The 72,089-nt window shown below is 45.7% G+C and overlaps 1 protein-coding gene across 1 annotated transcript; it reads right to left on the minus strand.

Moving 5' to 3' along the window:
• Window positions 1-15,387: 15,387 nt before the first annotated feature.
• On the minus strand, window positions 15,388-58,209 carry Abhd17c (abhydrolase domain containing 17C, depalmitoylase). The gene is made up of 3 exons (XM_051148862.1): window positions 57,523-58,209; window positions 21,014-21,193; window positions 15,388-16,972 (listed from the first exon to the last, which is right to left on the minus strand). The coding sequence occupies exons 1-3, from the start codon at window positions 58,089-58,091 to the stop codon at window positions 16,753-16,755; spliced, it is 969 nt and encodes a 322-aa protein (XP_051004819.1). The 5' UTR covers window positions 58,092-58,209; the 3' UTR covers window positions 15,388-16,752.
• Between the last annotated feature and the right edge of the window lie 13,880 nt (window positions 58,210-72,089).

Raw genomic sequence — 72,089 nt, forward strand, 5'->3', positions numbered from 1 at the left:
GTCAAGGACTCAAACATGCAGTTTTATCAATGGCTGTGTTCTCAGTGCCAAGGACAGTAGGTACTCCAGAAGTATTTGCTGAATGGCTGAACATCTTTCAATTACTGGCCCCTAGCACACATTGTATATCAAAGGCCATTTACAGAAAGCATATGTGTGCTGTCATAAAATGTATCTTGGATATTTGGATATATTGACTCTTATTCAGACATCAGATAACTCATATGCATTTCTGGACCCATGCTGGGGCCCACTATATGGTTGGCAGCTCTGTGTTAACATTTTAGGAACATTTAGACACAATGTAAAAAACTAGTTCCTTATCCTACTTTTTCACCTGGCAAGCATGAAGCCACTTTCAACACCTACCTCAAATGTCACTGTCATTTAGAGAAATATTCAGATCTCCTCTACCCTGAGTTCTCATGTGTCAGTGGCCCCACATGGGGTGGGGTGGGGCACACAAGCTGGGGGACACAGTTACACACTGCCACCAGTGACAGCTTGAAAAGTTATTTTCAGAGACCGCCATTCAGGGGGAGCTGGAATTCTTGACTTCACAGCAGAAAATCATGTCAGGATAACCCAGTATGAAGCAGAGCTGGAGTTTATTGGGTGAAATTTTTAACATATATTTAAGAGAGGAGTTATAGAAAGAGAGGCACTTGAAGGAAAGGCAAGGAAGGCAGAGCCAAGTGTGAGGTTGGGTCTCTCCGGGGAGAGGAGCTGACTTTGGTGGCTTCTGAAGTTGCACCTCAAAGCACGGCTCAGGAGTTGTAAAGGACAGCAAGCGTGACTGCTGAGGTGCGGTGGATGAGCTTAGAGCCGATAAGATAAAAGTCCTTGGGTCACAGAGTTACAGGAGAGATTGAGAGGTTATAACAAAACAGATAGTCTTGTTTGTAAAATTCCTGGAAAACGCCTGGTTTCGTGCTGGGAATGGAGTCTGTATGTATGTAGATCCAAAGCGTGGTGCATTACAAGTTTACCTTTCCTATTTGAAATACCTCTATGGAGAAGGGGTGCTGTCTCTGTGCAGGTGTGCTCCAAAACGTTGGGAAGAGACCCCAGTCAGACTCCAGGGTTCCTATGTCCCCTTCATTCCCCCTGTCTTTCTATGCTGCCTCAGTGGTGGCCAATGCGGAAGTTCTTTAGAGAATCCTAGGGGTGTGCATGTGTGTGTGTGTGCATGTGTGAAGGTGTGCATGTGTGAAGGTGTGCATGTGCGAAGGTGTGCATGTGTGAAGGTGTGCATGTGTGAATGTGTGAAGGTGTGAAGGTGTGCATGTGTGAAGGTGTGTATGTGTGAAGGTGTGAAGGTGTGCATGTGTGAAGGTGTGAAGGTGTGCATGTGTGAAGGTGTGCATGTGTGCAGGTGTGAAGGTGTGCATGTGTGAAGGTGTGAAGGTGTGCATGTGTGAAGGTGTGAAGGTGTGCATGTGTGAAGGTGTGCATGTGTGAAGGTGTGAAGGTGTGAAGGTGTGCATGTGTGAAGGTGTGCATGTGTGAAGGTGTGAAGGTATCCATGTGTGAAGGTGTGAAGGTGTGCATGTGTGAAGGTGTGCATGTGTGCCTTGTACATCTCCTCCTCTCCAGATGTGAGTTTGGAATAGTGATCCTCTTTACCCCATCTCTGACCACAGACCAGCGTTAAAGTGGCCCAAGTAGATGCTGCATCAAACAATATTTCTCTGCAAGGATTCCTACACTCCCAAAGAGAAGTCTTAGAATGGAAAATAAAATGTAAGCAACATATTTGTCTTTTTTGCAGAAAGAAGAAGTAGATGTGGAGATACCCTGAGCTCGTGCACCCACCCACCTCACGATTTCACTGCTGATACAGCGTCATGTTTGATTTAGGGTGCCACAAAGTCCTGTTTCTTTTTTGAAAGCAAAGAACGTGTGCTCGAGAGGGGTCAGAGAGATGGCTATGTTGGTAAAGTGCGTGTCAGGCAAGCACAAAGACTTGAGTTTGTGTCCCCAGCAGCCACATAAAAGCTGGGCACAGCGGCGCACGTCAGAACCCCAGTGCAGGGCAAGAGGTAGAAATATAGGAAGAACCTTTGCATGTACAGGCCAGCTAGTCAAGCTAATCAGTAACGCGTCAGGTTCCCAAAGATCCTGTCCCAAACAAAAAAGATAGAGAAGGGTTGCTTCCTCGGTTCAGGAAGAAGCTTGACATCAACTTCCGGCCTACACACACACACACACACACCACATGATAAAAAGCGCACTCTCAAGAGAACAGGCTTTGCTTAAGCTGTCTATAGATGGATCTTGGGACATTTCCTTCCTCTGGCTGGCCTAAAATGAATATGGTGCATGCAAACAATGGAGTTAGACTGATAGCCCAGCCCTCAGGGCTACAGACAGACATGGGCGTGGTGTGTTGAAGTATGAGACCACCAGCAGTTTCTCACCTGCACCTGCATGGACCACTTGGTATATTTATAACACGTGTCAATCCCTGGGAATCTCGATGTCCCATGTGCACTGAACCCTTTTGCGTGGAGAATTCTATGAATAGGCTATTTCCGTATATCCGGAGCCAAGCAAGGGAAGGGTTAAGCACAGATGCAAATTCCTAGGCTCAGATGCAGACTTGGATAAGGTCAGGGCTCAATCTCTCAGCAGAGTAGGTTCTCAGGAATAACAAACCTGTAGGAAACATAGAAGGGGCTATGGTGCTCATAGGCTGCCTTCCAGGAGCCTCTCTACTGAGGGAAGCTGTCACTGAGACACTGGAACTGGAATTACAGAGAGTTGTGAGCCACCACGTTGGTACTGAGAGCCAAACCTGGCTTCCCTGAAAGAGCAGTAAGTGCTCTTAACCCCTGAGCCATCTCTCCAGCCTCTGTGGTTTAGCTTTTTGAGAAAGCTCCAAACTCATTTTCATAGTGCCTGTACCACTTTACACTCCCACAAATAGTATATAAGGGTTCTTTTTTCCCCCCCAAATTCACACCAATGTTTGTTGTCATTTGTTTTCCTGATGATGGTGGTTAATGCAAAGACTCATGTCAGGGTGCCGAGAATAAGTACCCTGCACGCTCAACGGCACATTCATACCACCCCTGCCAAGGCTCAGGGAACACCACTGAAAAGGAGGAAGAAATAATATAAGGGCAGGATCATGGGGAGGAAGGCCTGGAAATCCTATTTTCTGAGCAAGACGTGGCCATTGTACTCCTGTACCCATAGCTGCTGTGGTTAGCTGCACAGGGCCTGCACAAAACTGGACCTGTCAATATTCAGTCATGGATAGGAGAGAGGCTCGTGGGGCCCAGCTTCACTCCAGAGAGCTATGGGCAGGTGATGGCTTCCGGCACAGGGAGTCAGTCATTGACTTCAGCGGTATAACTACAAGTGAGTTACCTGTGCTTCAGTGCACAGCCCCACACTTCTGCCAGTAAGGGAGGTCCTGGCTAAGCCCAGACATCACAAAACAAAAACAAAGCAAAAAGGCACCAAGAGGGCTTGGTTGGGGGAGGGCGATAAGAGAGGGTGAAGTGACAGGTGTGACCAGAATGTATATTTACACATAAAAAGATTGTCAAAGAGTAAATAATTTAAACCAATAAATGAAACCAGTTCTTTTGGTTCCTCTTTCTACGACCGAGGAATAGTATATTTTTCTTTCTAAGGACAATCGCCAGAAACTTTTGAGAACCACCAACGCTCAGGCGAATCCCTTTTGTAATTAAATAGAAAAATAATCTGGGTTAGTGATTCTCAGATTCACTGTGGATGAAATGAGATCCACGTCTGAGCCACACACCCAGACCAGCCCCGACTCGCTCAGTCAACAGGCCTGGAGTGGAGCCAAGAATCTGACTTCTGAATTCCCAAGTTCCAGTGAAGTGGCTGCTGCTGGTGGCTCAGAATTCAGTCTGAGTACCTCTCCCAGGGGCCAGTGACAGGATTCACCTGGACAGGGAGACACTAGAGAGTCTAAGAACACCTTAAAGTAAGATTACAACCCGATTTAGTACCACCTGATCTACATTTCAGAGTGATGGCTAGAATGACACAGAAAGGAGAAGGGGACAGGAAAAAGGAAAGAGTCCCTTACCCTCCTGTGTAGATCTGGCTTATGTAGCTTGCTGGCTGGAGAATACTCTACACAGGCGCTGTCACAAACAAGACTGTTAGCACAACTAGTGAACCTGCCCAACCTGGGTATAGCAAAAATAGTTCAATTTTTAATGATTTTTTTTTCCATGTCCTTATGTTTGTCAGAGTCTTCTTTATATATATATACCCTATAATTTCATTATATATAATGAATATATATACATACATATATACATACACACACATACATACATATATATACATATATATATACATATATACATACATATATATATATATATATATATATATATATATATATATACATATATATATATATGAAGCGGTGCTGGTTATGAAGCCCGGCAGCCTGACTTCAATCCCTGACATCCACGTGGTAAGAAGAAGAGAAATAACTCCTGCAAGGTGTTGTCTGGCCTCCACACCCACTCTCACACAATAAGTAAATAACTGTTTAAAACCTTCTCGTGGAAAAATAAACAAGTCAACATATTCTTTTTCTCCCTCAACCTTTGTTACATGCTACCTCCTGCAACAGCAGCGTAGTTTCCGAAGCACACAGATAGGTTCCTCTCAACAGCAGCTCTGGGCAGACTCTTAAAAGAAAGCTGTCTTTCCTTCTAATAATAAACTTGCTGGCTTTGCTCCACTTTGACTTGACCTAAAATTCTTGTTTGTGGGATGTCAAGGACCCAGTTGTATCTGAGTATCTAAAGCTCTGCGGGGCTTTTCCAGTTCCACAGTGGCAAGGCTGAGTTCCTTGCTGGCTGTGACAGTGTGATGACTCCTCCAAGATTGTGGTCAGAAAAATGGGTTCTAGGATGCTGCAGTAATCGCCCGCCTCTTTACCCACACTTTCCTTCTTGGAATTGTGGTCCATCTCATACTAGGGAATTCCCAGATGACATAGTTCCAAGGACTTGCCTAGGTTGGCAATTCTGCGTAAGAAGGTCCGTGTTGATTCAGACAGAACAGAACATTTGCCTCAAAGAGAATACAAAACACTGCAGTCTTGAGCCAAATGTAACTGACCGTGGCCCAGGATATGCCTACCATTCATGTCCCAATGTGTGAAGAGTGTAATAAACTTTTATATTTACAGGACAAAACATAACCATAATTGAGAGGTGGGTTACAGCAGAGTGGGAAAATCTCTCCCACTGCTCCCAGATGTTGTCTGATGACGTTGTTAGCTTTTAGATGGTGGAAGATAGTGGTCTCCTAAGTTGCTTACCCAGTGAAGGAAGAACGCCACAGAGGGGTTAAAAAGCATCCTTGTGACACACAGCTGGCTCCAGGCTGGGGACTGAGATGTTAGCCCAGGTAACAGACACAAAGGAGATGCATTTACCCCAGAGGGACAGAGGACAGGGATAAGGGACAAAGACAGGAGATAGAGGAAGGGGGAGAAGGGGAGGGAAACAAAGGACAGGGGAGGAAGGGGGAGGGGGAGGGAGATAAGGAGTGTTTGTGGGGGTGAGGGGGGGGGAGACAAAGGACTGCCTTTGGGTAGAGAGGAGACAGATAAGCCACTGCTCTGCCTTTCAAGGGCTAAAAGATAAAATGCCTTAACTCCCTCTTAGAGTGTTCTGTTAATAGTGCCTATCACGCTTGGATTTTCATCCCTCCCCCTTCCCCCCCCCCACACTATTCATTGTCACTTTCTATCAGAACAGAAGTTCCAAGAAAGTGTGCACATTGCTCATGGCTGAAGTGGCAGAATCAGAGTGTCAGAAAATTCTCTGAGTAAGAGGCAAAGTGCTGACCCTGATACATCAATCACTTCGAGGTCTGACGAAAACATTATATATGGTTGGGATAGATGGCACAGTGCTTAGGAACACTGGCTGTCCTTCCAGAGGACTGGTTTGACTCCCAGTACCCACATGGCAATTCACAAAACCATCTGTAAGTCTAGTTCCATGGGAATCCCATGTCTCTTCTGGCTTCTGGCAGGTAATCGCATGCACATGGTCCATGCGCAGACATACATGCAGGAAAAACATGTATATAAAATAAAAACTTTTTGAAGACTGTATCATACAGTATTGTTTCTACAAAGCAGCCTGAGATTTACACTGGAAGGGACAGAAGTCACCTCTAAGGTGACAGCATGTGGCGTAGAGAGTAAGCACCACTTAGGCTCACCAGTCTATCTATTGCCTCTATTTTTGTTAAGCTATCTGAGAACCTGGGATCATGGCAGGGCTCTAGTGCACCTCACAAGAATCCTTCCTAACCAGGGACTAGTGTGCCAATGGGGACACCTCTGAGGCACGGTGCTACAAAGATTATTTTCTTCAAGGGACAATTGAGTGGGTTATACTAAGTAGAGGGACAGTATCTAGAATATGAGGAATGACTATGAAAAAAGAAAGTACAGAAATCTATCGGGTGAATAGGCCAGAGCCACGGGCAGGCTTCTCACTATATGAAGGGGTTCTGGCTACCCTGAGAGTGGGAAGCATGACTCTGACAGGCCTTGCCCTTCCCCCATTCCCTTTGTCTTGCTCCAAACCATTAGATTACACTCCTGAAACTGGCCCCAAGGTCTGTTACCTTATTTGTCCATTTCTTCTTCCTGAGACTGACTACCAAGATCCAGCTATTAAAGTATTGAAGTCCAGCAAGAAGCCCTCTTTGACTCACCTAATTGACATGCTCAATTAAAATTAAACACCTCATCCTAACACGGGGGGGGGGGGGGGTTCCCTTTGTACTTTTATAAACCACCATTTTCCTATGGGCCGCATCTGCCTCCACTCTATCCGAAGGCAGTCCTTTGTCTCCCCACCCCTCCCCCACCCCCCCATCCCCACCCCATCCCCACCCAGGTCAAACACTCCTTATCCTTCTGCCCATTCCTCCCCTGTCTTTTGCTCCCTGTCCTCTGTCCCTCTAGGGCAAGTATATCTCCTTTGTGCTAAGAACTTGGTCTGTGGTCCCTGAGCTGATACTTGATACTTTTCCTTTCAATATAGAACTCTTAAATGTCCCAAGTGGTTTTGCAAACCTCTTATCTCTTGAGTGATTGGGGGTTGGGGACATGATATTTCATATTTCGACAGAACTGCACAAAGTCAGACACACCGACTAGAACTCTAACCCACTGTGGTGAGGAGACACTGCACCTTGACTTTCAAAATGGCTCAGCATGGCTCTAGTGGAGCTGAAGGCACATCTCCAAGACTCACTTGTACTGCACACAGGGCAGCTGACCAGTATCATCTGGGAGATTGTATGCAATGTGTCATCTCAAGCCATCAAGGATGTGCTGACTCAAAGTCTGCATCACGGGAGTGCACATAGAGATCAGGAAGCCGTTTCCTGGGCAGCCCTTTTTACCTTTAGATATCAACCGAGGAATCTGGGGGTATTTTGCTTAAAAGTCCAGATGCCAAGAGCAATTAAATTGGGATCTACGAGGATGGAGATTCAGGCACCAGCGTATTTAAATGCAGCTTGGGAATTTCAACACATTTAGTAAGATTAAGGACCATCAGGAAGAAGGATCTTAAATCAGGAGATGTACAAAACCATGTTTAATAAAAAAACCTGGAGCTGCAGAGATGGCTCGGCTGTTCAAGGCAATGCTCACAACCAAAAATCTAAGAACCTGGAAGTCAACTTAATAGACTGCTGACCCCCCCCCCCCCCATGGCAGAAACTGGAATACACTCATAGACATGATAGCAACAAGTGCCTTTGTGCTACAACCACACAAATGAATGGGGGCGGGGTGCAGTCTGGACCTGGAATGTATCCCTGAGGCCCACGTTCTAATGGCGTGGCCCTTAGTTTGGTGCTACATGAACAACATCTTGCTTCTCCAAGAACTTTAAGAGGTGGTGTATAGTGGGACATTGGGCCACTAGAGGGTGACTTCCAAGGGAATTGTGGGACTCCACTATATGCCTCGTCCTTTTTCCTTTGTTCACGGGCCACCATGAGATGAGCATCTTGATTGGCCATGTGCTCCCATGTTCTCCCACACCACATAAACGAAAACCATGGAGCCAAGTGAATGTGGATTGTAATCTCCAACGCAATGACCCAAACACAATTATTTCCCTTTTGGGGCTGCTTATCTGAGATATTGTTACAGTAATGGAAAGCTAACTGACACACATGGATAAACTTAAATCACAGCTGAAATGAACAAAATGAGGACTAAAATATTAATGCAAAGATCAGTGAAAAATGAATTGGTTACTTGAATAGAATAACAAGATTAGTAAGCCCCTGGCAAAACTGAGAGACCTAAATTAATAAAATCTGAGAGGAGCTGAACAAGAGCTACTACAGCAGGTACAACTGAAATTCAAAAGATCACTGGGGAATGTTATGAAAGCAGACACTGAATAAGTTTGAAAATTTAAAAGAAATAGCTAAGTTTCTAGACACAATTTACCAAACTTGGATCAAGAGGATACAAACAATCTATACAGATTAATAACAAGAAATGAGAGTGAAACACTAATAGAAAGTGTTCAAACAAAAACAAAAATAAAATGCCAGCTGGAAATCATTCTGGATGCTACAGGCCTTCAACAATGTGACAACACCAATGCTTTTCCAACAGGTCCATAAAGCAGAAGTGGAAGGAGTGCTCTGAAATGTGATGAAGCCAGTATTACCTTGATTCCAAAAACAGATAAGGACACACACACACACACACACAGAGAGAGAGAGAGAAAGAAAAGCATAGAACAATTTCCTTGAAACAAAGTTAATTTCCTTCTAAAAATCAAATTGCTTGTAGTTACTGGAATTGTCACAGTTCAAGCAAAATGGAGGAGCTATACAAAATGGCAGACTCCAGCCAAGACCAACAGTGCAAGGTGGTTCAATATTGTGATGGTCCATCTTTATTGTCAGCTTGACTGGATTTGGAATCACCATGGAAACCCACCTCTGGCATGTCTGTGATGTTGTTTCCAGGGAGGTTTAACCGAGGAGGGAAGACTTTTCCTGACTGTGGTTGGCACCATCCTACAGTTGTGATCCTGAGCACCAGCATTCCCTTCCCTCTGCATCTCCCTGACTGTGGATGCCTCGCAACCGGTGCTTCCACACCCTCCTGCCATGATGGACTAAACCCTCAAACCATCAGTCAAAATTAACCCATCCTTCCTTAAGCTACTTTTCACCCATAAAATATCACATGATTGTCTCCAAAGATGCAGAAAAAGCCTTTGGCAAAGTTCATGACTCTTCAAAATGAAAATTCAAAGAATCTGGGGATAGACAGTTCATACTGCAATGTGGCGAAGGCTAGGTATAACAAACTGACAGCTGATATCATTCTGAATAGGAAAAATAAAAGCCACTTCTTCTAGAATCAGGAACGAGACAAAGGTGTCCACTCTCACCACGGTCACTAGTTAGCTTCTCATTGGCGAAAACAAAATACTTGAGCAACATAGCTTAAAGGCTGAAAGGTTTGTCTCATGGCTCAGGAAATATGGTCTACCACATCAGGGAGAGGATGGAGCTACCATGGCTTGGTTTCAGGCAGCGCGTGTTGGAGGCAGCTGCTCGTTAGATGGCACCAGCCAAGAAGCAGGGAGCCCGGGCTGGAAGTGAAGTCCTTCAGTCCTTCAGTGACCCACTTCTTCCAGCCAGGCTCTACCTCCTAAAGTTTCCACAGCTCCCAAAATATCACCACCAGCAGGGAATTACCTATTCTGATGCAGCCTGTAGGGGCAACTTACCTACACACCGTGATGGAGAATGGAAAGAGTGGTTAGTGGTTTCAAAGAGAGCAATCCTTGGTCACCTGGATCTGTGTGCTTAGAGAAAGACATCATGGGGGGCGGTGTGCGGAGCAAATGGTGGAGGAGAGCTGTTCACTTCATGGCTGACTAGAAAGCAGAAACTGAGAGAGGTAGTGGCCAGGGAAAATACACCCCAAGGATTGTCCCCCAGGGATTTACTTCCTTCATCTGGGCCCCACCCCCTAAAGGGTCCGTGAGTTCCCAAGGTAGTGTCACCAACTGGAAACAGAGAAGTCAAGCCTGAGCGGCTGAGGGATATTTCTCATATAAACACACAGATATGTATGCCTAGGCGAATCACAGCGTGCACATCCCTGTAAGAAATAGCTTGCACTAGTCTGTTTTCCGTATGAGGTGTACTTAGAGTCATCAGGGTGACAGACTAGCAGGAGTCACTGGGCCCTCACTTGCCTAGGTGGTGACTGGTGGCAGTTTGTGTCAGAACTCTGAGAGCTGGGAAATTAAAGGCTATTTGTAATGTCACTGAGCCCACAATTAAAAAAAAAAAAAAGGGGGGGGGGCTAGGCAAGCTCAAGTTTCAAATGATTCAATACATAAGGATTTGTGTCCTAAACCTATGAGGTGGGGACGTTCAAGAAAGGGCAAGTTGCAGACTCTGAGGAAAGAAGACAGGAATTTCTTTCAATCAGGAGACTTCAAAAACCATGTACCAAATTCTCTGTGCAGAATGGCATGTTAAAAACTGTTTCATTTTACTAATCTCTTGAATTTGTTATATTATTTCAAACATGTCCACAAAAAGGAGGAATTTAGGGTGGTGTTTCCTCTGGAATCTGGGTGAAGAGACTGACTAGGAGAACGTGAACAAAATGGTTTTCTAAGGTCTTGGAGATACATATTTCTTAATTCCGTAGTAGAAATTTGGGTGTAAAAATTTGGGGGGGGGTTAGTTTAATCTTATCATTTAAAAAATCTTTTTATGTGTATGGGTGTTTGGTCTGCACATATGTCTGTGCACTGCATGCATGCCTAGTGCCCTCAGAGGCCAGAAGAGGGCACCAGAACTTCTGGAGCTAGGGTTTCAGAGAGTAGTGACCACGTGGGTGATAGAAATTAAACCAGGGTCTTCTGGAAGAGCAGCAAGTCCACCTAACTACTGAGACATCTGTACAGCCCATTAAAAAACAAAAACAAAAACTAAAGACAAAAACAGGAGAGTCAAAGGTTCAAAGTCAATAGAGTCTGAGCCTAGGCTACATACAGTCAGGTTCTGCCTGGACCAGGCCCACCTTGGGAACCAGCAACTACATGGGTAGAGTAGGGATTCAGGTAGTTGACTGTCTGTAGAGGTCTGCAAGCTGAGGGTCACCTTCACACACATTCAGGCAACAGCAGTCACAACCAGGAGTGAACAAGCTGGAACCAGTCAATGGACAATTCTTTGGCAGCAGAGCAATGGTTATGCAGTAGCGCAGCAAGAGATGAATTAATTCAGTGCATAGTTTTCAAAGTGTTTTGTTTTGTTTGTTCTAAACCCAGACTCTAGATCTCTATTTAAGGTGTGTGTGTGTGTGTGTGTACAAGCTTCTGTTTCTTCTCACCAGGCATTTCTACATGCAGAATTTCATTCAATCCTTTATTGACTGTGGTAGATATTACCATTACTTCAGAGAGAAGGAAGGGATTCATTTAAGGTCACAGGTTCACTAATCAGAACTCCAAGCCAGGCTTGCTGCACACAGAACTACCAACTGGTTAATGATCTCTGGGCCTTCTTCACTTTTTTTTTTTTTTTTTACCCTCCAAACACCTTCTTCCAGCAGAGCCCTGACAAACCTTGGGTCTCATTGAGCCTGCAAAATAGATTCAGGCTCCTCAGCCTCTCCATGACCTTTATACAATCCTCAGAATCTGCAAATATTAGTGAGGTGTGTGTGTGTGTGTGTGTGTGTGTTGTGTTGGTTTGGTTTCTTTTTTTTTAAGACTTTTTTTTAAATTATGTACACAATGCTCTGTCTACATCAGATCATATTAGAGATGGTTGTGAGCCACCATGTGGTTGCTGGGAATTGAATTCAGGACCTCTGGAAGAACAGCCAGTGCTCTTAACCTCTGAGCCATCTCTCCAGCCCCAAGGTTTGGTTTCTTGAGACAGGATCTCATGTACATTTTCTAACTCATTATTATTAATAAACTTGTAAACTTGGTGTAACTGAATTTTTTGTTTGTTTGTTTGTTTTAGTTTTTCGAGACAGGGTTTCTCTGTGCAGCCTTGGATGTCCTGGACTCACTTTGTAGACCAGACTGGCCTCGAACTCACAGTGATCCACTTGCCTCTGCCTCCTGAGTGCTGGGATTAAAGGAGTGCGCCACCACGCCTAGCTTTTCTGTCCATTTTTATTCATTACCTATGCTGGTTGTTTTTGTCAACTTGACACAATTCCAGACATAAATGGGAAGAGGGGAGTCTTAATAGGAAAAAAAGAAAAGAAAAGAAAAAAAGCCTCCAAAACATTGGCCTGTAAGGATATTGTCTTGAATAATGATGTGGGAAAACTCAGAACACTGAGGACAGGGCTACCCTTGGCTGGTGAGCCTGCATTCTATAAGAAAATAGGTTAAGCAACTGGAGAGCAAGCCAGTAAGCAGCACTCCTCCATGGCCTCTGGATCAGTTCCTGCCTTCAAGTGTCTGTCTTACTGGACTGTGACCCAAGATATATAAGCCAAACAAACCCCTTCCTCCCCAAGTTGCTTTTGTCCAAGGAGCTTCATCACAGTCATAGAAACCCTGAGTCATCACCCTTATGAATCTTTTATCTTTGTGCAATTGCCTGTCTTGAGTTTGTTGCAATCTCTCTCCATTCCCTGCCTTAACACATGGTCAGAATTCCTGGCATTATACTATAGTGTTGATGGCAACATTAATCCTTGACTACAGAGCAAACAACTTGAATATGTGGCGGTGCCTGCTAAGACTCAGGAGGTGGAGGTAGAAGAAACTGGTTGCAATTTTAAGGCCAGCCTGGGCTACTGGGTAAGCCTCTATCAAAAGAAGGAATTGTCCTTCTGTACCTATTTTACTAAGGTTTCAAGTAAGAATTGAACTTCAAGTCATTATTCCTGGGCTGGGATGCAGGTCAGTGGTAGATCATTTTCCTAGTGTGCTCAAAATCCTGGGCTGGATCCCCAGCACTGAATCAAAACAAAAGCATTTCTGTGTTAGCTGTTTTGAGATTGTGGTTTACTTATTAACATGTATTTGCATTTTGTTTGTGAAATCAGACCAGGCCGAGTTTGATCATGCTGTGGTACCTTGACAGCACATCTGATGTGTCACTCCACAGACTTGCTTCTGCATGGGAGTGCTACCCTGGTCTATGTAAGTGTGCATCTGCACGAATGTACCTTTACTGGTCTACAAAAGATGATATTCACTGGTCCTTTAACAAAGTGAAAGGCTTTATCTGTATAACTGCCTGAGCCTTATATATTTTTAGAGACAGTTCTACTTTTTTTTTTTTTTTAATGAGGCAGGGTTTCTCTGTAGACCAGGCTGCTCTTGAACTCAGAGATCAGCCTGCCTCTGCCTCCCAAGTGCTGGGAGGAAAGATGTGCACCACCACTGCCTGGCCCAGCTTTACATGTTTACCAGTTAGCTCATCTTCTTTGGGAAGCTGCATCTTGACTGAGTGAGCATCCTTGCTGTGAGGCGGCTTTGCATCCCAGCCTGCCTGCTACTGATGAAAAACGTTGTTCCCAGGTCCCTGTCTCTGAGACTGTCCTTAAAAGCCAACGTCCAGTAGCCTAGACAAAGGGGAGGCCTCGTCGGGGAGGCATAGATGACTTTTGACTTGAACTTGATGCTTCTGGCTTTGTTCTCAGACACAGCACATACCTGTGGCTCCTTCCCTGACGACTCGGAAGTCTGTGCGCCCTGTATTCCCTTGCTAAATTCCAAGTCAGAAAACTACCCTCAAAGGGTTATCTTGACAGTTCATTGGTCCTTCCAAGCTTCAAATGGTTCTCACAATCTAAACTGATTTCATTTTGACAGAAGACACCCTTTCGGCGACAATAACCACTTTATTCTCCAATTTATAAAGAACATGACAGTGATTTACATCAGGATTCGGTGGTTTTTCTCTGATGAACATCACACCCATCCTCATCTGTATCACTGACTGGTGGTTTGGATGAGAACCGCATCCAGAGGCTCATCTCTCTGAGGGGCTGAATACTTGGTCCCCAGTTGGTGGAACTGTTTGGGAAGGATTAGCAGGTGGCCTTGGAGGAAGGCTACTGTGGGTGGGAATTGAAGTTTCAAAAGCCACACCAAGCCCAGTTAACTCCCTCTCTGCTGCAGCTACAATACCACGCCTGCCTGCTATCTTGCTCCCCACTATGATGGTCCTGGACTAACCCTCTGAAACTGTAAGCCCTCAATTAAACGTGCTTACAGGTTTCTCTTGGTCATTCTGTCTTCACAGCAATAGAAAAATAACTGATGTCTTGATTTCTGGCATAATCATCAGAATGAAAGAGAACATGGTCACGCTACCTTACACTAGATGTGATTTCTAGGCCCATCTGGGTTTTCATAAACAGCACAAACTCACATATTAGAAACAACTCACCCAATGCCCAGTCTATGAGGGGATTTTCTCAGGGACTCTTGAATACTTTTGTTAACTAGAAAGACAATTTAAGTCTCCTAGATAGAAGCTTCTGCACCTAGAGTAAATTTGTTGGGCATCCACCTGAGTGGCCATGGAGCCACACTCAGGACCAGTGTGGCCAAATTTCAATGGTTCAAGGCACCCCCCTTCCCCGCCCCCGGATTGCATTCCTTTAGGAGCCATGCTCAGAAGGGTGCTGCTCCTGTGTCACAACCCCTTGCCTCTGGAAAAGCAAGAGTTCCTTAGAATGAAAATGAAGCAGGCAAGAAGGAACAGGGCTCCCATTCTCTAGCTGCCCACTGTGGAGTTTCCTGTTTGTTAAGAACTGCTGAAATGTGGCTGATGGGCTTGGTCATTTCAACTCAATGGTCCACTAGGCGCAAACAGCGAAGGAAGAGTTTCAAAGATCCAAGCAACCCCAACAACCAGGATAGGAAGTCAGGTGTTCAGGAGCCCAAGTGAGCTTCTCTCCTACAGGCCCCTGGGGTGTTTCTCCCATCTAGTGTTCTGGACTTCTGGGCAAGCATCCTCTAGAAGGGTTGTTAACGCACGTTCAGGGGGACAGCCCTTTGCCCTTCTTTCCAGCATTAAGACCAGAACACAGCTGGCTCATGCATGCACACACCTTATCCTTCACCATCCCCAAGTGCTGGAACTAAAGCATGTGCCACGTCAGGTAACCACCGCACGACCAGAAAAGGCTGCTCTCAGAGCTGAAAGCTGTTATCCCCTCAGGAGAGCAAGAGGCTGAAAAGACCCTATGGTATCCCCAAGATTCACCCTTCCCAGAGAAACAGGTCGTCCCTTAGCTGAGGCGAGGAAACTGTTCTCAGCTCTGTGCAGGTGTAGTAGTGCCCACTGCATGTCCCACTTGGGGACTGTCTGAGTTTACTGCTGTGTTCTGGCTTCTTACGGAAGTACCTCAAGTCTTTTACCAACAGTGACACCCCAAGGATCCCCTCTTAAGGAAAGATAAAGGAAGAAGCACACAAGCCCACGCGTTCTGATCCATGCGTCCTTTATTCCATTACCAACCACCGTGCCGCATCCAGGCAACAGCACACAAACCGGCAACCAACGCAATCCAGTTGTACAACGATCTGAGGCTTACAGTACATTTAAGGCTTTTAAATTTGAAAAAAAAAAAAATAAAGAAAGAAAGAAAGAAAGAAAAGAACTAAAATAAGACCAAATGACCCGAAACCCAATCCCCCAACTAATACAAGTAGTGTAGCAGTTTAAGCATCTCATTTCTGATGTTCACCTGGCACAACTCCAGTGTCAAAACCCAAGTAACTCCTAGACTAAGAGATCAGCTTAGGGTAATTTTAATTACCTAAAATCTTCAAAGCAGAAACTTGGAATTTTTGTTTTGGAAATGTTATAAAAATTTTAATAGCAAAACATAGGAATAAAAACATATTAACAAAATTTATTCAATCATTTACAGTACAAACAAGGAATCTGCAGTCTGTTGTAGCCTGACAAAAAGAATTCTACCCATTAAGAATCTGTGCACAATGTCATTGCAAATATGTACAGGACTTTTAAAAAGCCGACAAGGAGGACTTTACAGAAGGAAAGTCGGCCAGGCTTTATTAGACCAACCAGACAATCAAAATATTAAAACTCTTGGCTAGTAATAAATTTACACTTAAAAAAAACCCCAGTTTCCTGTTGTTTAAGAATATTCCAGTTATATTTATATGGTTAGAGTTGATGAAGATGTTAGTGATAGTTCCAGTAAATTATTCTTCAATTCATGTTTGTGGGAAAGATTGGCAAGTTTACTAACACAAGTTAATGGAGGATTTCTCACAACAGTTTCCAGTGACACTGCCATAGCTTCACAAATGGATCTCACCCGTGGCACTGAGGCTGAGAGCGCCACAGGTCAAACACCAGCACAGGGTGAGAAGGTGACCCTGCACCAGTGGGACAATCAGAGATGACAGCGAGGGAGACAGATTTGATCATACTTTAGTCTATGGCCCTGGGAAACAGTCCCCACGGTCAGCTCTCCTTCCCACTCCCGCAAGGCATGCAGCTGAGAATACAGCTGCTCAGCTTAATGAAGGTGGAGATTAGGTACAAAAGACAGACTGTGCTAGCTCTTTAGTGAGAACACCCAAGGGTTGGGCCCCTCTCTGTGGTTATTGGGCATCACTGTTAAATCCAGTCAAAGTGTGTGCGAACAAGGATCCTCGCTTCACAGTAATGAGGTAAGGTCAGCCGCCATCTTCAGGAGTTGGGAAGCTCGTGAGATATGAACTGTTTTAGTCGTTCTAGGTACTGTGCATAGAGCTCTATGTCATTGTGCCCAGCCCCCTCAACCCACAGGGGCTCCACAGCACGGGGACAGCGCTCATACATCGCCAGGCCGTGGGAGAAATCAATGACCTCATCTTCAGTACCGTGAATGACCAACACAGGAGAGGTGACTTTAGATATCTTGTCAATGCTGCAAGACAGAAGTGGGAGGGGGAGAAAGAACTTTAGTCACACACACAGGAGAAGCGCTCCCTGATGAGCAGGTCAACACTGCAGCTGAGCATTACAAAGCTTCGCCATGCTCTCACTACTGCGAGTGCGGCCCAGGTACAGGTGATGAACTCACACCGACACACTATGATGGCTCGGCCTTTTTCCCCAATGTTCTTCTAATAACGTTTCTTCCTTAACACATACTGTTAAATTTCGGAATCATTTAGGATTTATGGCAAAGAAAGATACTACTGATTCCCACAACTCCTAACTCAATTTCTATCAGGCTAAGAGCAGCCAATACCATGATTATTTGTCAAAACCAGGACACTAACTTTGGCATGTACTTATTAGTTAAAACCCCCCGCCTCTATTTGGGTTTCAGTTGTTTTTCCACAAATGTCTCTTTCCTATTCCAGGATCCCATCAAGAATACCAAATTGTGCTGGGTGTGGTGGTGCACGCCTTTAATCCTAGCACTCGGGAGGCAAAGGCAGGTGGATCTCAGTGAGTTCGAGGCCAGCCTGGACTACAGAGGGAGGTCCAGGAAAGCCTGGGCTATTATACAGAGAAAAAAACAATAAACAAATAAATAAAATGATATATGTGTGTGTACCAAAAGAAGAATATATAGCTTTTACTGCTTTTTTAAATTTTATTTTTATTTATGTGTATATGTGTGTGTTACGACATACCGTGAGTGTTTAGAAGGAGTCAGAGCCTCAGATCCCCTGGAGCTGGAGCTATAGGTGGTGGTGACGGCCTGACAAGGGGTGGTAGGAACTGAACCTGGGTCCTGTGGAAGAGTACTAAGTGTTCTTAACCACTGAGCCACCACTTCAACCACTTACCTACTGCTTTTAAAAAGCAGTTTTATTAAAAACATCAGACTAGGGCTGGAGAGATGGCTCAGTGGTTAAGAGCATTTTCTCTTTTCCAAAGAACCCAGATTCAATTCCCAGCACCCACATGATAGCTCACAACTGTCTGTACCTCCAGTTTCAGGTGATCTGACACTTTCATACCAATGCACGTAAAGTAAAATTTAAAAACAAAACAGAACATAAAAAACAAACAAACAAAAAAAATCAGGCTAGCAGAACTGTAACTAATTTTTTAAATATATTCATGTTTTGAGAAGTCTTTGAAACAGAAACAGACTGCCACTTGATATATCTGAATGAGTATCTCTTCAAAGTGAGACTGCATGCTCCTCAAATTCTCAGAACTCTTCTGTAAGAAGCAAATCTGAGCAGGAGAGGTGGCTCAGTGGTTTAGAGCGCTTGTTGCTCTTGCAGAGGGCCCAAGTTCAGTTTCCAGAATCCACATTGGTAACTCCATTTCCAAGGGATCTCACATCCTCTTCTGGCTTCACTGGGTAATAAGCTCACATGGATGCACATACATGCAGGCAAAACATTCATACAGATAAAATAATCTTTAAAACTATATTTTTAAACATGTCCCATTTCATAAAAGCAGAGGTCTAGCATTTTGATATAAAAACAACAACAAAACTCAGCACAATCAAACTTAATATGGTGCTTAGATTTTACTCCAACAGTTTATAAAAACAAATACACTCTCACGGGATGAATTCTCATGGACCTTCAAAAGACTGTGCTTTTTAAACACAAATCCCAGGGAGGAGCTGTGTCAGGCTGGGTCCTGGGCAACTGTTCTAATGAGCTGATGGTCCCTTAAGCCATGAATAAACATCTCTTTCCATCGTCCTTCTGCCTGAGACCTTGCTGCTGACTCCTTTTATAGTTGATCCTAGTCAGGCTGGTAACAGGACACAAATGGATGCTATCTTGTGGAGTCTTTCTGATAAAAGTAACGGCTAACATCCATCATAGCTGAACACTTTGCACAGTCCACATGAAATCTCATTTAATCCTTGTGAAACAGGAACCATGAGGAACTGCCTTCTCTGTTTGATCAGGGAGGGAACTGAAGCTCAGAGAGAGTATAAAATAGCAGGCACCAGGCCAGGGAGGTAGATAATACAGAGGCCTAACATCAGTTACACATTCCAAAGGTCTACAAGTGACTGTCAGTCTTTATGAACAACACATGAAGCTGCCAACTGCTTAAAGGCGTCCCAGAAAGACTACACAACCCCAGCAGCCATAGGATCTGTAAAGATCAAGAGCATCTGTGGCCATATACAGTTTTGCAGATTAGGAATCTTACCAGAAACCTACTCCTCTCTGGATTTAATTTTAAAGTGCCTTCCTTTATAACCCTTCAATTATATTCAATTAAAAATACGTATTTAATCAACAGTCACAGCAGGCCTGAGACTGTGTCTCACGCTGCTCTTTATGGGACTCTCTTCCTGTCTGCAGAGCGCACCTGAAGTTGAAAGTCCTGTCTGAGCCTCCTTGCAAAGGTAGAGAAAGAACAACACTAAAGCATGAACAGGACTTAGTCTCTATCCTTTAACACTGGCAGGAACTTTCAAAGTGTCTTCCCTTTAGAAAGACAGCATTCTGCCACCAGTAACAAGGACACTATATAAGAAAATGTTTGCCAAATCCAATTAATGATGAAAGCCAGTGTAGCCATTAATGGCTTTAAATCTGTTCCATCAATAATTAAGGGTGCTGAGTAGGAGCAGAGGCCCCTTTGTCTCCAATCTGAAAAAGCTTTTGGCCTGATCTGTAAAGAGTACAGTAACCAGATCAACTAGCTGCTGGGAAGCTAACTGGAGGGCTAGCCTACAATGTGGTGAATCAGACAAAACAGCATTTGTTACTGGCTTGTTATTAATTAATAAAGTGCAATTACTTACAATGGAATTAGTTTCAATGGCTGCATTTTAAGGTATAGGCTAATCTCATTGTTCTGTTGCCAGGGTAACTCCTGGAACTGCTTTCCACAAACATGCAAAATATCCATCTTTAAACAAACTGCCCCTCATTACCAACCCGACACAAGTGAGGCCACATTTGCCAGGCATGTCAACCCTTCCTAGCATTCATAGCCACACCACCAGAAATGTACAGTGCTCCTTTGCCAGGAAGTGGGGTTTCGGTGAAGCCTGGTACAAGCTACACAGGCTGAAGGTCAGCCAAGATGCTAACAAAGGTCTTTCCCCTGTGAAAGGAGACATTGGATATAAGCTTATGCAGCTAGATGCTGTGTTTCTCCAGCAAGAGCAGAACAGTGGCAATTAAAAGGTCAACCAAAATCCTGAGACCCTGCATTACTCCTGCTGATGCTTGTCCTGGGAAGTGGGATATGAGCTGGCTAGCTTCTGCAAATGTACTGTGGGAAAAGCTGGGGGGCAAATACTTTACAAATACTTCTCACATTATCACTTAGAAATCAAAAACCAAAACACTTAGAAGGAACTTGCAAAGCAAGCACTTTGCTCATAGCTTTTATATTTACAGTGATTCTTAGGAGGAGCTGGAGAATAGCAGGAGGAGCACTAGGCTAGCCAGGCCTGAGTTTTATGCCTCTCCCAGAGCAGGGCATCTGCAGGACAAGCTAAAAATGTACGATCAGGAAGAGGCGGTGGCTTTCTTATCCCTTCCCAGGACTTTCTATTTTTTTTTTTTTTCACAGAGACTACCTGAATGTGTCACTTTCCCCTCACTCATATCCTCTGACTAAAAACAAGAGAACTTTCATGTGTGCCTGGTTTTAGTCTGGGGTCTAGACCATGGCTAATTGCTTCTTTACATCTCGTGTGCAGCTCTTCAGTAAATTGAGCAGTACAAGTCCCTCTGCACATATGAACACTGAGCTGGAAGTTCCTTCAGGACATGCTGCCTGCTACAGCTTAATCGATTAGTCCTGGGTGCAGGCACACTCAAGATCCTTATCCATCACCTGGACACTTCCTGATGTGTAGCCGCCCTGAAGGCTGAAATCTCAGTGTGCTACATTTGCCTCATATCCCCAGTGGGCCTGACATGGGGGGGATGCACAATCAATATTTAGAAACTGACAGAGATGTGAACTCTGAACACTGGTGGACTTCTCACCTGTTTAGTGGAAAGCTCACCTGGGAAAAGCATCAAAGCAGTATGTTTTCCTGGTATCTGGAAAAGCAACACGCAAACCAGACATCAGAGGGGAATGGAGGATGACCGCTGCACACTCATACCGCGAAGCCAGGTCCACAGTGGGGACGGTGCCAATGCTCTGTCCATAGAGGATAATGTTCTCAGGACTCACGCCATACCTGAGGAAAGCAGAGGTTACATACCATTAGCTAGCATATGGGGGGGGGGGGGAGACAACAATATTTTAAGCCCACAAAGCTCCTATATATATTAGCTTAAAACTGTAATATCTAACTTGTATTTTAGCTTAAAATGAACATGAATTTTTTCCTTTTTTTAAGATTTATTTATTCTATGTGTATGAGCGCTCTATCTGTGTGTACACCTGCACTCCAGAAGAGGGCACCAGATCGAACTGCAGATGGTTGTGAGGCACCATGTGGTTGCTGGGAATTGAACTCAAGACTTTTGGAAAAAAACAGACAATGCTCTTAACCACTGAGCCATCTCTCCAGCCCTGAACATGAATTTTATAAAAACAAACAAGAGGCCTATTTCAGAAGTAAACAACTAAGAGTTTGTTCCTGGCTAACCACCCAAACAGATGCATTATAAGCCTCAGTTAAGGTTTCTCTTGGTCTTCACATTTCCTGTCATTCTTTTGTAAGATTTTCTTTACTAATCATGTTTATGAAATAAAAACAAAATCAAGGCCTGGCAATCAACTCTTCAAGTGAAGTTTTAATAATATGAAAGGCACTGGCATTTATCATAGACCAGTTCACTAAGAGATAATTAATTTGAAAGCAATCTCATCTTTTTCAGCCTTTTCTCAGGGCTAAATGCTTCCCAAATTTTCAGCTCAGAGTACAGCTCAGAACCTGTAAAGGTTCTGGTTGGGTAAATACCGTATGTACAACACTAACTACACTTCCCAGCCTCCCTTGCACCTCCAGCCAAGGGCAGATGGTAGTAAACAAACATCAGGTGTAGTTTTGAAAAGTGTGCTTTCCTTTCTCCCCCTACCCCCCATCCCCTTTCATGTTGCTGGGAAATGATGGTAGGTAAAAGTGTCAAAGAATCAATACCACCTCCTATTGGGTAGAACAAATCAGGAGGCAGACAGAAAATACCTCCCCTCATTAGCCTATAAAAAAAGTCAGCAGAGAGATGGCTCAACGGACAAAAGGGCTTATTGCGAAGGCCGAGGACCTGAGTTCTATCCCCAGGACTCACTTAATATACAGCACAGAGCACCTAGTTTTGTTAGCACATGAAGTGCATATTAAAGCAACGGGGCTATTTCACATCCAAAACTGAGGAAAATCAGAAAAACCAACAACTTCAAGGTAGAATGTGCTGTTTAACCCTCCCTGTCATCTTGGCTGAGGCTGGAATCCTCTAGTAGCCCTAGCATCTCTGAGATGTGCAAGTTGTACAGAGAGGTTCTAGTTGAAGAGTGCGCCATGGGCTGCAGTCTTGGAACAGAGCTCGCCCATCGCTCTGCTCCTTTCTGACTGCAGACCCGTGTGAGCCGGCACCTGCTCTTGCTGCCCTGCCTGTACCCTACTGTACTCAAACATAATCCTACCCTCCTCGAGCTGCTTTTGCTACCTTTGCCACAGCAACAAGAAAAGTAACACAGACGACGAGATTGAATAGCAGAATGTTATCTTGCTGAAGGAATATAAATTGCTACAGAAACTTGGAGAAACAATCTGGCAATCTGATGTTTCTGGTAACACTAATGATACCATGCACAAAGCGTGTGAACCCACCAAAATGAAATGTTTTTGCTTATTGCTCACTGACAACAATATTGCTAACAACGCAATTCTTAAATCCTGTTAAGTCAGGGTAGTGGGGATGACGGGACGGGAAAGAGTGTTATCCGGGAAGAAGTAGGCCACTTGCACAGGGTGCAGAGCGGCACTGGTGTGTCTTATGATAGTGTGCATCTTGTTGGTCATTAAGCTAGACAACTGGAGGCTTATGGTCATCTGAACCTAGAGTTTAGAGAGTTGTTAGTAGACACGTGAGTGCTGGGAACTGCATCCAGGTCCTCTGGAAGAGCAGCAAATATTCTGAACCACTCAGCCATCTATCCAGTCTCTAAAAGGGCATGTTTTAAAGAAACATGAGGCCAATAAATAGTTACTATAGAAAAGCTAACATCAGAATGTTCTATAAAAGCAGTATACAAAAATAGGGCTATGTTTCTTTAAAATATAAATATAAGGAAAAGGGACCTTGACAGCAGACTGTGAAAGGGAAATTATGGTGTACTTTCAGGTGTGAAATTCATCAGTGTCGCCCTTTCACACCTCACTCAGCCTACAAAATGGAGTCTACGGTGCTTTTTGGGGGACTTTACAAGGAAAGGCTTAGAGCCAATTCTGTCTGAGGACATGGAACTCAAGATGCAACTCAAGCCCTGCAAGGGGCAACAGCATACTGCAGGCTGCAGAGTGTGTGTGTGTGTGTGTGTGTGTGTGTGTGTGTGTGTGTGTATGTGTGTGTGTATGTGTGTGTGTGTATGTATGTGTGTGTGTGTGTGTGTGTGTGTTTTGAGGAGAGGGCCAGAAAATACACACAGGAAACAAACCTAGGCACCTGTAGGTGGTGTGACGGAAGACAGGAGTGTATCCTAAGGTTAGGCTACTTGGCATCTGCTGGGTGATTATCTGGCACCATCAGTTTGAGAATGAGAAGGAAAAAAATGTCTAGCAAACCAAGATGAAAGTTGTGAAAATAACTGGTACAACTTGCACAGCTTGTACAAGTCCACAGAAGCTCAAAGAAGCCAACATAGACCAGTTCAACCCAAGGCAGCCGCAGGGAACTGCTCCATGGGGACCCAGGGCTCGCTGCAGCTGTGTGTTCACTGGTCAGGAAGGTTCCCTCCATCTGCAGGGATGGGTGAAATGACATCCCTTTTGCAGTGGGGAAGGTGCTGAATCAGCACTCGCTGTTAATACCACACAGCCATGAAAATGTTCTTCTGGTACCAGATTTCATACTAGCCACGTTTCTTTTTCTCACTGGGTGTTCCTTCGGCTTCCTTGCTTGTGCCTCTTTCCTCTCAGGAATCCCACAGACTCAATTCTCTGCCTTTTCTAGAATCTCTTTATAGTTATTTCCATGTAGAACTCTCCAATGCCAGCTTCTAGCAGTAGCAGATGTATTACAGCTGTGCAACAGCTATTTGCCGAAGGGATGAATGGATACACCTGACTTTTCAGCCCCTCTTTGTGCTGCTATTTTCTGAGCTTTCAGCACCTCGCACTCAGCACCTCCCCAGGGTAACTCTTTACACTGATCTCCCCACCTTTCTCTTTCTCTCCAATCCCACACCTTTTGCCCATGGGCTGGCCCGGGAACCAGGAGGAATTTCTTACTCTTCTATCTCCTTCCCACTGCACATCCTCTAGTCACTAAGCCTGACCCATTCTTGTCTTCAAGATGTTTTCCAGAGTGACTGCCTTTGTGACACAGGCTGCTGCTCTGCTGAGGGGTACACATGGTGGTGCATTGTAGGCAACTGACCCGGGGCCACCTCATACGTCAAGTGTACTTCCAAGGGTAGGTGTGATTTCAAAGTAACAAGAATCTTTGTGGCAAGAATCTGGAGTCTGTTCCCAGAGGCCATCCTGGAGAGCTTACTGGTACTGTCTCCATCCTTCCCCAGGGGGCTTGGATTGCTAACTTCTAATCTGCCCCATTCTCTCTGTGTCTATGAACCATCTCATGGCTATGGGGAACCAGGTGTCCTAGTTTCCAGAACCCAGGTGCTTCAAATCCTCTGCCTCACTGACTCATGCTAATGATACAACTCGACAGTCTGCCAGCTTCCATCCTGGCCTCTGGCCTCTGCCAGGGCAGAACCTGGCTATCACATCCATCTGACAAATGCCCATGTCAGGCCAGACCTTTGTCTTTCTCAGAGTTGACTTACTCCCCCTGTTCTATCTACACGAGCCCTCACACTCCTCATTGCAGGCCATCTATCATATTCTCGCTACATTATGTACCTGTTTGGAAATAAAGCAAATGTTAGTTCCTGGTCAAAGCCTTCAGCAAACCCCTACATTCAAGCCTATATCCCCAAGAAGGACTGCCACCTGGCCCAGGTAACTATTCCAACATTTTCTCTTCAAGTGGCCCTCCTGCCATGAAAGGCTGAATCCCTTGCTGATTGTAACTACCCTCTGCTGAAAGCCCTCATGGCAAACAGCTGGGCCCTGCAGAGCCCTCCCAGTTCCACTACTTCCCTAGCGCCACCCGCAGCATTGTTCTGTTCATCCATGCTCACTTAGGTTAGGTGAGGGGTTTGTGATGAGCCACTCTGCTGTAAGCCTTACACTGCTTATGAGGGTGCAAGCCCATGACCTAGTCACACCTTAAAAAAGGTAAGGACACCCAAGTCCAGGGATCAGCTGGAAACATCTCCAGCTTTGAACTAAATGTGATTCTAGCCAAAAGATACAGACACAAACACACACACACACACACACACACACACACACACACACACACACACAGGGGATGAGGGGGTGGGCAATGAGATAAGACTTTATCTGGCCTTGAACTTGCCAAGTAGGCTAGGCTAGCTGGCTACTAAGCCCCAAGAATCTGCCTAACTCTATCTCCACTTCCTCAGCTCTAAGATTACATGCGTGCACCAACATGCCTGTTCTTTTTTTCACATGGGTTCTAAAGATCAAATATAGGTCTCCTACCACCAGCCATCTCTCCAGCTCCAAAAGCTATTTAAAAAAAAAAATTAAAACAAAATTCCATGCATACTTATTACTATATGATGTAAAACTCACTGAAGTCTGGCATCCTTTTGAAGACAAAAGCCGAATCTGATTTGCAAAATCAACAGCAAAAATGAGTTGCATCAAGATCCAGTAAGGATGTGAACTTTGGTCTTACAGGTATGGCCTAAGGTTTTATTGAAACAATGCTCAAAGTCTCAGAGCCAGGGAATGAGGAAGCCATGGCCCTGGGTACCACTCTGCAATCAACAGTGTGATATGCAGACACGTCCTTGCATATCTCCAAGTTTTGCCCTCAGCCTCTCCAAATGCCCATCACAGTTTTGTAACCAAAGCTACATGCAGCCCAGGAATGGCCTGGAGCCAGAGGTACCATGACCTCTCAGAGTTGACAGGTGTTGGGCAGGAAGACCTACTCCAGATGCTAGAGTGTCAAGGAGCCCTGTCTCATGGGAACCATTGCCTATAAGGTTAAAGTCATTTGTTTTTGTTTCGAAGTAAGGCTTTCTTCTCTCTACAGCCAAGCACCCCTGAGACACCCCATCCTGTGTGAGTTAATGGGCCTTGACTTTGTCCTTTGTCAAAAGCTTCCTCATTTATCTTCAGAAGTGTGCTTGGCACAGTTCCACTGACTTTGAAGTCAACATTTTAAATATTTCAGAGCTAGAATTCCTAGGGGAAATTTCTTAAGTCATAGGATGAAGATAAATACACAAGGTAGCAGGGATGTTAATTGAAGGACAGGGTCTAAGGATGAGGAGAAATCCTTGTCCACTGTAGGTCAAGACTACAGAGTGAAATAACAGAGCAGCTGGAGAGGGAACAGGTGCACAAACAGGCCAGCCACAGCCAGGTTGAGTCCTCTGCATCCAGGCAGTTATGATGAGCTGACTGGGGACTCTCTGGGCACAGAAAGCTTAGTCAAAGCTTTAGATTTTAAGTATGAGGAAGAGGAGAAAAATATCCACCACATAAAGCATGCTGGTTTCCCCTTCCTCAAGGTACAACTTTGTCTGGAGAGTTTTTTCAGGGACAGACTAAGTAAAGCCCTAGGCACTGGCTTCCCCAGGTGTTTATTCTAGTGGTGAGCAGGAAACATTCAGAGAATCTGCTGCATGTGCTGCTTAAGAAAGTAAAAGAGTTGCAGGTTACTAGCATGGGCTATTTCTTTTCTTTCGAATTGGTAGTTCATTTAATTGAAAGGGATATTTACTTCTTGTAAACTGTCCCTTCTGAAAGCTTTAAAGATATGGCCACAGCTGGGTGTGGTGGTGCACGCCTTTAATCCCAGAACTTGGGAAGCAGAGGCAGATGGATCTCTGTGACTTCAAGGCCAGCCTGGTCTACAAAGCGAGTCCAGGACAGCCAAAGGCTACACAGAGAAACCCTGTCTAGGAGGAAAAAAGGGGGGGGGGAGGAAGAGGGTAAGCACAGCCAGTGTTCCCTCCATACTGGTTATAAAATCAAACAGGCCAAATAAACCATGAAAAGTAGCCTTGTCGGCTCCAAGTTGGGGGACAGTAGTGGGGTGGGGGGGATAAACTATGTGTTTTTGAGCCATATGTCTTTGGGAGAATAAAAAGTAAATAGATTCAAACCAAGGATGGCAGAAAACCAGGTACATATGAAGGCAAAATGAACAATATACAAGTAGATTTAGGTCAAGTACAGAGTAGAGAAGACAGGTATGGGCAGTTGGGTAAAGCTCCAGGAAGAAGGCAGTTAGAAGTCAATCAGATGGGGCAGGGTTAGAACACTCCACAAAGAAAGGCAGGCCCCCATGGAGAGGAAGCTCACACAGGGACCTGGGGGTGCTACTAGAAATTAGTGGAGATGCAGTATGAAAGGACTTGGGGGTACGGCCCAAGATACCTAGAATATGGAGCTTGGTTGTAAGTTGTAGTCTTTGGAAGGCCCTGGGTAGAAGACAGCTACTTACTTCAGAGTGCACATGACAGGAAGGCATGGGGAAGGGGAAAATAAAAAGAGGGATTTTAAGTAACACTAGAGGGAATGGCTGAGAAAACTGGCTAAACTGAGGAGCTGCAAAAGAGATCAACCAGAGCTAATCTGAATTTTGTTTGTTTCAGTAGGAAGCTCAGTTTGGGAATACACTGGGTTTCAGGAACCTGTGGAATACCCTAGGTGGTCAACCTGTTGAATGACATCATCTTCCAAGCCAAACTACCATAATCTCCCTGAGTTCAAGTGGGCCACCTATGCACTGCTCTGTAACTAAGCCTAATAAACTCATTGGTTACTCGAGTGAACTCTGGTACAATTGTAGCCTGGTTTGTCACTGGGACCCCAGGAGGAAGAGTAGACATTGCTTAGGTCCACCCCCAGCCCACCCAAGAAATTTTAGCAACACAATTTCTCAGGATTAACTATAAGGAGAAATCCTCTCAAAACTGTCTAATGTGTATGCTAGAAAGACCATTCTTGAGCACAAAGCCCTCCTAATTTTATCTTCTGTTATAATGCAGAAGAGGGCTGGCTGGAGGAGGCAGCCTGGGGGCATGCCTGTGTATGTGAACACAAACTCAGCTCACCCTGGGTATCAGAGGATGTTTACAGAACCCCTGTGGGATATTCAACCCTCTTATAAAAAAATAGTACAGGACTTGCATATAACCTATGCATACCTCCACACTTCTGATCGTCTCTATACTGTTTATAATATCTAGCTGTATTGAATATAGTATAATGACAAGAAAATAACCTATATATGTTCAGTACACATATAGCTACAGTGCTCAGTGGGTGCTGGGGAAACAGTCCCGAGGGGCAGGAGGCCCATGCATGTATACATACTACTCTGCTTATATGGATTTAGCATGTTACTCAACAAACATCAAATTCAAGTTTTGTTTTTGGGAGCTTTCTAGAGTATAATTCTCCACCCTTCTCCCAGATAGTCCCAATTTGTAGCTGGTGGAATCCATGGATACAGAATGCTCAGTTCACAGCACTGTTAATGGCAAAGACTGTGGGAAGAACGGATCAAGTGGCCCAGATCTAGGCCAGGCGTGGCGGTACACGCCTTTAATCCCAGCACTCAGGAGGCAGAGGCAGGCGGATCTCTGTGAGTTCGAGGTCAGCCTGGTCTACAAAGTGAGTCCAGGACAGCCAAGGCTACACAGAGAAACCCTGTATTGAAAAATAAAAAAAATAAAAATATAAAACAAGTGGCCTAGACCCCATTTGCAATGATAAAATGAAATGCATAGAGCGCAGAAGCCTCTAGAAAAATACAAGTTGCGGTGGTGGTTTACAATGCTTATCAACTCAGCCGTTCAGAATGATTATCTAAACACTATTAGGCCGTGCATTTTTCTTTCATAAAGCACTACCCACCTGTTTATAATGAGTTCTTCTAGCCTAGATGTTTGCAATTTCCTTCTAAGTAGAGATCAAGAGAAAAGTTCTCTGACAACTCAATTTTTTTCTGACATTCAATCTGTTCCCTACTCCAACTCTCTGTCAAAGCAAAAATAAATAAAGCCTGATATGACTTAATTTTAATATTTTAAAAACCATCTTTCAGAGAAAAACCACAGTTCTAAAGAATATAGAATTAACTGTCTCTGGATCTGTTACAATTAAAATAGAATCACTTACTTGAATTCATCTAAATGTAATTGAGTATGAAATTATCCCAATGATAATCAGGCTCTTGGCATTCTGTAATTATCTGACATGCTTAAAGTCAGAAAATGCCGCCTCCTCGCAGCTGTACAAATACCTTCAAGCAGGTGAGAGCACAGCTGCCCTCAGGTCCTCAGAGGCCTACAGAGCTGGCCTATGCAGAATCCTGGCATGGGCACTCAACAAGAGACTGGTGGTTAAGTGCTGTCTTTGTTCACAATAACCTCACCTCTTAGAAACCCCAATGAATGCTACGGTACTTGCCCATGGGAAGACACTGTTTACGCAGCTAACTTCATGGCCCACTTGCCTGCCAAGGCAGACAGTCACGTCTTAGAACTAGAACATCTAAGTACCTGGTCTCACTCTAAGCACAGTTCTCAGAGGAACGGTGGGAGATGGGCAGTGTCTGAAAGCTTTCCTGTGTGACACTGCTCTAACAAGACTGGGACATGACAGGTCACATCAGCTTCTGCAGCAAAAAGGTTTCCACTCTGAAGTCCTTGAACGATGACAGAAGAGAGACAGAAGATACCCATGACCTACTCTCTTTGGGGAGCACCACCTCTGGGATGGTCAATGAGGTCTGGACCCCTCTGGGGTAACAAGAGTGACTTTTCAGGACTCCACATGGTCTATCCAAGTCTTTCTCAGGCATCTGCACTCTTGTCTGAATCATGTCCCAGACCAAGGCAGGGCATCTTTGTCACACACAGCCTTCTTGGCAATTACTACAAAGGAAAGGCAAGTAAGCGGACAAGTGAGGCTGGTTCTTAATGCCATTGCCTGAGGACCCACACCCAGCCTTGTACTTTGACCATGATGGCTCCTGAAGCAGCTGGATGAACAACATACTCTGGGTAAGCAGTAAGGTACACCTGGTCATGACTATGGTAAAGATGTGCAGAATAGGGCAGGAGGAAACACACGTTTGGGAACCAGTGGTCCCAGGTATGCATCCTAGCTCTCCACTGCACTACAACAGGAGGACTCCACTACCCTGCTTCTCTGGCCTCTTGGACTTCAGCGATGGGCAATGCAGTGAAAGGAGAACAGTGGGCACAGGGCAGGCAGCCTGAATCTTAAGACTAACTTCCACACACCTAGAAGTGAACCAAGTTCAAATTCTCTTCTTTACAGTCCTGTCTCCCTCCCATGTGCCTTCCACACTGGTGTCCTTTTCTAATCTCAGGCTTTGCCTAGCTAGGATTTACTGTATCCCAGTTACCACACAACACTATGCAGGCTGAGGCTAAAACACTGGCTCACCTGCCCTTATCTGGATGCATCCTGACCATGCTTGAGACATCTACAACAGCACCTTTGTGCAAATTGAGCTAACTGGCTCCTCCTTGGTGGTATTTTCAGCTCCATTTTCCTGAGCCAAATTCCCAAGAGTATCCCTTGTTCTTGTCTCCTTGTGTTCTCTCCATTCTTCCTTCTGCTTCCAGAACCTTCCATCTCCCTCTTTCTTAAAAGCATAAAATATCCACATCATCAATTATGGAAATAAATCAAACCACAAGACAGCTTAGCAAGGTCCTTAGAGACTGCAGAGAGACAACTGAATTCTACAGATAAGGAAACACAAGTTCTAAGCAAGGGTACTGAATTAACTGAGAGTGCGATTACCAAGACAGCTGCCTAAGTGAATCAGAGCTGGAACAGAGACTGAGCACTGCAACCTCCCCGGCAGGTGTAAGAACTGAGCTGGCATCACCATAGCTTTGGCAGGTCAACAACTGCTTGCATTCCACCTCCACCACTGACATGTTGCAGGCATGCTTTCCAACCCTGCACTGGATTCTAGTTCCCACTATGTACTAGGGTCTTCCCTTCCAGAGGTGGGGTGACTGCTGAACACTGTTCATTAGCACGAGTGCATTCATGACTCAAAAGGTGCAGCAGTCTATGCCCAGGGTATCCTGCTGGATCCCCATCAGCAGAACGAGTCCACCCACTAGCAGAGTCTTACCTTTTGTGAGGAGGGGTGGCACGAAAGGCCCTAGTGATGACCAGCGGACACAACAATGTCAAGGTGCTCAGTGCCATGGAACGATCTACTTCAAGTGGTTATAACTGGAATCAGGGATGGTGGTACATGCCTATAATTCCAGCACCAGAGGCAGAGACAAAAAGACCACCTCAAATCTAAGGCCAGCTAGCGAGTTTCATGTTAACCAGGGTAAACCAAGGATACACCATATCTCAAAAACAATCTTTGTTTTGTTGTTCTTTTGGTTTTCCTTGGCTGTCCAGAAACTCATTCTATAGACCAGGCTAACCCTGAACCCTGTATGAATGACATCTTAAAAAGATGAAAATAGTGTGATCATTCCTCTCAAATCTAACCAACACATCTTATTTCCTTATTATCCTAAAATCTACAATGGAAAACAAGTTCTCTCAAATTCTAAATGAGATTTTACTATGAAAATAAAGATAGGAAATGGTGGATAAAACAGAAACACACATTTAAAAATGTCTTTTTTATTGTAAAAGCCAAGGGTATTAAAGCTGAATGGTACTATGAAGAAAAGGGACTCCACAGCCAGGTGTTGTGACTGTTGTGACGCATACCTGTAATCCTCCTGTAGGGAAGATGAAGCAGGAGGATCATGGAGTCCAGGCTGGGCAAAACAGCAAGAGCCTGTCTCAAAACCACGAGAAAAGAAGAAGAGTATAAAATATGGGCCTGCTGTGTTCTTTTACCAATCTGGAAGACTATCGCTCTCCTGGGATACTTAGTGAGAGACGTATAATAGGTTGGATGGTGATGGCAAAGCTGAGATCCTAAATACTGCTGGTGAACATCACTTTACCTTCTTTGCCAGGAAGGGCATCCTTAGCCTCTCCTCCGTGAGAAGGTGCAAGTCTGCCATACCTCTTCTTGGGAGATGAAAGGACTCTCTTGGGGACCCCAGAAAAGGCAGCTATGCATTAAGTGGTCATGTACTGTAGACAGAAGCATTTCTTTCAATGGTGTATTTCATTTGAGTACAACAGCAAGAGACATCCAACTTCTATATTTGAACACTCAAGGGCAGCTGCTACAGGGCTGGCTGCATTCTAATGTGCCATCTCCAACCCCTGTCAAGGACTCTAGAATTATGTGTGCCAGATCCAATCTCTACAGCCTACAAATAGCAGAGGAGACCCTTCCATCTCCTTTTTCTAGTCAACCTCAAATAAAGCCTTAAAGTAACTTCAATTTTCTATCTTAATTAAAATACTATGTCATGTATAAACCTAATGAAGCAAATCCTACATCCTTATTTATCGTAAACAGGAAGGCTTTCCTGGCCACTAAGAACACTTAGACCATGATCAATAATTCAAAATACCGAGCTAACCACATTCCTTTCCACACACTTCACCATAACCAGTTACAATGCCTTATATAATGTACTCCTTGGGAGTAAAGGCAAACCAGAGGCGTGGCAGGCTCTGGGTTGCTGTGGCAAGCAAGACAAGCATGCAGGGTTGCATGCTCAAGGGTAAGACATTTATAACCCTTTGTTTTTAAGACCAAGTCTCACTACGTAGCTCTGGCTATCCTGAAACTTACTATGTAGACCATGTTGGCCTCCAGCTCACAGAGACCCTCTACCTCCCGAGTGCTGGGAGTAAAGGTGTGCACCACTACGCCAGCTACATTCACAAACTTTTAGGCAGCAGGCTTACGCCTGTGCCTTATATTGTTCTGCTGTGGTAATGATGTCTCTCCTTTGGCAGAACATAAAATATATCTCTGTTTTTGGTTGTTTCAGAAATGGTGATGCCCTCTATAAGCTACATGCTAAAAATGTCTCAGATGCAGACCCACTTCCTACTCTGAAATGAAACTGTAAAACCTTCAGACTGTAACATCTGGATGCATTTATTATCCACATTCAGGTGCCCTGTGTGTGTGTGTTGGGGGTGGGGGGCCTCACCCTGACAGCCAGCGGGAACAGAGGAGGACAGCGTAGGTAGGCAGAAGTCGGTCATGTTAATTATGAGGCCAGGGGACATGTAGGCTAGGACCCTGGACTGAGGGGTTAAGCAAAGGCAGGGGAATGAAGGTGACATAGTAAGTGGAGTCAGACAGACAAGATGTGCTCCTGGTCATTCCCTCTGCTTTGCATGCATAATTTACAGTCTCAGAGCAAGGCTTATCTGTAACCACCATGCATCTGTCCTCAGGAACTCAGTAGCTTCCCCTGCTGGGCTCCTCCTTTTAAATACACCTGACTTCAAAACCTGGTGAAATCCCCTCCAAGATGCCTCTGGGCACTTCAACATATTAAACTTTTAAATCCATCCTCAGCCTAGGATGTCCTCCCATCATTATTTCTAACACGCTGCTCACCTTTGCTAGTTTACCAGTGTTTGAGCTCCCCACAAAGCAGTGCATTAGAAAAAGTGTTTATGATGTGGTCTTAAAAAATAGTTAAGAGCAGCTCTGACCTTCTACAAGACCTGTGGGGAAAAACAAAACAAAGACAAACAAACAAATAAATAAATAAGATAAGGAGAACTGTGACACATGGAGATTGCCCCTAGAGGTCGCTGGACTAGGAAGCCAATGAGTGTTATCTGCACTTAGTACCAAGAACTTCTAAGTCAATTTGTCTCCCAGGGTTCTGGCCCAGAGGCCTCAACCCAGGCTGGATGTGCTTTGGGAAATGTGTGCTTTTAGATAATCCCTTTGATCACCTAGGAGATAAGGTTCTATCTTCTAAACATAGCCTGTTTTCTTCAGACTTTGGAAAGCCCTGGAACTTGCTTCCCTGGCTTCACTGACTTGGATGTACCACCCAAGTGAGGTCCAGGACTGGTGCTCACAAGTCACTAATGTAAATAATGCCCTAGGCACTGGCTGACCTTATGGGGAAGGTCAGCACTGAGGTGAGTTGGGCTGATCTGCCCAGTGAGGGAAATGAACCAGGCCTGGATCTTGCCTATTCCTGCTCCTGTCAGCTAGAATACCTTGTCACTGTCCCACTACAGGCCCAACCTTACCAGTAGGGGAGCAAATACAACAGGCCAACGCCCAGGTGCTAGTACTGTGACTCAGACCTGGTAAGGAAAACAGTCTGACTCTACAAGAATCTCTGCACAGCATGGACCACTAGCATCTGTATGCAAGGAAGACATGTGCTCATGGCAGGCAAACTATGTTAGAACAGCAGCTTCATCTTGTCGTCATTAGCAAATGCCCAGCACACTGCAAAACCCTTTCTATACACCTCTAGTCTCTGATTGAGCAACAATCTGGCACTGCCAGCTCCATTTTACAGACCAGGACACTCAACTCCCACCCATCAGGTCAACCACTGGGTCCAAGCCTGGTGCCTGTCTCCAAAGCTATGGTGAGGGACGGTGAGGGCAGCCTTGCTACACAGTGCAAAGTAGTATAAAGTCAGGAATGCAAGCGCCCCAAGTATATAAGGAAGTCACCTGGGCCACTGACATCATGCCACACTCGTGATTCTAAGGATGAACTGCAAATCTTAGGAGGTGGCCCCAGACACACAGCAATTCAGTTAAAGTATGGCCTGTGAGAGCAGCAGAGACACTGGCTCCCTGGACTGCAGGAGCACTCAGTGATAATTCTGGGCAGCCACTCTCCCTTTCTCTTGCCCAGCATTCCCACTTACCGCAAAGAAACTATTTATTTTTGGAGTCTGGCCATGCTCTTATTTTAAAAGAATGCAATGCTATGACAGTGATGGTTAGCTGAAGAATCAAGAGTGGCTCCAAAAAATGTGGACTATTCACAGCACAGATGGCTGGCGGGGCACAAAGAATGCACTTTATCATGTGTGCAGTAGAGCTCCGAGGTGCCACCTGCCAAACAACCACATAGTTTGAATTTCTCACGTTCAATTTCTCAAGTAGCCAGAGAGCTTCACATACCCTCCCCCGGCTGGCAGCCCCAGTCTCTGTAAAAAGGCCCAGCACACCAGCCCATCAGTGATTCAGAGTTCTGTCATGGAAGGAAGGACTTGATAAAGGGAACGAGGTCAAGGCTCTTCAGAACTCATCGTGCCCACTACGACGTTTACAAGCTAACTAATGGATTTTCTTTCTGCACTTCTAGCTTAACACTGCTTTCTTCCTTTGCAAGACTAGAACAGGGCAACCTGTGACCTCACGTTGAACTTTCTTCAACTCCTTGCACCAGAACACTGTGGGGACACCAGAACAGACTATCAGAAGGAAAGCACTTAGACATGTGCAAGAGTTTACAAAGTGCTGAAAGGGACCGAGCTCAAGATTCACAGTAAACGAATGACAAGGCCCCCTTTCTCGCTGAGGTGAGAACAACCAGCACAAAAATAAAAACGTGCTTAGCCAAGAGCAGGAGCGTTTTAAAAAAACGCAGGAGTAAAGCAAAACAAAACACTTCTTTGAACAATCCCGAATTAAGAAATCACAGTGATAGCTAACATGCAAAACAAGGAGAGCACCAACTACTGAGGCAATGTAACTTACTAACCATCCACATAATCAAAGGCACAGCAACACTGAACTACAATATGAAACGCAGTGCAGATACGTGCTGAGTGCTTGGAACAGAACTCCCAGCCACGCCTGCCTGCCGCAGCTCAGCATCCTCAAGCCGTCAGAGGAGGCCATCCTCATTACAAGGGTATACAACGGCTCAGAAAGTAAAACATTCTGAATTATGAGCTGTTGGCAACAAGTCTTCATGAGGTTTTTTTGGTTTTTTGTTGTTGTTGTTTTTTTTGTCTTTGTTTTTTCTGCTGCTGTGTTAAGACACTCTAAACCAAACTAGCTTAGGGAGGAGATGATCTGTTTGGCTTATACTTCTGGGTCCATGGTTGAGGGGAGTCAGGCAGAGTAGGAACTCAAGGCAGAAGCCATAGAGGAAAGTAACTTGCTAACTCACTGTCTCACTCAGCTAGCTTCCATATACAGCCCAGTTTTACCCGCCCAAGGTGGACTGGGCCTTCCTACATCATTAACTACCAAAAAGTCCATCAAAGGCCAACTCACAGACCAACTTGACAAAGACAATCTCTCGATTGAGATTGTCCTGTGATGCTAAGCTGTGTCAAGTTGAGGACACACACAGACACCTCTAAATGAAACATTCCCCATGCTACCATGCCTTTTCCTGCAAGTCTTGGACAAATTGACTAGTTATTCTGCAAGGATCCAGAACAGAAGAACATAAAACGGAAATTACATAAACTAGTACAGAGAGAAAATACCACTGGGTACAGGTTGATGATGGAACTTATAAGAAAGCTGGCAAACTAAAGGGATGTGACTTTGTTCTCATCCAGTGGAACTTACCATAGATAAGGATCCCAAGAAAGAACTGAGAAGAAAATTCTACCTTCAAGAAAACTGGGCATAAGAAGGCTGAGGAGAAAGGGGGAAAGGAAGAGGAATAGAGGATTGTGCCCAAAGGCACTTTCACGTAGAAATACCCATCACCCCAACAAACAGGACAACTCTACCTAACAAACTTTGGGTCACCAGAGAAGCACTTCTGGCTCCATTCTGTTCTGGCCATGTTTTCCTCCTGTCATTTATTCCCGTTTATCACAGATTTCACTCCAGACAAGATATTAAGCCAGCTATCAATCAAAAAACTATACAGTAGAATACCCAGCTTCCTGATGATGATCCAGAGTCATTAATGAATTATCACGCCGTTCATTTTCTGCTTAGAATGGAAAGGAAGCACATAAAGACATTTTAGACCTATTTTATCACAAATTGCTATTAAGTTTTGAGGCTTAAGAGGACACATACCAGCTCTGAAGATCTATAGGCTACAGCCAGACTGCAGCTCCTCAGAAGGGTCTGTCTGCCCCTAGCACAGTGCTCCGATCTCTCAAGTAAACAAACTGCTGAGAGTCCTAGACTTTGGGAACTCCAAAGTCGAGCAGAAAGCCCAGCTTACTCAGCCGTCTGGCTGGCTGGCAATTAGCATTCTCTAACAGCTGGCAAGATGGCTTGGGGCTCTGCCTGGCTGCAGGGGAGGCTTTTCACCCTCCCCTGCCTTCGAACACATGTCTGAATCAAGGCCATGGAAGCCAGTGTACCTGTTGGCTCCTTCCTCCCTGGTCAGCCAGGCTGCTTTGTTTTTAGAATTCTGTTAGGGAGCAGGTGGCACATACAGGATCCCTGGCTGGTGTTGGCTTAGCTCTTAAGAGTCTGCACAAGAACCCACATCTGATGTTTAACACTCTCCAAAACTATCTATTTCACATTTCAAACATACCCTGCCATGGTGGGAAATGAAAAGGCTCATACCACCCAGGCCACTGAGGGGAAGACCAGTGTGGACCTCATCAGTGCTAGGAACGGCAGTGGCTAACCTGTCTGTGTGTGCTGTGCACAAGGGAGCTTGTCTAATATCAGAAAGCTGTGCTGTGTGGGCTACCATGAGGGGGAGAGAAAGAAAGGGCAATCACAAAGGATGGGAAAAGGAAAAAAGAAAACAGTATACAGAAAAATGCTTTGAAGATGACACTACACACACACACACACACACACACACACACACACACACACCCACCCATGCTGTTAAGGTCCTATTAAGAGTATACATTAGGTATGTATCAATCCAGGAAGATAAGAAAAAGTGACCTCATTGGAGTAGTCCCAATGCCCAGAAATCTGATCTGTAGAGATAAAGACATAGTCTTTCTCTTCCTTTTTTTTACAATTACTTGTTTATTGTGTGTATGAGTGCATATATGCTAAGGTTAAAGGACAAGTTGTGGGAACTTGTTTTCTCCTTCCACCCTGTGGCTTCTAAGCAGCAAGCATCTTTACCCACTGAGCCCAAGATGAAGACATTTCCCTACCACTTCTCTATGCTAATAGAATGCTATTTGTTGACTTTTATAATGCAAATTCAGAAGACAGAAAGCCAAAAGAAGGCTGGCCAGATGGCTTGCTGCCACACCTGATGACCTGGGTTCAATCCCTGGAAGCCACATGATGAAAGCAGAGGACCTTATCCAGTAAGTTATCCCCCTCACCTTCTCTCTCTCTCTCTCTCTCTCTCTCTCTCTCTCTCTCTCTCTCTCTCTCTCTCTCTCTCTCTCTCTCTCTCGCACGCGCACACTCTCTCTCTCTCTCTCTCTCTCTCTCTCTCTCTCTCTCTCTCACACACACACACACACACACACACTCTTTATATTTCTTAAAAAAGAAGAAAGAAAGAAACCCAAGGGAAGTTACTGGAGAATACCAGACAGGATTTGAATGTTTATCAACTGGATGTGGTGGTATTAAGAGCTGAACTGAAGCCAAGCAAGGAGGTGCGCGTACAGGAGGGTGACCCTCTCAAACACACTTGCAACAAGAATTACGTTGAAATCCATTACTTAAAATCACCATCGCGGGAAGATATAAGTGATGGGATAACAATTGAGACATAATCTGAGTAAATTAATTAAATAGAAAAAATTTTTTAAAGAGAACAGAGCTAATAGAAAAAATAAAATTGCTATCACAGAAAGCACTGTCAAAAGCTGTGGCACCTGGTAGGATCTGATACTAACCATCTGCAGCTGCCTGGGGGAGGGGTTAGGGAACTAAGGGGAACCGTGCTCTCCACTGCACTCTCTTCTGTTGCTGCCATCACATGCACACATTCTCCTTATGAAACTTGGTCACCAAAAGATAGCTAAGCAGTCCTGTCACTTACTATGGGTGCACTAACTGGCCTATGTTGGTACCTACTGAGACAACCTCTGTGAATGACTCCAGTTTAAAATGCTGAGGACAGTGTTACTATCCTGCATTCATTGGTCATCACTATAGGGGAAAATGAACGAGGCATCATTCAGACAGATCCCCAAAGTGACTATTTCTCTCTCTCGCCGTACCTTGTCCTTTACAAATCAGCTGTCTCTTCAGCTGTGTCAAAGAGATGCAAGCCATTCACTGCAATGTTGGCATTCAACCTCTAGGTCACCAGGTACTAACGCACACTAATTACATTGCAATTTCTCATCAAAAAACAAAAACAAACAAACAAAAAACAAGATGGAGTATGAACAAGCTCCGTGATGCTGGGCGTGGTGGCGCATGCCCTTAATCCCAGCACTCGGGAGGCAGAGGCAGGCGGATCTCTGTGAGTTTGAGGCCGGCCTGGTCTATAAAGTGAGGTCAGTGCAGCCAAGGCTACCCAGAGGGACCCTGTCTCAAAAAACCAAAAAAGTTTAGTGATGAAGGGAAATGGAGGAAGCATGTCACCCAAATTATAAGAATTTATTCATTTGTCTTTTTTCTTTGTAGACAGGGTCTCACTGGACACCCTTGGCTGGCCTGGAACCCCTATGTAGACCATGCTGGTTTTGAGCTTACAGTTCCTCCTGTCTCTGCCTCCTCTGTGCCAGGATTAAAGATGTATGCCACCATGTCTGCCCTTCATAAGGTATTTAACATCACTGTTTAAAAAATATTCAAAGCTGGATTTTAAAAGTTAAACACTAAGCTACAGACCTGTTCTGGCAAGAGTTCACACAGTGAAAACAACTTGTGGATGGTCTTACCACAGGTGTAAAGTGCTATGACCCTGCCAAACACAGAGTACCCAATTTCCACAGCAAGCCTGCCTCCCCAACACCTGAACCAGCAGCAGAACCTGGTGCAGGAGGCCCTGTGACTAGTCTACTACCCCAGAACTGGAGCATCTGAGTTCCCAGGAACCCAAGTGAAAGAGAGCTTTCGGCTCCCACTAGGTGCAATATCTATTACTCAGAAACATGCCAGGTGCCAAAAAAGGATTTCAGGGTCCATGTGGCCCAGGATGGCCTGGGACTCATGCTGCAGCTAAGGTCGGCCTTGAATTTTTCATCTTCTTGCCTGTCTCTTAAGTGCTGGAATTACATGTACGTGCCACAGTGTCCAGCGTATGCAGTGCTGTGAATGGAACCTTGGGCTTTGTTTTGTGCACAGTAGGCAAGCACTCTGTCATCTGAGCTACAGCCTTAGCCCCAAATATGAGTTTTATGAAAATGGATGGGAAAGGGTAAAGTGAACGTGCTAAAGTTAATATGCACAAGACACATGTGTTTGGAATGACCCCAGTAAGATAAAACAGATTCAGCACAGCAAGCTTTGATTCCCACGCCCCAGCCCAGACACTAAATGATCATGGCCTCTGGATGAAAGAGAACGTTAAATATAAAGGGAAAAGGGGCACACTTAAGGAACACTTACAAGAAACTACAAAATCAACTTTAAAAGTCAAGACATAACGAGGGGGATTACCTTTCTCTTCATCTCTCAATGAGCAAAACCTCCCTGACACTGTCTGCCGCTCTGCCTGACCCACTATTTGCAGAGATGCACACTGACTGGCTCGGAGGCGGGAGAGCAGAGCAGGATGGCGACCACACAGAAGGAGATGGTTGACCACTTCTCTAGCTTGTGTCCATGGCAAAGCTAGTGCACTTTAAAACAAACACAAAAACTAAGCAGACGTAAGCGATAGATGGGGCAATTTAAAGTATCAACAATCGATAATTCGATCAACCTAGTTTTGTGTTGGGGGCATGGCTCAGTGCTGGCCCACCTGCTAACACGAGCAAGGCCACAGGTTCTGTCCCCAGCACCATGAGGTAAATAACTCTGCACTTGGCATCAGAGCTTTTTGAGCGAAGTTAAGTCCTAGGTCAAGAAGAGTATATCCTCGATGTCTAGATTTCATACTTGACAAACTGTCCCTTTCTTCCCCACCAATAAAACAGGGGAGTTAGCAAAAATTAAATAGCAATCAATTGTTGCAATAAAAAACAGAAAGGCAGTGTATTTTACATTTGGCTTTCCAGGAACTGGCATTGTCTTTGCTTCCTGCTTTCCTACTTAGCTGTTGAATCAAAACGTTTTCTTGAACCATTGGCATTAAGAATCTACTAGATCATTCCCATCCTCACAACCCCACCAAGGATGATGTGACTGTCACAACGGCATTCTTAATAATGGAAGGGCCAAAATCTTTTTTGTTTTATTTTAATAATTTATTCAGATTACATCCTGATTGTTATCCCCTCACTTGTATCTTCCTGTCCCCCTACCTTTCCGCCCTATTCTCCTCCCCTAGACCTCTGACAGAAGGGGACCTCCTCCCCCACCATATGGTCACAGTCTATCAGGTCTCATCAGGATAGCCGGCTTCCCCTTCCTCTGAGTGCTGGCGGGCCTCCTCACCAAGGGGAAGTGGTTAAATTGGAGGCACCAGAGTTCATGCCAAAATCTTAAAGCCCATTGACAAGTAGAGAAAACTTGACAGGACACAGCCTGTTTCACCACAAGCGGCCATGCCTCTGAATCTCTCTGGTTAATTTAAAACTAAACTTGAATGGGATCAGAGGGGGGCTCCATCCCACCCAGCTGCCTGCAGACAGGTCTCCAGAGCCCCTTTGCTTTAGGAGCAAGTTGACACCATCACTGCCTAAACTGCTAATGACCTATGAGTCACACCTTCAACTGGGTCACAGAACTGGTCTTACTTGTCCTTGTGGTCTTAAAACAAGCCTGTTGGGAGGCAAGGCCTCAGGTCAGTAAGTCATTCCAGAACTGCCCAGCGCCAGTCTTCTGAGCAGCTGCAGCTGAAGACAAACGCTTGACACTGCGAGCCTACCTGTCTCCAGGAAGGAAGGGACTTGTACCACTAATTTAAAGGAATCAAACTGATTTTTAAAAATATTTCCAGCCCCCTTCTAAAGAGATGGCAATTTAATAGGAAAAGCTGGTCCTCGTTTAAATGGCTTTGCGCCAGCACTGGCTACACTACTGTGCTGAAGCTTGAGCTGCATTCGAGCATTTCAAACTAAACAAACACGTTAGCTGAGTTAATCATTAATCACAATTAATTACAGGAATATCAGTGAGTAAGGCAGAACACTCAACTGCCCTAAATGGAGGAAAGAGCCAAACACAGAAGACACTACTCGGAAGAAGTAACAGCCAACAGTCACTGAAGCAGGTAGTCACTGCAATGTTTGATGAACCGATGACAGCTGACACTCACTCCTCAGGCCCTGGCTGGGCTAAACCTCTGCCTACGGCTTCCTCCTGCTAACTCCCCAAGCGGAAGTGAAGCAGCACCTCTCTTGCTGTTCCCACAGCACTGTTCTCAGGATCAAAGGCTCCTGGAGCACTTTGAAGACCGCAACCCCTTTAGAAACACAAGGTTGCTATCCTGCAAATCAAATTGCTGAGGACTATCTATACTCTGAACTGACTCATTTCTCTTCTTTTCAGTTTTCTAAAAACAAAACAAAAACCCTTATCAAATTTTGCAAACACTAGGAAAATCCTGTTTTACAGAAGAACACAAAGCAGAGTTTGAAAACCACTTGGGAACCCCAGCACTGCTCACCGGAGAAGTTTTTCCTTTTTCTAAGTGATTTCCAGAGCCAAGAAGTCTCTGTGTGCAGAGTACTGTCTGTTACACAACCTACAGCTCCTAAGGGGCACTGGGAGTCTTTATAAAGGCATTTGGCCATCCTTTTATGCAAATTAAATATTGTGTGTGCGCAACATAAGCCCCTACCTGGCATACAGCCCTGCACCCTTCACAGATACTCTTCAGACTCCACACCTGAACCTGCTGAACATTTTATTGCTGTGCTCCGATCTTACAACTCAGGAAAAGAAATCCAAGAACACATGACATAGAAACATAAATCAACTGCACTGTTGTTAACAGTATGGCGAGGAAGGTGGGTGCCATACCGGCTCACCACCAGAGCAGATAAGGAGATCTTGCCAGGAATCAGACAGCCAGTATGGCTGCGTTTCAATGCTTTTCTGCTCTTCCTTTGAAGCACAGCCTACACAAAGTGCTAACAACAGCCTGGTGGAGTGTGAGTGGAGACGGGTGCTGTAGGGCAAGATGTTAGTAACTGCTGAAAGATGAATTAATACAAAGCTTATTCCCATATGTCCTTACTTGGCTTATATTTTGAGATTTTTCCAAATAAAGAGGCTTTCCATAAATAATATGGCATGGGAAAGGCGAGTACCAAGACTTCATAGACCAAAGGGGATGAAGCAATAGTCAAACAGTTAGTGAAACTGCATCCTTGTCATTGTCAGCTGACAGCATTTATAATAACCACAACCATTCTCACAAGTATTATAAAAAAACAGAATAAGAAGGCTGTACATATACATCTTGAGAATGGTAGTTACTTTGCTGATAATGGCTACACTTGCAGCTGGCACACTACACAGAGACACCTGGCCCCTTGGTCAACTTGGTCACCCTTCTTTTTTGAATACACATATGGGGGGGGCTGAAATACTGATTTTTCTAAAAAAGCTTCATTTCTCATCGGGACTGGTTTGAGGAACTGGACGGCAGGCTATAAAGAAGACCTCAATTTTCCCAGGTCTTTATACCTGGATCCCTGGACTGGGCTACACAGCCACACTCGACCCTGAAGAAGGACTTCACGGAGAGCTAAGACTGTGCCATTTACCTGACTGGCCAGAATTAAGGAGACCAAGACCTACAGTTTTGAATCTGAAAAGGCACAGGGCCCGAAACACAACCCTCTGTCTAGCCTGTCCACTAACCCTAATGCTACCAGAACAGGTAGGGCAAGCTCTGCAGGAATAATGTACACTGGGCAACTAAGTCTAAGAACTAAGCTATGAGTCTGTCTTTCTTCAAGGAGGTCACATTTGAAGGAAGCAGACACACAAGCTACTCAGAGAACTAGGGAGCGGGCAAGACCCAGCAGGGGCAAAAATCAGAGCAATGAGAGTGGAAACAGGGAAGTCTGCCATACTGGCAAGGCACGTTTAAGGGTGGCATGGGACCAGGAGCCAGAGAATTCTAAATAGCACATAACAGCTGGAGATGGGCAGAGAGGAGCCTAAGCCTTTGGGGTGGGGGAAATCCTTTTCAGAAATATGCAGGTAGCAGTTTTCATTCTTTAAAAAAAAAAAAAAAAAAAAAAAAAAAAAGCTAAGAGACAACTCCAACTCCTAAGAGATTAAGAATTCTATTGTTTGGGTGTTAACTCTAAAGTTAAGAGGATAACTCAAAAATAAGAATGATCTTGAGAAGAAGCTTGCAATAGTCCCCAAGAAACACTTGTTCCATTTTCAATTCAGAGGGGAAATAGGAGGAGACAGACAGGCAGCCAGCACTGTAAAAATGGTTACCCTTCACCATCCCTATCCTGAGAAGTTAATTACAGGTCTCTGGCATTTCACACATCAAAAAGATGAAGAGCATACCAGGTCAGTAGAAGTCAGGAAGCATGCAGTCACAGAGGCTGCTGTCAAAACTGCAGTGCACAGCGCAGGTGAGCACACAGAACCTTCCATGGGCTTTGGGAGAACTCAAAGGTCCAAGAGAAACGAACTAGTGATGGCTTCCCAGACAGACAAGCCAGACAAACAACACACTATCTGACCCCAAGAAGTCCTCTCCCAAAGAAAAGAAACCAGCCAAGGTGATCTGTCCTTCAGCACCCGGCTCTTGTAGACCCATGGCAACACCAATCAGAGGCCCTGAAAGGAGAACAGCAGAACTCTTGCAGGGTTGTCTTGGGTGGTACAAGGACAGGCTAATTGCAGGCAAAAGTGGTAACTTTTTGGTTTTAACTTTTTAAATTTACACTCAGACATTTGTGCTGGGAGGGGGGTGGTAATTTTGTAGGAATCATTTCTCTCCTTCTACTATGTGGGTTTCAATGTTCAAATTTAAGTTGTCAGGCTTGGTGAAATGCACTTTCACCCAGTGAGTTCTCTTGCTGGCCCAAAGTGACAACTCTTTCACGTCTTGTCTTAGTTTCTATTGCTGCAATACGACATCAAAGCAATCTGGGGAGGAAAGGGTTTATTTGGTTTACACTTCTATATTGCTGTTCATCATCAAAGGAAGTCAGGACAGAAATGCAAACAGGGCAGGATCCTGGAGACAGGAGCTGGTGCAGAGGCCAAGGAGGAGTGCTACTTACTGGCTTTTTCTACCTCATGGTTTGCTCATCCTGCTTTCTTACAGAACCCAGGACCATCATGATGCTCAGGGATGGCACCACCTTCAATGGACTGGCCCCTCCCCATCAGTCACTAATTAAGAAAATAATTTACAGCCAATCTTACGGCAGCAGTTTCTCAGCTGTGGTTCCTTCTTTCAGATGACTCCAGCTTGTGTCCAGTTCACATAAGACTAGCCAGCACAGGGTGGTTTTGTTGGTTTTTTCCTGTTTGTTTTCAGTGAATCGCTTTCCTCAATTCTCAAACTTACCTCTAGCCCAGATGTCTCACTCCTGAACCCCCACACTGTGCTTTGCTGCTTCCTCAACATCTCCACTCCAAGATCTGATGGGCACCTCAAACTCAGAAGCTTAAGGGCACACTCCTTACATATCCTACCATCCTACCCCTAGCCACTCAGCTCAACACAAGCAAGGCCAGCTATCCTACCCCTCTAGCCACATTCTTGTAGCTGTTTGTACATTCATTGTCTAGTTATTCAAGACAGGATCTTCCCATGTAGCCTAGGCTGGCTTGGGCTTGAGACTCTCCTGCCTCTGCCTCCATGTGCCAGCATGGGCTGGGATTACAGGAGTGAATCTTCACCTGGCTCCTGCTGTCATTTATTTCTTTTTTGGGAGGAGCGGGGGTGGGGGTGGGGGGATGGAGGGGTGGGGGGTGAGGGGATGGGGAGGGGCCATTTTTTCAAGACAGGGTTCCTTTGTGTAACCTTAGCTATCCTGGAATTCACTCTGTAGACTAGGCCGGCCTCAAACTTACAGAGATCCTCATGCCTCTGCCTTCCTGAGTCATCTGACATTCCCGTTCTCCATTCTGAATCAGCAAATATTGTTTTTACCTTTAAAATACATCCACTTTGAGAATACTACTTCATCACCTGGTCTCAAACACTCCAGTCAAATTCTCACTGGGCTTTTCCAGTGAGGTCACAGCCTCCCCTTGCTCCTACCCCCACAACCTTACCAAGAGCACACTGCTCAGGTGCTAACACCTCAGTCAGATGATATAACATGTCTACCTAGTGCCGCCCACAACTTCATGTCCTGCATTACTCAGTCCTCACTTACTGTCCTCCTTCTTGGTACCCTTGACTTTCCCGCCCCAACCACCTTGACTTCTTTGCATCTGCCAGGCACACTCCAACCCAGGAATACAACTCTTCCCATGTTGCTCTTGAGATGAAGCAAACCCTAGCCGCCCTTTTATAACTAACTGTAGTCACAGTCTCCACTCTCCCGTCCTCCCAGCAGCGTGCCTAGCTGTTTTTCTGCAACACTTTCTGTGCTCTGCTCCATGATCATCGTTATCATGAGCAGTGTTTGTCATCAGCACTTACCAACAAAAACATCACCAGGCCAGGATTTGCTCTGTTTAGTCAGAATGCCAGGCTCACAGAGGGCACTTGACACATCTGTCAGTAAGAAGACCCAACAGGATGTGAGGTGAGCCACAAGGAGGTAGGTGTTTGAGAATTCAAAATCCTTGCAGCAGTTCAGTCCAGGAAGACTTCAAGGGGCAAGATGTGACTGCAGACATGGGTCTGTGCAATGGTCTAGTCAGAAAGCACCCAGTCAGGAAAGGGATCACGAAGCAGGCTGTTGAATAGTGCCTGGATAGGATACAATATTGAAACTGTACAGGCTGACACAGAAGGCAGGGTGACAAAGAGTAGAATCAAAATGTATTGGCCGCAGCCTGGAGACCAAGACCATGAAGAGCTTAAAAACCAGCAAAACAACATACTTATTGTATCATGGCTGAGTATGGTAGTACACTCAGAGGCTGAGGAATGGCATGAGTTCTAGGTCAGCTTGGGCTAGTAAGCTCCTGTGTTAAAAGAACATAGTATACACTTACTTCAAAACAAAACTTCTAAAGTCTGTTACACCACAATGACATGCTTCCCAGTGGGGATCTCCACTCCAGGTAAACAACTGCAGCAAATGCCAGGGACAGGGTGACAGCTAAAAACCAGTCACCATACAGGCTTCTCCACTGCCTCCTTCACAAGCATACAAGTGCCAATGTTCCTAAGATTCAGATTGCACACCATCACACCAGCCTTGTGATCACCAACTCATTTGTTTAACTACTAAAGACACGACCTGCCAGACTGTTCCGTTGCAGCTACGTGAGAAACACCAGCAAGCAAAGAGAACCACGCAGACTCATGCCTGGCACAGGACCAGATAGAGACCTCCAGAGAACAGTGGAGGGTGCGAGACCAGAGACCAGGGCTGTAATGGGAAAGAAGTGGTAGATCAAGGAAATGACTGACTGCTCACATATGTGATAAAGGAGGGAAGGCGCCAAAGGGCTCTCCAGTGCTAACACAACACTTGGCCTTGGTGTAACATGGAAGGCCAGTGGGTGCCACCTGAGAAGGTGAAGCCTCAGAGTGCAGAAACTCACGATGATCTGCTCTACACGCCGATGACAGCCCGAACTCTTACCCTTCTGTAAGCTTATTTTTAGCTCAGTAAGTTCCTAATCTAGTAGAAAAACTAATTTCTTCCATTAACTCTAAAATGGCATGTTCATTTCTTAACATACTTCATCTAGTCTAATTATAATATAAAATGTGCACAGAAGCAAATTAGCATTTGAATAGTCTTTTCCTAACAGGTACATAAAATTAAAATAATAGAGGCTAGGAGAGATCCCACAGCACACAGGGGGCTTGTGGTTCAAACTCTAACACCCAAGTTCAATCCCCAAAACCCACAACAACATGGAACCAAGAACTCACTCCACAATCAGACTTGAAGAGAGCAGGAGCTGGAAGGACAGAGGGCTTGCAGAGAGAAGAGAAACCCTTAGGGGGAGGGAGAGCATCTCTGTGAAAGCTGGAGACCTACAACAGTAAGCTCCTGGGAGGATATAGAGTGACTCTGGCTGAGACTCCTAGTAGCAGGGGTCATGGCGACCAAAGAGGCCACCCTCTAACTAGACAGGACTCCTAGTGGGGCACCAACCCACACAAAATTTGCCCTTCTTACAAGATGTGCAGGGATAAAAATAGACCAGGGATTGAAGCAATGTCCAACCAATGCCTGGCCAAACCTGAGACTCACCCATTGGGAGAGAGCCAACCCCTGACACTATTAAGGATACTCTGCTATTCTTGCAGATGAGAGTCTGACATAGCTGTCCTCTAAGAGGCTCCTCCCAGCAGTGGATTGAAACAGATGCTAAGACTCACAGCCAAACATTGGAGGAAGTACAGTGAGTTTTGTGGAAGAGTGGGGATAAGGAGAGAAAGACCCAGAGGGGACAGGAGCTCCACAAGACCAACAGTGGGCCATGCATGGACTGGACCTAGGCCCCCTACACAGGTGTAGCTGATGGGCAGCTCAGTCTTCATATGGGTCCCCTAGTATGGGGAGCAGGGGCTGTCTCTGACATGGACTCTGTTTTTGTGGCCTGCTTTTCGATCACTTCCCCCTGGCAGGGCTGCCTCACCAAGCCACAAGGGAAGAGGATGCACTCAGTTCTGATGCTACGATGTGCTGGGGTTGTGGGGGGGCTCCTTTTTTCTGAGGACTACAGGAGGGGAGATAGGGAGAAGAGAGAGGGAAGGTGGGACCAGGAGAAGTGGGAGAAGGTTATGGTTGGGATATAAAGTAAATAAATAAATAATTCTTTTAAGAAAGCACTCATTCCACGAAGTCATTCTCTGGCATCCAACCACACACCATGGCACACATATTTACACACCATCATCAGCATCAGCATCACAACAACAACAACACTAATGATAATGATAATAAAAAAACTGATCTTGTTGTAGCATCATGGACACTTACAGTCAGTAGTGTTATTAATGCACGGAATGTGGCTGCATCTAGGACAATCACAAAGTCAATTGGGGCTAGGCTGGAACTCTCTTCTGAGTTCCAACCTAACACCACAGTAGCAGCCAGCAGTTACACTTGCCATCTGCAAACACATTCTCTGGTGGATTTACTCTGAATAGTCTGCTTCCCACTCTTCCCCCAAGGCAACTGCCCACCTTCACTATAAGTATTTAAAATGTGAGGTGAAGCAGCACGCAGGGAGTCTTTGTGTTGCTCTTCCTTTAAAGATGTAAGCAGTCCTGTGCTGAGCAGCAGGCAGTGGCTCTCCCAGCCCCTCAGTGTGCAACTGATATGCAGCTGTCGCCTGAGCCCTGGACGTGAGCAAGCCAGACTTCCTGGAAACAGGTTTCTAGTTTCAGCATGGTGCCACGGCCCTTTAGCTCTTCAGTGAATCAATATCATGGAACTTATCAATGAGCTCTGTTACATAGCCTTGAAAACACTCCCTGAATAGGAGATGCAAGGCATTATGGGAACATTCATATTTTAAAAGGAAACATGATTCAGGTCCCTTGGCCAACTTCAGGATATGGGCAAGTGACTGCTTATGGCTGTTCCTTTAGCAAAGAGCAGTCAGAAGGTTCTGAATGGCCAGAGAAGCCACCGTTTCACTCCTGTCCTGACTTCCCCCAGAGCCTCTGAGATGGCTCCCTTGTGGCTGCAGCAACACAAAGGACAGCCTGCAAAGTGACTGCAGGTATTAGGTTACAGGTAAGGCTTCTACTCCTGGAAAGAGCTTCTTTGGGAACAGAAAAACATGATAGGAGCACACCACCACTGCACAATGCTCTCCACAGCAACAAATCCTCAGACTGTCTCTCTTCTCAGTTCTAAGTGCACACCACTGAGTGAGGTTCTACTTGGACATCTCCCTACAGACAGCTGGAGGGCAAGGATAGTAGTGTGGGGGGTATTAGCAGCCAGTGGGACTGGTCCCCAATACCATATGCACACTGGTGGAGCAGCACCCGAGTTCCATCAACAATCCCCAGAGATGGCATGTCAGGCTTGTGCCTTACTGTGTGGAGGTGCTGTGTCAGGACCTGGCATAGGCATATTATCATTTACAACACATCATCAGTTACACATTCAGTGGAGGCAGGAGAAGGCCACAGCATCTGAATGGCATCAAGCAACTTGTAAGTGGCAGAGCCCAGACTGAAATCCAAATCCATTGGACTAAAGACTGTCCCTTTAATCACAAAACACACAACCTGAAAAGCTCAGGCTGGCAGGAATGCACCTCTCCGAGCTATCCTTCAAACAACCTTGCCTGTGTGATTCTGAATAGCTTGAATCCAGTCCCAGCTGTCAATCTAAATGAAGAAATAAACCATTGGACCATGAGATGGTCCAACAAGCCCACCTGCATGCACTGTGCAGCGTCTGCCCTCACCCCTTACCTGCCTTCGCTGCCCTACGGATTGTTCAGAATGGCCTTTTCCAGCAACCCCTCCGTGTTACCTGCTGTCTGTAGGGAAGTGCAGGAAAATAAGATGTGCCCAAAGGAAGAGCCCCGCTTCCCTTGGCTGCTCACTATCATCACTCCCAGGCTTTCATCAGGTCACAAAAGAATAGTGACATTACTGCTCCACTGACCTGGTTTAAGGAAACAACTGCGGTTCATTCTTCAAGACACCCATACTGAATGGAAAGCAGAGCCTACTAGGAGCAGGACAGTAAATGTGCAGCACTGGATAATGCAGGGCAGACAAAGAGGAGCTATGCATCTGCCATAGTTCTTCCAAAGACCGATGTTGAAACTTAATTCTGCACCACTATTAAGAGAAGGGACCTTTAGGAGGTGATAGACCAAGATGGCCCCACTCTCCTGAAAGGAAGAATGCCTTCTGTCAGAGTGGGCTCATTATAACAGGACCCTATCTTTGCTGAATAGGATAGAGAAATTGCAGGGAGTAGAAGGGAAGGGTAGGGTGCAGAAGCAAGCCTCACAGAAAAGGGCACTATAAGTCAGGACAAGATAGTGTGACATAAAACAAAGCCTCATCCACCACCTGTGAGGAGGAGACTTCTGCCCCTCTATAGGTGGCCAGCATTCAAGAAACCTTCTTGGAAGTCAAGGCAGGGCTCTCACCACGGCACAGAACCTGCTAATGCCTTTATCTTGACTTCCAGGCTGCAAATGAGAAGGACTAAATTTCTCTTTATAAATAACCTATTGCTGCTACAACAGGACAAAGGGTCAAAGATAGATAATGAGTTAGTGGTGATGCTAAATTAGGACTGACAGCTAAATCCAAAAGTTTGTTGTTTTTTTTGTTTTGTTTTGTTTTGTTTTTTTGAGACAGGGTTTCTCTGTGTAGCCTTGGCTGTCCTGGACTTGCTTTGTAGACCAGGCTGGCCTCGAACTCACAGAGATCCGCCTGCCTCTGCCTCCTGAGTGCTGGGATTAAAAGCGTGTGCCACCATGCCTGGCAAGTTTTTAGCTTTTATCTATTGTCTACATCCTATCTACTCATCAAAATTAAGGAGTCTGTTACTTAGAACACTACTGTCCACTTCCGCCCCCACCCCCACCCCGCAAAGTCATTGTTTTCTATCTCCTGTGTGTGTCTGGGGTGGGGAGGAGACCTCTACCTTCAATATGAGGCTAGCAGAAGCAAGTGCAGAAGAGAAAGCTGTGACCCAACAAACACCACAATTTCTAAAGCCAGACTTAGATAGAGTCCTACCTGGGATTAGGACTGCTGAACAAAGAGAAGTTTTAAAAGATTGGTGGAGGGTGAAGAGAGAGCAGAGGGTTGCAAGGGACCTTAGGGTAAAGCAGACACAGGACAGCCAGCCATAAAGGACTGTGGCGACATTTCTTCCAACCTCAAGACTGAATGTTAGATGATGGGTCTCCAAGAGTATCCTAAGTAAAACACTGAGAGGAGAGCTGACTCATGAAGAAGTCAAACATTACCAGAGAAAACAACAGATCCTGCAGCTGGATAACAGCAGAAGTACAAGGTCCACCAGGAATTCAGGTTCTGTTCCCTGCAGGGGCGAAGCAGGGAGCCTGGGAGCCAAGCAAGTGGAGAGTGAGCGGGCAGCCAGAGAAAGGTCCACAGACTACTGCTTTCAAGCTGCTCTGCCTGGACACAGCTGCTCTAAAGAGGAGCCACCTTCTTCCTCCTGGGAGTCTCCCACTGCTGGAACTGTGGACTGGCACAGACAGCGGACCCTGACAGCTGGCCTTACATGGCCACAAGTTGCACACCTGCAGATTGACCATCAAAGTATAAAATAAAAATAAAAAATAAAAATAAAAAAACCCACACTGCATCTCTGCTGAACAAGACCTTTGCCTTGTCATTATTCCCTAAATAGTACAATCCAACAACTATTTACATAGCATTTACATTGCATTAGATATTACAAGTAACCTAGAGATGATTTAAAGGACACATGTGGGTTATATGCAAATCCTCTGCCATTTTCTACTAAGAACTTGAGTTGTGGATTTTTGTATCCACAGGGTCCTGGAAACAACCACCCATGGATACTAGGAACCAAGTACATTTCCTTTCCATAAATACCACTGTTCTTTCTCCTTGTATCAAGCAGTGCTCAACGCAGGTTCAGTCTTCTAGCCACTGATGAAAGTCAGGCAGAAGTCCTAGGCTTTTCCCCTTACCGATACACAGTATCCCTTCTGAGAACAAAGAAGTATGCTACCAACTTCACCATGCTCAGAAAAGGAGAGCTTTGCTACTCTTAAGGACAATTACACCCCTCCAGTGCCAATTTTAAATACTATTCACAACCAACAGAAGGTGCCTTTCAAGCCCCACCACCTATATAGCTTTACTGTCTGTCACAGGATTCCTCAAATCACAGAGCCTCTGAGAGGCAGACATTAAAGTTACAAAACAGCATGTGGACACATGTTCAGTTGCTTCTAAAATCTCTTGTCAGAGAAACAGACAAGCAGTGGCTAATAAACGGTTTGCTGACTGAATAAAATATTGGGTCCCTTTTAATTTGTCTTTTGAATTAAGGCATGAAAGCTTCTTTTTCATATTCCCCTTCTGTATCCGCTTTCTCTGTTACCAAACGCCTTTGTCCTCCACTGTCCTTGCCACCTACATCAAATGGAAGGCTCAGAGATGACTGCTGTGAATGACATCAGTAAACACCTAACAAACCAAATCATGAATGCCCCACTGCCCTACTGTCTGGGCCTCTACATCAAAACACTTGAGCTAAAATACTCTGCCTACGTTACACCTCATGCTTGCGGGTTATTTGCTTATTTAGGCTCATTCCCACTAAGTCACAGTCAAACATTTGCAGTCTACAACTGCTCTTGGCAAGGAAATCTGTCTTCTTCTAGGGCACGCATGGAGCCTGGATCCACCTCTCCTCACCATCCTGCACTCATCAGCCACCTTACCTCCCCAACTCAAGCAACACCACGGGCTCCAACAAGCCTCTGTGATTTACAGGGTCCTCTCTACGGATGCTTCTAAACCTGTACCTGCTCGGAATTCATAGCATACTTGTATTGTTCAGCCCAGGATGCAGAGGTGACGTCTGTCCATCCCCGGTGCTCTCCATCAGGCTCGGATTAGTGATTATTCCTTACAGTCATATGCCAACTTTCTTCTTCCACACAAGGTCAGACTTTCTAGCTCCTCTAAGCCCTACCTCTCTCCAACATTTTTCATTCCCCGGAAAATGTTTTAATTCCTTTAAACAATTTCCTATTTCCCAAATAGTAAATCACCTTTTCTGCCTCTGTACCCTTTTTGAAGGGATTTCCTGCCTGTACTCACATGTGGGGTCTACATGCTAGGAAGAATTCCAGCTCTTTGTTAAAATCACAATAATAATTCATAAGAGCTGCACATACAGGTAACGGATAAAAAACTGAGGACAAATGATTGAGAAAAACCATTCTCTTGTTCAACACAGATGCCACAATGTCATAAGAGCACCAACACGGTGGCTTGAAGGTGGCTGAGACCACAAGCCCATACACCTGAACACTAACCCGTTGTTGGTGGATGGTTGCGCCCACAGATACTACACTCTGCAGGTAAAAGTAACTCTTTGCAACTTAGCAGCACTGTCTGCCTACCATTCCTCAACAGGGCACCCACCCACTCATTGGACAGGGAACACTGGAACAAATATGTAAGCAGAGTCTGTATTTTAAGGCCCAGTGCTAGTTTTTGGAGTTAGAGAAGACAGAGGTCCATACATAGGAATTCTAAGACAATACCATAACAAGCACAAGTAAAGGGACTGAGTGACAGTACAAAACTGTGTTCGTTTCTTTTCATTGCTGTAACAGATACTGGGGTAGATTTACTTTAGCTCACAGTTTCAAAGCCTTCAATCTATCCACGTTCAGCTGTTAAGCCTGTGGCAAGGCAGAATATTAAGAAAGGCAAGAGAGAGGAAAGCTGTCCCCACCCACCCACTACCACTCCAGGGCAGCCAGGAAGCAGGGAAAAGCGAGGGAAGAGGCCAGAGCAAGACATAACTTTCAGAAGCACAATACCTTCCTATTTCCATCTGAGTAAGAACCATCAACACATTAATAACCTATTGGCGAGGTCAGGCCTTTACAATCCCATCCCTCCTCCCAAAGCTCTACTTCTGAACAGTATACTGGGGGACTGGGCCTTCAACCCAGGCGCCACAAGATGGGGACACAAAGGATCTCTTAATATCACTAGAATCCAACTCGGATCAATACTCTTAATGTGAAGGGTGTACTCAAAACACCAACCACGAGCTCAGGGAGTGCCTGGGACTCTGGGGCTGCCTAAGATTGGCGCCTGGGACTCTGGGGCTGCCTAAGATTGGCAACTTATTTCTCTGGGAATAATCTGTGGGCCAGGACAGAAACAACTCAGGAGACACAAGCTCTCCAGTCACTGTCTGTGCAGTACTGCTAACCAGGAAGCCAGAGGAGGAAACCGCTCACAGAAGACCTGGAGTTCGCACGAGGGCGGGAGAGGGCTGCTGAACCAGCACAGAACTGACACTGGCAGTGAAACAAGTCCCACCATGGCAAGAACCTCAAAAGAGCTGGGAAGGGGCAGAGGTGACACTACTCCACACTAGGTTACTTTAGGGCCACACTCAGCAAGACAGGGAAGACAGCAATCTAGGCTGAAAGGAGGAGGAACCCTGTTCCACCTCACTATCAGGTAAGGTCTAGATTACAGTAAGCCAGACTCTCACACCTTCTGAGTAATCCAGTAACTACAAAATACGAAGTGGTGGGAGAGCTCTAAACTTCCAGCCAGGAGATCTGCTGGTTGGCTAGGAGATTACTCTTCTGGCAAAAATGGGGTGGGTGGATGAACACAGCACCCACACAGGCACTGGGAAATACTCTTTAACACTTTACGCCCAGCACTCTTTTTTTTTTCCTCCCAGTCAAATAAAACACAACACAGAACACCTTCTGCTATGCAAAGCACCCACTGGGGGAGGGGGAGGTTTTGTGAACCGTGTGTGTGGCATGAACAAGATGTAAAATGAGCATCTTACTGTAGTGGGTCTAAAGAGTCGGGAAAGCACCTCACCTATGTGGTAAAACAGATGCATACACACTCAGAGTGAAGAGTCAACCCTACAAAAATGTCATTTCATTAAAGACATGCCCACATAGGAGCAATATTCTGTAGGAATTTTTTTTTTATAGAAAATCTACTCAAGGTAGGATTTTCATGTTTCACTATAAAAACGTATAATACCAAAATTTATTTTTAATACCTACACTATGGCAAATTCTAGTAGTAGACTGTGTGTGGTAGATGTGTGGAGGCACAATTACTGGGGTGACAGGACAGCCTTGGAGAGCCAGTTACCTCCTTCCACCTTTGGATTCCACCAGTGAAAACTCTGGTCACCAGGTTTGGGAGCAAAGCAGCCTCTATCCACTCAGCCATCCCTCTAGGCCAGGAAAGGTCTTACTACAGCCCCTGACCAACCTAGAATATGTAGCTCAGGCTAGCCTGTTAACTTTCAGGCATCCTCCAGCTTCTGCCTCCGGAATGATGAGACATATCACACACCACTCCCTGCTTGTGACACATACTTTTGAAACCCTTTCTTGGGAACAGGTGGCATGTAACTACTTGTGGATTCTCAGCCACTCCATCAGGACAGAATACAGCCTCATCTGCCCACATCATTTTCCAAAAGCTATACTCCCAATTTAGGATATCCCCTCCAAGACCTCAGAAGAATCTGAGCAAACAACACAGAGTAAATACTAAGTATTTCTCTCTTATACAGGCCATCTCCCGGGAAGCACAAGGGATAATTTATGAACATATGTGCAACACATTTGGAAATAGTCATCACTTCTGGTCATGTACTTGAGCCCATCAAATAGACTTTTCATAAAAACTACACAAGGTCTCTAACAACAGTGTCTACTGTCCTCCTTGTTCCTTTAAAGAAATCCACGCTGACCACAGGCAGGACCTCAGGTACAGTTGCCACCTGTGCTGTGGGGATTACGTGGGAAGCAGGGTCATGAGCACCAAAACAGAACAGGTCACGTGACTTTCCCACAAACCAAACGTTTAAGTTTGGAGTAAAACTCAAGCTGTTTCTCCACCCCACCCCACCCCCACCCCAAACCTGGTCTGTCCTCAGACCACGACAATTTGTGCCTGATATGTAAAGACCCTCAATAAATACTTTCCAGTTCTGTGAACCCTAACTCAAGGTCAACAGATTCCCACACGCCTGTAAGACATCCTGTGCTACTGGTGGGGCTTTGGGAAGGTGCCCAGTATCAGCTAACTTCCTGGTCTCTCGGTGCCAGCTACTCTGCCTGACTTTGGAGGCAAAGTCCTCGCCACACCCGACCCTCCCCGGCCTTAATGGTTGTTCAGGCATCGCCCCAGGAACACTTTCTACTTGGAAAGTCTTTTAGAGGTCGTCGTCACGGCCACAGAAAAAACTCCAAGGTCATTTCCACCAGACCTTTGGGGTCTGCGAGTAGCTCAACACACAACTCAACCCAAACCAAGTTGGTTTTGCCCGTACGTTAGCAGCCCCCCAACCCCCAGCGGCCACGTGCGTTTAACCGGAGCCACAAAGACTCCAGGCCGCGCGGGCCAGTGAAAAGCACGCAGGATCCTTGAAGTCTGAGCTCTCCACCCGACGAGGGCTGGCGATCCCGAGCGAATGCAACAACCCGGGAGCACAAGCCCCGCACCCCACCCGTGGCTCCGGGCTCACCGGGTGCGCAGCGCCTGCCACGCGGCGTCGATGTCGGCGTAGAGGTTCTTCTCGGAGGGTTTGCCGGAGCTCACACCGTAGCCCGAGTAGTCGTAGGAGAAGATGTTGCAGTTGATGCGCGAGCCCAGGCCGATGTAGAAGCTACACATCTGGCCCAAGTCCACGGCGTTGCCGTGAGAGAAGAGCAGCGTGTAGCGGCTGGAGGGCGCGCAGCGCACGAACATGCAGCCCAGCCGGTTGTCGCGGGCAGTGCGTGAGAAGAAGACCTCGACGGCGTCCAGTTCGCGCTGCGAGTACTGCCAGTCGGCGCGCTCACTCAGGTGCAGGCTGCACGCACCGGGGCCCGTACCCTCCTCGGCCGGAGCTGGCTGCGCCGCTGGGGCGGGCGCGGGGGTCGCAGCGGGAGCGGGCGCGGGCGCGCGCTGCTCGGGCGCCAGCACCGTGTAGGTGGGTTCGGGCGGCAGGAAGGCCAGCTTGGCGGCGATGCGGCTCGGACAAGGTGGGCAGCAGAAGAGCCAGCACAGCTCGCCCAGCGAGAAGCCGTTCATCCTGGGGCCGGGCTCGGGCATCGGGGCGGCCTGGCGCCCGCCGCGGGCGGGAGGGAAGCGCAGGGAGCGCAGAGGGAGCCCGCCGGGAACTGGAGAGCGGCCGAGAAGGCGGAGAGGCCAGGGGCGGGGCCAGGCGGGCGCGGCGCGGCGAGCGGGGCGGGTCAGCGGGGGCCCCGCAGCCCCGGCGAGGCGCGGACGGCCGGGGCTCGCGCGCGGCACACAAAGCCCGCGGCGGCGGCCATGGCCCGCTCGAGCGCGCCGCCCCGCCCCCGCACGCCGCCGCCACTTCCGGGTTACAGCGCCGTGCGCCCCCCACAGGTGGGCGGGGCTACCCATCGAAACGGACGCCTGAAGCAAAGCTCCCACGCCTGGGCGGGGCTCCGGCCTCTTGGGCGGGGACTAGCGCGTCTGGGCGGGGCTACTCTAGAACTAACTCTGAAGCGAGGTTCCAGTGTCTGGGCGGGGCTCCAAGTCTGGGGCGGGGCTTTGAAGAGATGGGGGCGATTTGGACTTATCCTGGAATGAAAGGAGGTAGGAGGGAGCGCAGTTCTCCAAAACCAACTTTCTGTCCTGGTTGGGTTATTAGGACTTTATGGAAAAGATAATTATTGGGAAAGAGAGTTGAATAAATTAAAAATACCTTGCTTTCGTCAACTTAATACTACTTTTTTTCTCTTTTGGTTGAGACAATTTAGCCTAGGCTGGCTTAGAACTCATGTTTCTTGCCTCTACCACCAAGTGCTGAGATATCACACTTTTTGAACAGCCTCTACCATAAATGTACTGGACCCGTGTTGCAGGCAGCTGCTGTATATGTGTGTTTAGCTATAGTGGTCTGGTAGTTTTACAACAAACGGTGTGGATGTGTTCCTTTCTCACCTCCACCCCTTACTTCACCCCCTGTGGTGCCTACTGGACACTCCATGTCTATCCTTTATGATGTTAGTTTCTCTGGAATTGTTTTGGCGCCAGACTTTTAATCAAGAGAGACATGTTACAAGCATTTGAATCCACTGTGGTCTTGGCAATCAACTTTAAACGATTTTCCAAATATAGCTCTGAGAGCTTTTGAAACCATATGAGCCTTAGTGTGCACTTGGCAGAGCCTCTGCCCTGGGCTTTGGCACCAGGCTTCCTTTTCAGGGACAGAGAGGAAGGCATCCCAGGCTACCAGCGATGAATGCAACCAGAGCTCCAGTGGACAGTCGCCACTCTAGATCCGTGCCTGCGTAGATTTCCCAAGAAGGATTTCAACTTTTTTTTAACAGAAGATTTTTGATTACCCTAATCTAAATCAATTTACCAAAATCAACATCAGCAGCAACCTTGTGAACTGAGTTTCAAAAGGTTGTATCCTCACTAAGTTGGCAAAAGCCTGCCCACAAAGCTTCTTCAAGTCTGTTTTAAAGTTACTTGGATGGACAAAACTGTTCTCGCCTAGCCAGGCTTTAGCTTCTGCTCTTGAGTTTCCTTTTTCCCAAAAACTTTATGAGTTGTTACATGTTGTTATATTCTGCCTGCTTGTTTCTTGTATCCAGTAGGTGTGTGTGTGTGTGTGTGTGTGTGTGTGTGTGTGTGTGTGTGTGTGTGTGGTGTTTTTCATGCCGGTACCCGCTGGGTCAGTTGCCAGAATTGCAAAAGATAAGACAATCTCTGTCATAGTCAAGAGGCTTGGAGAAGACTAAAAACAGCTTTGCGTATGAATTAAACAAACCATCAACTCAAAAATGGTACCTGGTGATCAGGAGTTCAAGGTCATCCTCACTACCTAGTGAGCTGAGGCCAGACTGGGCCATGAAACCCTGTCTCAAACATACACACACACACACACACACACACACACACACACACACACAAATAAATAAGCAAACCAACCAGTTCTTTGTGAAAGTTTAGGTGACAGTCTTATTACTACATTTATTTTGGGGGTGTTCACAGGTGTAGAGATGAGAAGATGTCATGTGGTTTTAGGGAATCAAATTCAGGTCATCATGCTTGGTGCAGTCCAGCTCTACTCATTGAGCCATCTTGTAGCCCTAGGCAGTGGCCTTTGGTCCCAACTTTGTGGTGGTATTTCTGTGAGGACCAGGTGCCCAGGACACTTCAATTCACCCTAATCTAATGCAGAGTGAGATAGAGGTCTTCGAGAAATGTAGTAAAAAACATCCACTCGTCCCTCAGTCAGTCTTTCTCCAGCGCCACTCCTCCTACCTGATAGAATGGACTCGCGCACAGCTCATGAAAGGGCAGCTAATGATTCTTAGTCCACGTCTCTGTACCGCCAATAGGAAGGATAACAGTCATAGTCCAGATGTTCAGGTGGCAGTTCTTAGACTGTGGGGAAACTTCGAGTTGTTTATTTAGTTTAGTCTCCTCCGCAGGGGATTTGTGCGATATGTTTTGCCACACCATCAGTAACTAAATAGAAGAACTAAAGTTTTTTGATCATTTTAAGAGACTGAACAGAAGGAGCTTTCTAGAAAAGTAAGCTCATTCATGTTTATGTGAATATTAAACTCATGTGCCATAGAGAGCAAGCCTTGCTCACTCATGCTACGTAGAGCTGAGGTTAGAGTTTGTGTCGCCCTCCAAGATAAGTCATGCTGCCCAGACCTGACAAGCTCAGTATCTCAGCACAGAGAGCATATGAAAGTCCCTCAGCAAATGTTTTCTGGTTATTGGATGCTAACCTCTCGGACCCTCCATCTTCAGGTATGAACACCCGCAGGTGAGACAGTGCGCCTCGGCGTATTGACTGAGGGAGTTTTAACATCCACCCTGAGAACAGTTGTGCCCTGTTGGAGTTATTTTTACATAACTGTGTTTATTTCTCTTAGTTTCTCTCTCGACCCTGCTATCACTCAAATAACTGAGATGTAACGTTTGTTATAAAGCTTTACAACACAATCTTGAGCAGTTTTAGTCTGTTCTTAACCCTCTGTGCTATCCTGACTCCATCTTTACCAAAATCTCCAAGTTACTTGCTTTTCAGTTCTTTCTTTGCTCCAGCCAAATCTTCTTCATCCCTCCTGCACCTCTGTCTGTGACTGAATCCCCTACTTCCTAACTCCTCTTCCCCTGTCTGGCAGGAAGTCCATCCCTATGCTCTCCCCTGCTCAGTAATTGGCTGTAAGCTGCTTTGTTGGCATATCAGGGGACAGGTGAGCAGACTTTGTACAACATTGAGGCATGAGAGTCTCAGAACAAGGCTTGAAACCAGATATGGAGAGGGGTACAGAAATCAGCATTTGAATTGCACAGTAACCTTATGCCAACAGTGCCCAACAGGGCCAGGGTTAACAGCTGTCCAGTTTGACCTTAAAGAACTCCCACGTGCTTCTTACCATTCTACTAGTGGGTGGTGCAACTTTGAATTCAGATCAACAGATGTATTTGTTTGGACCTTAGCATAAGTCTAGTCAGTGAATTGACCTGGCCTGTATGAAGGGACAGGTTCATGTCACAGCCAAGTGTGAGGATTGCCATTGCTGTTGAAATAACTCTATCCCCACCCACCAGCTAGGGCTAATGGGCTAAGCAACAGACCATGTAACTGAAGGTTATTGGCTTCTACTCTTTGATATTGTCCATTTACATGTTCAATATTGTATTTCGTATTAGTGTTCTAGAAGCTGAGTTGCTGAAGATTGACTTGATTTATAAAAAGCAAAACCATATTAATACAGAAAAGACGATTCATGTCTTATGACCAGAAGAGATGGGTGGATACACACGATTGAAAACTGCCCTGGGGCTAAAGAGATGGCTCAGAATTGAGAGATGTACTGCTCTTACAGAGGACCTGAGTCCAGTTTCCAGCACCACCTGCACTCATGTATGCAATTTTTTAAAAAGATTATTCTTTAAAAAAAAAAAAAAGCAAAACCAGTCTCATCTGTCAGGGTGGAATCAGATACATGGTCCTGTTTTTCTTCTTTCTTTTATTCATTTTGACAATAGATACTGTGTGAAGGCAAGAGCCATGTCCATTTTCTTCATGTCTCTTCATAACGAGCAAAGACAAGGGTCTGAAAATATTATAAGTTGCTAGTGAATGAATGAGTTGGTGAATACCTCCATAGACCAAGTGTAATGTGACCTTAAGGAAGACGAAAGTGACCCACACCCCTGCTAGCATCACACTTGATGGGCAGTGTCTATGTGCTCTGCCACTTAGCTGTGCAGGCACCTCACCTTTCTTAAAGGCAAAGCCCAGATCGTGTCCTCAGTAACAAGGCTTACAATGAAGATAGTCACCCAGCTTCCCTTAATACAAGGAAGACCACATAACATGATTCTGCCCAGGAGTAGAAAACATTCTGGGGAATGTTCCAGAAATGCATTCTTTCTTTTCAGGACTGGTGAAGAGACTAGGAGAGAAATTCCCTGGTAGACAGAGAAACAGAGGAGCCATAACTAGGTAATTAAGATGTAAGCTTTCAGGGCAGCTGGCTTCTTCCTCATGCTCCTCACCTGGGACAAACACCTGGCAACTTAAAGGTCTTCTAGGCCTTTCTCTTGCCAGCAGGCCCTCTGCTGATGGACTGGCCCAACAAGTTCCAGGCTAGATCAGGATGCATTACACAACAGCTGTGAGCTAATCAACCATCCTCTCTTCCTTCAAACTGTCCAGCCCTAAATCGGGGCAAGAAAACCCTTCAGAGACTTAAACCCAGTCCTCTAGACAGACTACGTTTTCCAACTTTCCGAGTTCTGTAGAGGGTCTTTTCTCTGAGTGCCTGCTGCATGGGTATGCTTCCTCACCCCCCCCCCCCCCCGACAAACACCTTTTTTTCAGTTGTTGGTTCTGTCAGCTCCTGTTTGCTGTGTTTGAGATTTTTCCACTGCTTCCTGTATCAACTGAGATGTTTTCCTACCTTTAATTCTTTAACTGGCAGAGAAAGTGAACTCCATCAAAACCCCTAAGCCCTATCACTGGAGTTTGAACCCAGGACCTCCCATACCCTAAGCTCAGTGGCAGACCCACTAAGCCACATTCCCAGCCCACAGACAGACTCAACACCCCTTTCTTGTTTTATGTGGTGGCGGGCTTTGTTGCTAGAACTACAGGAGCCAAGAGATTGTATTTTACACTGAAAGATGGCGCCCACCAGAAATGACCACTCAAACAGAGTTCATAGCCAATTGAAATTCTTTACTCCACCTGGTTGGGACTACACTCAGGTATTGGGGGGCCCTAGTGTAGCTTCAACCATTTAGAGTAAAAGGCTTTTAAAGGCAAAAATCACATCCTTGTACCTCACTCTGTGGCTGCAGGAGGGATTTTTTGCACAAGCAAGCAGCTTAACTGAACTAAGCTGAGACATCTTATCCTCGAGTTCCTAGAGCAGAGTTGAGAAATTTGCCATGGGATTCTCTATAAAGGAGATCAAATTCTGGTTAAACCTAAACTGGCCTCAGCAATAATATAAGATGGGGGAACCCCTGCACTCTCTTGTCCAGTCACGGTCTCCACATGTTCTATGGACACAAGTCGAGTTGTTGACTTGTCCCATTCTAGGCGGGCATAGTTGGTCCTGAGGACCAGTAGCTTAACGGAGTTCATTGTCTGTTTTATGTCATTGTCCATGCAGTTGAGGATGCAGGGATCCACCATTAGGCAGATCAGAGTAAGAATCAACAGTTTGGCTGACCCTGACAGCAAGGTGGTCAGCCATGGGGTCAGGTAAACAGAGACTGATACCAAGGATTAGATCTGTGTCTCCTTTCTTGCCTTTAATGTTTTCTCCAACCATGACAATGTTTTCCCTAATTACCACTGATTGGTTGTCATAGATACAGCAAGTTTCCCCTAAGTCCATATAAAGTTCTCCCTGTTTCAAAAGCAAGAGTCCAGCCTCCTTCAGTTCTATAGGACTATCTCTGAGAGGGAACCAACTTGGCTCTCCAGCCTGGAAATAGAATTCCCCAAATGGCATGGGCCTGAGTCTGTCTGAGTTTCCTAAAGTTTTAGTTCCCAACAATCAAGGCTAAGGTGCCTGTGGCAGTTACTCTGGCAATCCCTGCCCCTCCTAGGATCAAGACAAGAATTAGGAGTTGTTCATTCTTCATTAACAATGAGTCACGACAAATACAAACTCTCCCTAATTCTCCATTATGAACATATATGTGGGGGATAACATACACCAGTATACATATGGGGGCTATGTGGCTTTCCACTAAGTTGGAGGTGGCACATTTTAGTTAAACTGTTAGCACAACCAAGCCAAGTAATTTGAGGACATGATGCAGGTACTTTGTCCTTGGTAGTGCATGCATAAAATTGTAATCCCCAAAGGCCTTTCTCTAGCCAGTCTTCTCCACAGCCTGACTTACTGACCCTTGTTTCTCCCTTAGATCCATAGTGTTCTACCCCTGGAAGGAGGCATAAGAAGAGGTCCACCTGAAAGGTAGTTTTCCATCCTCTCTTTTTCTCAATTCCTGTGTCCAGGTGGGGCTGATGGGGGAGTGTGTATCTCAGGTTAGTAAACTTTGGCCAGACTTATCTTTAAGGAGTGCGAGGTCCAACTGATGGTCCATCTGTCATCATCCTCAGTGGCCTTCTTTCAAGGGATGACACCAGCTATGAAGCAGTTGGGGTGGAGTCCCTTCTAGTCTGGTTCTAGAGTCCATCTAAACCAAGTCTCCTGGCTAGAACTGGTGGGTGGGTTCAGAGGTGGGAGGTGGAAGGATTCCCTTCATAGTCTGATCAGTCAATGGCCTGGAGGGCTTCCTGCAAAGTCTGCAATGACTTGAGGAAGAAGGAGTTAGGCATTTCTGCCTGGGGAATATATCAGAGGTTCTGGTGGTTTGAATAAGAAGGACCCACATAGGCTCATATATTTGAATGCTTAGTCACCAGGGAATGGCACTATTTAAAAGCATTAGAAAGTATGTATGGACTTGTTGGCGTAAGTGTGACCTTGTTGGAGGAAGTATGTCACTTGGGGTGGGCTTTGAGGCTTCAGAATCTCAAGAGAGGCCCAGTCCCTCAATGTCTTCCCACTGCCTGTAGATCCAGATATAGAACTCTGAAATTCTCCAGCACTATATCTGCCTGAGAGCCACCACCATACTTCCCACAATGATGACCATGGACTAAACCTCTGAAAACATAAGCAAGCTCCAATTAAATGCTTTCTTTTATAAGAGTTGCTGTGGTCATGGTGTCTCTTCACAGTGATATAACACTGATGAAGACAGAGGTGGTCTCCCAAACTCAAAAGGATTAAGTCCCTCCTGGGAAGGAGTACACTGGGCCCTGAGAAGGGAAAAGGAAGTAGGTTGACCCATTTTTTTTTAACCAATTTCAAGGACCAATTTGGTCATAATTTCCTTAAGAGTTCTATTATCCATTCTACCTGATCGAGCTCTGTGGCCTATATACACAATATTATTTCTAATTAATATTTAATACCTTTGTCTGGTTTTGAGACACTTTGGCCATGAGGGCCAGGCCATTATTGTACCACAAAGCTAGGGACAGTCCAAACCTAGGAATTATTTCCTCAAGAAATTTCTTAGCAACTATTAGAGCAGTCTCTTTTCAGGTAGGGCGGGCCTCTACCAATCCTAAGGAGGTGTCTACAAACACCAGCAAACATTTATACCCAAGGACATTAGGCCAGATTTTGGTAAAATCTAACTCCCAATGCCTCTCAAGCCCAGATCTTTTTGGGATCTTCCTTCCCCCTTTGGGGTTTACGTGAACACATGTGGCACATCTAAAAGTGGTGTCTTTAATCAGACCTTCCAAATTTGGAATGTAATACCTGTGTCTGAGGAGTTCAACAGTTTTGTGGCTCCTCAGTAAGTGGCTTGGTGGACCTCCATAACCAGTTGCCTTCCCAGGCGTGCAGGAAGAATGAGTCTGCCATCTGCCAGAATCCACTATCCTGTCTGGCCAGTTCTTGTTTCTCCTTGTCAATCTAACACCATCACCACCACCCACCACTACCCTCTCCCCAGCTCTATACACTCTAGGTGGTCCAGTAAACTAGGCTTCATCAGGGCTACTAAAACTTGTAGAAGAACCAGGAGTTCTAGGGCCACTTCTCAGGTGGCCAGGTCAGCTTCTCTTTTGCTCTGGCTTCTGAAGAATCCCCTTTTGGTGTCCTTTGCAATGGACAATGGCCACCCTCTTAGATAACTGGAAAGCGTCTAAGAGATTTCCTCTCTATTTTTTATTTCTTTTTCTGCTGAGGTTAGCAATCCTCTTTCCCTAGATAGAGGCCCATGGATATGGGCCACGGGAGAAGCATATCAGCTGTCAGTGTGCTAGCCTGTCTTTCCCCCAGTGGAGTCCCTAACACAAGGCTAAAAGCTCAGGAGCTGAGGTTTCCCTGCTGACAGATTGTGCCCAGGTCATCTTTCCTTGGATCACCACTTCTGCCCCTGCATATCTGATTCCATCTTGGATGAAACTGCTCCCATCTGTAAACAATACCTCATCTGGTGTCACTAGTGGGATGCCAGCAGAGGAGGTCTGATAGACTGGATCAGGTGGGTCACCTCAAAACAGTCACGCAGGGAACCTCAGAATCATCGTCCAGCAGGGCTGATGTAGGGTTGATCCAGAAACAGGGCTTGGTATCTGGTCACCCCAGCATTAGACATCCAACTCTCGAGTGCTTCTTTCAAGAGAACCTCAACAGAGTGTGGGGCTGTCAGGAACAATTCATGCTCTAAAGATAATTTGTCAGTTTCTTATAACACAGGGCAGCTGTGGCACTTATACGTGCTGGCCATCTAGCTCCAACCAGGTTAAGTCTCTGGAACAGATAGATTGCTACTGGTCTTTTCCAGGGTCCCAGGGTATGATTAAAGAACCCCTAGGCAATGCCTCTGGCCTCATCCAGTAATGTCTGGGAGTAGACACCAGGTGCTTTTTCAAGGCTTGGAAGGCTCTCTGCTCAGTTTCAGTCCATCCCAAAGGCTGCGCACCCCTGGCACTTGCACAGAGGAGCCTGGCCATCTCAGCATTCCCACTACCCAGAGCTGACAGCGCCTAAGTGCCTCCAGGAATTTCCGCACTTGTTTTGTGGGGGGAAGGGAGGGAGGGTTTGCAGAATAACTGAAACATGGCGGTGGGAAGCATCCACTTTCCTTCCTCTAGGTACTACCCTAGGCATGTGATCCAAGGGACACACAGCTGAGCCTTCTTGGTTGTGACTCTACCTCAGGGATTGAAGGGCTCCAAAAGGCCTTCTGTTGCCTGTCCACATTCTTCCTCAGAGCTATAATGAGGCCAGCTACCCACTGGGTCAGGGTGCTTTGCGGATATTTTTGTCTAAACTCGTCAGATCTATACTCAGGACCTATCAAACAATGCTGTTGAGCCCCCTTTTTCCTGGCCTATTTCCCCATTTCTTCACTTGTCTCCACAAGGGCAGCCATCACCTCACAGAGTCTCTTTCTCTATCTGTCCTTGGCTGAATCTCATCTGTTGTAAATGTTCTGAGCAAACTTCCAATAGTTGAGACATGTTCATCCCTTCTAATCCAGGGCTTCTTCTGGAGCCGTTTCCTTATGACTGGAGCCAACTACATGGCACAGGCAATGTTAGTAGCCTGCTGGCTTTGGAGGGCTTCTAATACTTGATATGTCTCACAGAGCTTTTCCAGAAACACAGCAGGCGACCCATCAGGTCCTTGAGTGACCTGACCTTCCACTTTTAATCCTCAAAATGGAGGGGTTTGGGTCTTCCAATTATGCAAGTCACTGGTAGAGGAGACATAAACTGTGAACAGGAAAGAAGGTTAACTTCTGTTACATTTACGTAGCGTGGTGTTCTTGCAGGACTCCTAACAGTGGATGTGGAGAGTGTCTCTGGTTCTTCGGTCTGTTCTTGGTACATCTTGTCCTCCTCCTATTGGGTTCCCTCATCCAGCCTTGATAGAAGCGTTTGTGCCTAGTCTTATTGTAACTTGAAATGTAGTGTTCTGTTGAAGTCCCTAGGAGTTCTGCTCCTTTCTGAAAGGGGATGTAGGAGGAGATCTCAGGGAGAAGGGAGGCTGGGGAGAGAACTCCAAGGAGTGGAAGAGTGGAGGCCAACTGTGGTCAGAATATAATGAATAAAAAAATAATTAAAAAAAAAAAAGTTAAACTTCCATTCCCCTGCCCCGCCACAGCACTGCTGGGGAATTACTTCAGCTTTCTCGGGTCCAACCCAGATGCTTAGAGAAAGGGAGGAAGGAGCAGAGAGTGTTCTGGAGGGGCCTATTTCTCTTTCCTGCATGCACTCTGAGGCTGACCCCACTTCCTCACAGAGAGCAGGACCAGGACCCCAGGACCACAAGTGGGAATCAAGTGAATAAACAAGCTAAAAAAGGGGAGGGAGAAGGTCAATATCCTCCTGTGGAGCTGAGAGAACAGACAGCGCTTTTGGTTTTCTGTGAGTGACCAAGATAGGTTTCAGGTCCCCAAGAAGGGAGCACAGGTCTTCAGCCAAGGGGTGTGTGGGTGTGGCTGGGCAGCCACCAGCATTGCCATTGCAACAGGAACATTGGGCTACCAAGGTGCATCCTCAGTTACCACCTGAAGAAGGGGTTTCACGTGTCTGTGAGCGAGCCTTTGGAAAATCCGGAAGTCATGTGCTGCCTCAGAGGCACTGATGGCTGTGGTCCAGGATGGCTTCCTCCTCTTGCATTTTAGATCGGTTTCTCTAAAGAACAGAACTGACAGAGACACACACAGGGAGACAACAGTCATATAGAGAGACATGTCATAAAGACAGCCAGGGGTGGCCACCACACATTCATACATCTGACCAGACCAGAGGAGTCCTCTGACATCTCACACTGATCCTGGAAACAGAATCTATAACCACATCAGACCTCCCCTCAGTGTCCTAATCAGATGCTGCCTCTTACAGACCAAACAACCCACAAGGTGTTCAGAAAGACCAGATGACTTTTGATATATCTTTTGGGGGGCTGTGTTAGCGTACCTCTGCAACACTCAGCAGTGATTGGTCGGAGATGTTTTTCAGTTCCCTGGAATTTCTCAGAGTGCTCACCCTATAGGGGTCCTCTCCGGTTGCTGTACTTCTCCCCACTCTTTGTGGTTCCCAAGGCCCCTAATGTCAGAGTCTAGTCTCTGAGGATCTCATTGGAGCTTCCAAAATGTTACAAGGAAACCACCAGAGATGGATACTCAGACACAATTTATAGCCAACTGAAAGTCTTTTTTTTTTTTTTTTTTCCCAGCTGGCTAGGACTATATTTAGTTATTCAGGAACTCAGTATTGCCCCAAACATTTAGACCATGAGGCTTTTAAAGGCAAAAGCCACTTCCTGGTATCTTGCTCTGCAGCTGCAGGGGAAGGTTTTTGCACAAGCAGACAGTATAACAGAAGCTAAGATAAGGTAGCTAGCACATCTTGACTTTGGGTTCCTAAAAGAAAACTGGGTACGTTTTCATGGGATTCTCCATCAAGGAGATCAAATTCCAGTTAAAGTTAAAATGGGCTCCATAAGAATACAAGATGAAGGAACCTCTGCACTGTCTTGCCCTGTCACACAGTGGTTCAGAGAGGTAAACTATAGCTTCTCCCTCCACTTCCACCACTTACTTACTCTGTGTGCATGTCTGCAAGTGTGTGTTCACTTCTGGACTTCAGGAGTTGGTTCTCTTCTTGAACCATGTACTCCCAGAATGAAAGTCAGGTCATCAGGCTTGGTGGCAAGTGCCTTTCCCTGATGAGCCATTTTTTTTTTCCTTGAGATAGTGTTTCTCTGTGTAGCCTTGACTATCCTGGACTCGATTTGTAGACCAGGCTGGCCTCGAACTCACAGAGATCTGCCTGCCTCTGCCTCCCTGAGTGCTGGCTGCTGAGCCCCAAAGTTTATGTTCTTACGGTATTATTGAATTAACTTCCAGCTTTAGCCTTTCTTTTGCAACAAAACCAGAAATCTTTGCATTTCATCATTGATTTTGTGTTTGCTTTTGTTACCTGTGACTTAGCGCAGCATTAACTGATGCAAGAATCAGTAGCAACAGACTTTATACTGCTCTCAAGTGTCTTTTCATTACGGACAAAGTGAGCATTGTATTGATCAGTTGTGGAACAGTTATGCCCAAATCCTACTTGTTCCTGAACTGAAAAAGTGCATAAATGTGACTAATGATGGAGGAGACTTTTAAGGCTGCATCTGTTTAAACAACACATTTAAATGGGAAGAAATGAAACATTCGCCATTTGTAAAATAGAGCATAGGATGCTTTGAGATGCCTGCCAAGGAAGACCCTTTTCATTCTGTGTTGTAAATGAGGGGAGGTGTGTGTGTGTGTGTGTGTGTGTAGAAAGCACCTTGGAGATAAGAACTGAGAGAAATAAAGCACAGGTGCCCAAATCTTCCCATGAGTGAGGTCTGCTGAGCTTTCAAATGTAACTTCAATCTTAAGGTCTTCCCTCTACCCTGAATTTTGAATAGTAAGTAGCACATTAAAATAGCTGTATGAATGACTGGTGAGTAGTGTTGTTCCACAGAATTTACAATAATAAATATTAAAGGAATACTTTTAAAAGGCAAAATAGCATGCCAGATGGTGATGGCAGCATCCTCCTGTTATCCCAGCACTAGGAAGGCAGAGGCCAGTCTGGTCTATGAAGTGAGTTCCAGCCAGCCAGGACTACACAGAGAAACTCTTCCCTTGGAAAAGGTAGAGTGAGGGAGAGAAGGGAGGGAGGTGGGGAGGAAGGGAGGGAGGTGGGGAGGGAGGGAGGGAGGGAGAGTGCAGTAATGGTAGAGAGAAAAAACATATTGTCCTAGAAGTGGAAAAGCATTTCTCAGAGGAGGAAGTTGGTGTTTCAAACCTGTGAGAATACAATAACTTATTCAGCTAATTACACATTTGAAAAAAGACTAATAACATATTTGAAAATTTTCAGTACTGATGGATCCAAAGCTCAAAGCAGTGTGTGTGTGTGTGTGTGTGTGTGTGTGTGTGTGTGTGTGTGTGTGTGTGTTCATGTGCTCTTGCATAAGTGTGAGTTTAGACGTATGTGCTTCAGGAGACAAGAGGTCAATGTTCAAGTGTCTTCTCCTGTTGTTCTCCACCTTAATTTTTTGAGGCAGGGTGAGGGTCTCTCGCCAACTCTGGTTGGTGAGTTCCACTTTTACGTGAGCGCTAGGAATCCAAAATCAGGTTCTTATTTTTGAGCATCAAGCCTTTTATCAATTGCATCATCAGCCCTGATTAAAAAATTTTTATTTATGCCATCTGGAATAGGTAGATTAAAAATAATTTATACTTTCTAATGTCTCTTTTTAATTATGTCTATGGAGATGCATGCCTTTGGGGCCTTGGCGCTGAAGAAGGGTTGATTAAGCAAACTGTACACAGTTGTCTCTGATCTCTCAGCAGATCTTCTACCTCTTAAGAGAGAGGCCTCCTTGTGCCAACTCCGTATTCTAGCCATAGCCCTCCCAGCATGCAGTGTAACCAGTTCCACGAAAAAGTAGCAACCTCCTTAGCACCAGTGGATTTGTAGAACTAGAGGACAATCTCTTTCCTCTATCTTCCACCTGAAAGAGAGAGAATGAGGAACCTCCTGGCCCTGGGGGTTCTGTCTCCCCTCTATCTTCCACCCAAAGGAGAGGGGATGAGGGACCACCTTGCCCTGGGGTCTGTCCAATCTGTCTGGCAATTGTGAAGGTCACACTGTGTTTGCCCAGGCTTCTGGACTAGGACATGTACTAAGGCACATGCTCCTACCTGAGTCTCCTTTGCTGTGAGTAGATAACACCCATCTGCCCACCCCGACACTGTTAGAATGCCCTACTTATTCTCAGGGACCAGCCCTTGTCTGGAATCCACTAGGTGTTCATTTCCTGGTTCTCTCAGGTAACTTGTAGAATCAGAGAGCAGCCAGCCACTCCTCTCTATCTTCCACCCAGAAAAAAAAGGAGAGACAGAGGGGTTCTAGGTAGGCATTAATTGTAACATGAATTATTAGTTCTTTTGGTTGGACTTCTTTTGTTTGTTTGTTTTGAGACAGGGTCCCTCTACATAGCT

The sequence above is a fragment of the Acomys russatus genome, chromosome 7 (genome assembly GCF_903995435.1).
Source record: "Acomys russatus chromosome 7, mAcoRus1.1, whole genome shotgun sequence".
NCBI classification, from domain to species: Eukaryota; Metazoa; Chordata; class Mammalia; order Rodentia; family Muridae; genus Acomys; species Acomys russatus.

Excerpts from the sequence above, each read along its gene's own strand:
- Abhd17c (XM_051148862.1), bottom strand. The coding sequence starts at position 58,091 with ATGCCCGAGCCCGGCCCCAGGATGAACGGCTTCTCGCTGGGCGAGCTG. Across the intron at positions 21,194-57,522 it reads TGGCAGGCGCTGCGCACCCG|GTATGGCGTGAGTCCTGAGA; the intron begins GTGAGCCCGGAG and ends TGCTTTCCTCAG. Across the intron at positions 16,973-21,013 it reads TGCTTTGATGCTTTTCCCAG|CATTGACAAGATATCTAAAG; the intron begins GTGAGCTTTCCA and ends TCTGTCTTGCAG.